Source organism: Nerophis lumbriciformis, linkage group LG25 (assembly GCF_033978685.3).
Source record: "Nerophis lumbriciformis linkage group LG25, RoL_Nlum_v2.1, whole genome shotgun sequence".
Taxonomy (NCBI): Eukaryota; Metazoa; Chordata; class Actinopteri; order Syngnathiformes; family Syngnathidae; genus Nerophis; species Nerophis lumbriciformis.
This window is the reverse complement of record NC_084572.2, coordinates 38,022,353-38,094,441: the sequence shown is the minus strand read 5'-3', so window position 1 is coordinate 38,094,441 and position 72,089 is coordinate 38,022,353. Positions and strand designations below refer to the sequence as shown.

Genomic DNA, 72,089 nt, shown 5'->3' with positions numbered 1-72,089 from the left:
ACAGATTAGCACCTTCTTTGTCTGGTATTACCACTCCGCTAGCACCACAGCTAACGTTACCCATGCTCCGCGAACGTATACTCCAATATCACCATATAGTCATTTTCTATATCGCACAGAGATAAACCCGCCATATATCCAGTATATTCCATATATGGCCCAGCCCTAATTCAAGGTCACCTTTTCACCTTTTTACCACGTACTCCAATACAAAAACTTGTGTCATAACCTGGTTGATGTCACCTCAGGAGCTGGACTATGAGAGGATTCACAAGAAGATGCTGAAGCCGGCCTTTATATTTGATGGCCGCAGAGTGCTGGACCACCTTCATGCTGACCTCCAGGACATTGGCTTCCAGGCAAGCACAGCCGAACCCGAAAAACTGTGTCCATCATTCACAATCCATCATTTTATACACATGCTATAAGTATACACAGTACAGGCCAAAAGTTTGGACACACCTTCTCCTAATTCAATGCGTTTTCTTTATTTTCATGACTATTTACATTGTAGATTGTCACATCAAAACTATGAATGAACACGTGTTAATTTGTTATGTACTTAACAAAAAAAGGTGAAAAAACACTTTTTATATTCTAGTTTCTTCAAAATAGCCACCCTTTGCTCTGATTACTTTTTCGCACACTCCTGGCATTCTCTCCATGAGCTCCAAGAGGTGTGCTTCACAGGTGTGTTCTATTTTTAACGAACTAATGTGTTCTGCTTTTACCATGTCAATCAAATGATTTTCTTTGCAGCCGTTTGGAAAAACAAGAAAATATTGTTTTGGTGTAAATGAGCCAACCCTTATCCGCCAGAAAATCATTAGCATAATGATCAGAGCTTTGATGAGCGTAAATGAGTTAAACTGCCATTAAACTGGTGTAATGCAATAAAAATAATATATATATATATAAAGTACAGGCCAAAAGTTTGGACACACCTTCTCATTTCAATGCATTTTTTGTAGATTGTCACATCAAAACTATGATAGCTGACTACCTCTTGAAGCTCATGGAGAGAATGCCAAGAGTGTGCAAAGCAGTAATCAGAGCAAAGGGTGGCTATTTTGAAGAAACTAGAATATAAAACATGTTTTCAGTTATTTCACCTTTTTTTTGTTACGTACATAACTCCACGTGTTCATTCATAGTTTTGATGTGACAATCTACAATGTAAATAGTCATGAAAATAAAGAAAACACATTGAATGAGGAGAAGGTGTGTCCAAACGTTTGGCCTGTACTGGAGATATAATATTTTTAGAAATATTGCATACTTTTCATTTTCTCATTGTAAACAAAAATGTTTAACAAGAAGGCTGTTAAACATCAAAAAACTAATTTAATGTGAATATAAAGTTGTTAAAAGTAATATATATGTATGTACGTATAAAATATGTGAATATTTCTAGCATTGAAAGTAAAAAATATATATTTTATTGCTGACGTATGACACTTAAATTATCGTCAACCTGAACTTATTTTTTAGAAATATTGCATAATTTTAATTTTCTGATTGTAAACAAAAATGTTAAACAAGAAGGCTGTTAAACATTAAAAAACTGATTTAATCTGAATATAAAGTTGTTAAAAGTAATATATGTGTATGTACGTATAAAATATGTTAATATTTCCAGCATTGAAAGAGATATGCTCCAGCACCCCTTGCGACCCCAAAAGGAACAAGCGGTAGAAAATGGATGGATGGAAAGTAAAACATATATATTTAATTGCTGACGTATGACACTTAAATTATCTTATTTTTAGAAATATTGCATATTTTTCATTTTCATTATAAACAAAAATGTTTTACAAGAAGGCTGTTAAACATTAAAACCTAATTTAATCTGAATATAAAGTTGTTAAAAGTAATAAATATGTATGTATGTATGTATGTACGTTTAAAATGTGAATATTTCTAGCATTGAAAGTAAAAAATATATATTTTATTGCTGACGTATGACACTTAAATTATCGTCAACCTGAACTTATTTTTAGAAATATTGCATACTTTTCATTTTCTCATTATAAACAAAAATGTTGAACAAGAAGGCTGTTAAACATTAAAAAATAATTTAATGTGAATATAAGGCTGTTAAAAGTGATAAATATGTATGTATATATGTACGTATAAAATATGTGAATATTTCTAGCATTGAAAGTAAAAAATATATATTTTATTGCTGACGTATGACACTTAAATTATCCTATTTTTACATATATAAACAAACATTTTTAACAAGAAGGCTGTTAAACATTAAAAAAACTAATTTAATGTGAATATAAAGTTGTTAAAAGTAATATATATGTATGTATAAAAAAATATATCAATATTTCTAGCATTGAAAGTAAAAAATATATATTTTATTGCTGACGTATGACACTTAAATTATCTTATTTTTAGAAATATTGCATATTTTTCATTTTCTCATAAACAAAAATGTTTAACAAGGAGGCTGTTAAACATTAAACTAATTTAATGTGAATATAAAGCTGTTAAAAGTAATAAATATATATGTTTATATGTATGTATAAAATATGTAAATATTTCTAGCATTGAAAGTAAAAAATATATATTTTATTGCTGACGTATGACACTTAAATTATCGTCAACCTGAACTTATTTTTAGAAATATTGCATATTTTTCATTTGCTCATTATAAACAAAAATGTTTAACAAGAAGGCTGTTAAACGTTAAAAAACGAGTTTAATCTGAATATAAAGTTGTTAAAAGTAATATATGTGTATGTACATATAAAATATGTGAATATTTTTAGCATTGAAAGTAAAAAATATACATTTTATTGCTGACGTATGACACTTAAATTATCTTATTTTTAGAAATATTGCATATTTTTCATTTTCTCATTATAAACAAAAATGTTTAAGGAGAAGGTTGTTAAACATTAAAACAAATAATTTAATCTGAATATAAAGTTGTTAAAAGTAATATATATGTATGTATGTATAAAATATGTGAATATTTCTAGCATTGAAAGTAAAAAATATATATTTTATTGCTGACATGACACGTACATTATCGTCAACCTGAACTTATTTTTAGAAATATTGCATATTTTTCATTATCTCATTATAAACAAAAATGTTTAACAAGAAGGCTGTTAAACATTAAAAAATAATTTAATGTGAATATATAGTTGTTAAAAGTAATATATATGTATGTATAAAAAATATATCAATATTTCTAGCATTGAAAGTAAAAAATATATATTTAATTACTGACGTATGACACTTAAATTATCGTATTTTTAGAAATATTGCATATTTTTCATTTTCTCATTATAAACAAAAATGTTTAACAAGAAGGCTGTTAAACATTAAAAAACTAATTTAATGTCAATATAAAGCTGTTAAAAGTTATAGATACTGTATATATGTATGTATAAAATATGTAAATATTTCTAGCATTGAAAGTAAAAAATATATATTTTATTGCTGACGTATGACACTTAAATTATCGTCAACCTGAACTTATTTTTAGAAATATTGCATATTTTTCATTTTCTCATTATGAACTAAAATGTTTAACAAGAAGGCTGTTAAACATTAAAAAACTGATTTAATCTGGATATAAAGCTGTTAAAAGTAATAGATACTGTATATATGAATGTATAAAATATGTAAATATTTCTAGCATTGAAAGTAAAAAATATATATTTTATTGCTGACGTATGACACTTAAATTATCGTCAACCTGAACTTATTTTTAGAAATATTCCATATTTTTCATTTGCTCATTATAAACAAAAATGTTTAACAAGAAGGCTGTTAAACGTTAAAAAACTGATTTAATCTGGATATAAAGTTGTTAAAAGTAATGTATGTATACATATAAAATATGTGAATATTTCTAGCATGAAAGTAAAAAATATAAATTTTATTGCTGACGTATGACACTTAAATTATCTTATTTTTAGAAATATTGCATATTTTTCATTTTCTCATCATAAACAAAAATGTTTAACGAAAAGGCTGTTAAACATTAAAACAAATAATTTAATCTGAATATAAAGTTGTTAAAAGTAATATATATGTATGTATGTATAAAATATGTGAATATTTCTAGCATTGAAAGTAAAAAATATATATTTTATTGCTGACATGACACGTAAATTATCGTCAACCTGAACTTATTTTTAGAAATATTGCATATTTTTCATTATCTCATTATAAACAAAAATGTTTAACAAGGAGGCTGTTAAACATTAAAAAACTGATTTAATCTGGATATAAAGCTGTTAAAAGTAATAGATACTGTATATATGAATGTATAAAATATGTAAATATTTCTAGCATTGAAAGTAAAAAATATATATTTTATTGCTGACATGACACTTAAATTATCGTCAACCTGAACTTATTTTTAGAAATATTGCATATTTTTCATTTTCTCATTATAAACAAAAATGTTGAACAAGAAGGCTGTTAAACATTAAAAAACTGATTTAATCTGGATATAAAGTTGTTAAAAGTAATGTATGTATGTATGTATAAAATATGTGAATATTTCTAGCATTGAAAATAAAAAAAATATATTTTATTGCTGACGTATGACACTTAAATTATCTTATTTTTAGAAATATTGCATATTTTTCATTTTCTCATTATAAACAAAAATGTTTAACAAGGAGGCTGTTAAACATTAAACTAATTTAATGTGAATATAAAGCTGTTAAAAGTAATAAATATATATGTTTATATGTATGTATAAAATATGTAAATATTTCTAGCATTGAAAGTAAAAAATATATATTTTATTGCTGACGTATGACACTTAAATTATCGTCAACCTGAACTTATTTTTAGAAATATTGCATATTTTTCATTTTCTCATTATAAACAAAAATGTTTAACAAGGAGGCTGTTAAACATTAAACTAATTTAATGTGAATATAAAGCTGTTAAAAGTAATAAATATATATGTTTATATGTATGTATAAAATATGTAAATATTTCTAGCATTGAAAGTAAAAAATATATATTTTATTGCTGATGTATGACACTTAAATTATCGTCAACCTGAACTTATTTTTAGAAATATTGCATATTTTTCATTTGCTCATTATAAACAAAAATGTTTAACAAGAAGGCTGTTAAACGTTAAAAAAGTAATTTAATCTGAATATAAAGTTGTTAAAAGTAATATATGTGTATGTACATATAAAATATGTGAATATTTCTAGCATTGAAAGTAAAAAATATATATTTTATTGCTGACGTATGACACTTAAATTATCTTATTTTTAGAAATATTGCATATTTTTCATTTTCTCATTATAAACAAAGATGTTTAACGAGAAGGCTGTTAAACATTAAAACAAATAATTTAATGTGAATATAAAGTTGTTAAAAGTAATATATATGTATATATGTATGTATAAAATATGTGAATATTTCTAGCATTGAAAGTAAAAAATATATATTTTATTGCTGACGTATGACACTTAAATTATCGTCAACCTGAACTTATTTTTAGAAATATTGCATATTTTTCATTTTCTCATTATAAACAAAAATGTTTAACAAGAAGGCTTTTAAACATTAAAAAAGTAATTTAATGTGAATATAAAGTTGTTAAAAGTAATATATGTATGTATAAAAAATATATAAATATTTCTAGCATTGAAAGTAAAAAAATATTTTTAATTACTGACGTATGACACTTAAATTATCTTATTTTTAGAAATATTGCATATTTTTCATTTTCTTATTATAAACAAAAATGTTTAACAAGGAGGCTGTTAAACATTAAACTAATTTAATGTGAATATAAAGCTGTTAAAAGTAATAAATATATATGTTTATATGTATGTATAAAATATGTAAATATTTCTAGCATTGAAAGTAAAAAATATATATTTTATTGCTGACGTATGACACTTAAATTATCTTATTTTTAGAATTATTGCATATTTTTCATTTGCTCATTATAAACAAAAATGTTTAACGAGAAGGCTGTTAAACATTAAAACAAATAATTTAATCTGAATATAAAGTTGTTAAAAGTAATATATATGTATGTATGTATAAAATATGTGAATATTTCTAGCATTGAAAGTAAAAAATATATATTTTATTGCTGACGTATGACACTTAAATTATCGTCAACCTGAACTTATTTTTAGAAATATTGCATATTTTTCATTATCTCATTATAAACAAAAATGTTTAACAAGGAGGCTGTTAAACATTAAAAAACTGATTTAATCTGGATATAAAGCTGTTAAAAGTAATAGATACTGTATATATGAATGTATAAAATATGTAAATATTTCTAGCATTGAAAGTAAAAAATATATATTTTATTGCTGACATGACACTTAAATTATCGTCAACCTGAACTTATTTTTAGAAATATTGCATATTTTTCATTTTCTCATTATAAACAAAAATGTTGAACAAGAAGGCTGTTAAACATTAAAAAACTGATTTAATCTGGATATAAAGTTGTTAAAAGTAATGTATGTATACATATAAAATATGTGAATATTTCTAGCATGAAAGTAAAAAATATAAATTTTATTGCTGACGTATGACACTTAAATTATCTTATTTTTAGAAATATTGCATATTTTTCATTTTCTCATCATAAACAAAAATGTTTAACGAAAAGGCTGTTAAACATTAAAAAAAATAATTTAATGTGAATATAAAGTTGTTAAAAGTAATATATATGTATGTATGTATAAAATATGTGAATATTTCTAGCATTGAAAGTAAAAAATATATATTTTATTGCTGACATGACACGTAAATTATCGTCAACCTGAACTTATTTTTAGAAATATTGCATATTTTTCATTATCTCATTATAAACAAAAATGTTTAACAAGAAGGCTGTTAAACATTAAAAAATAATTTAATGTGAATATATAGTTGTTAAAAATAATATATATGTATGTATAAAAAATATATCAATATTTCTAGCATTGAAAGTAAAAAATATATATTTAATTACTGACGTATGACACTTAAATTATCCTATTTTTAGAAATATTGCATATTTTTCATTTTCTCATTATAAACAAAAATGTTTAACAAGGAGGCTGTTAAACATTAAACTAATTTAATGTGAATATAAAGCTGTTAAAAGTAATAAATATATATGTTTATATGTATGTATAAATTATGTAAATATTTCTAGCATTGTAAGTAAAAAATATATATTTTATTGCTGACGTATGACACTTAAATTATCGTCAACCTGAACTTATTTTTAGAAATATTGCATATTTTTCATTTGCTCATTATAAACAAAAATGTTTAACAAGAAGGCTGTTAAACGTTAAAAAACTAATTTAATCTGAATATAAAGTTGTTAAAAGTAATATATGTGTATGTACATATAAAATATGTGAATATTTCTAGCATTGAAAGTAAAAAATATATATTTTATTGCTGACGTATGACACTTAAATTATCTTATTTTTAGAAATATTGCATATTTTTCATTTTCTCATTATAAACAAAGATGTTTAACGAGAAGGCTGTTAAACATTAAAACAAATAATTTAATGTGAATATAAAGTTGTTAAAAGTAATATATATGTATATATGTATGTATAAAATATGTGAATATTTCTAGCATTGAAAGTAAAAAATATATATTTTATTGCTGACGTATGACACTTAAATTATCGTCAACCTGAACTTATTTTTAGAAATATTGCATATTTTTCATTTTCTCATTATAAACAAAAATGTTTAACAAGAAGGCTTTTAAACATTAAAAAAGTAATTTAATGTGAATATAAAGTTGTTAAAAGTAATATATGTATGTATAAAAAATATATAAATATTTCTAGCATTGAAAGTAAAAAAATATTTTTAATTACTGACGTATGACACTTAAATTATCTTATTTTTTAGAAATATTGCATATTTTTCATTTTCTTATTATAAACAAAAATGTTTAACAAGGAGGCTGTTAAACATTAAACTAATTTAATGTGAATATAAAGCTGTTAAAAGTAATAAATATATATGTTTATATGTATGTATAAAATATGTAAATATTTCTAGCATTGAAAGTAAAAAATATATATTTTATTGCTGACGTATGACACTTAAATTATCGTCAACCTGAACTTATTTTTAGAAATATTGCATATTTTTCATTATCTCATTATAAACAAAAATGTTTAACAAGGAGGCTGTTAAACATTAAAAAACTGATTTAATCTGGATATAAAGCTGTTAAAAGTAATAGATACTGTATATATGAATGTATAAAATATGTAAATATTTCTAGCATTGAAAGTAAAAAATATATATTTTATTGCTGACATGACACTTAAATTATCGTCAACCTGAACTTATTTTTAGAAATATTGCATATTTTTCATTTTCTCATTATAAACAAAAATGTTGAACAAGAAGGCTGTTAAACATTAAAAAACTGATTTAATCTGGATATAAAGTTGTTAAAAGTAATGTATGTATACATATAAAATATGTGAATATTTCTAGCATGAAAGTAAAAAATATAAATTTTATTGCTGACGTATGACACTTAAATTATCTTATTTTTAGAAATATTGCATATTTTTCATTTTCTCATCATAAACAAAAATGTTTAACGAAAAGGCTGTTAAACATTAAAAAAAATAATTTAATGTGAATATAAAGTTGTTAAAAGTAATATATATGTATGTATGTATAAAATATGTGAATATTTCTAGCATTGAAAGTAAAAAATATATATTTTATTGCTGACATGACACGTAAATTATCGTCAACCTGAACTTATTTTTAGAAATATTGCATATTTTTCATTATCTCATTATAAACAAAAATGTTTAACAAGAAGGCTGTTAAACATTAAAAAATAATTTAATGTGAATATATAGTTGTTAAAAATAATATATATGTATGTATAAAAAATATATCAATATTTCTAGCATTGAAAGTAAAAAATATATATTTAATTACTGACGTATGACACTTAAATTATCCTATTTTTAGAAATATTGCATATTTTTCATTTTCTCATTATAAACAAAAATGTTTAACAAGGAGGCTGTTAAACATTAAACTAATTTAATGTGAATATAAAGCTGTTAAAAGTAATAAATATATATGTTTATATGTATGTATAAATTATGTAAATATTTCTAGCATTGTAAGTAAAAAATATATATTTTATTGCTGACGTATGACACTTAAATTATCGTCAACCTGAACTTATTTTTAGAAATATTGCATATTTTTCATTTGCTCATTATAAACAAAAATGTTTAACAAGAAGGCTGTTAAACGTTAAAAAACTAATTTAATCTGAATATAAAGTTGTTAAAAGTAATATATGTGTATGTACATATAAAATATGTGAATATTTCTAGCATTGAAAGTAAAAAATATATATTTTATTGCTGACGTATGACACTTAAATTATCTTATTTTTAGAAATATTGCATATTTTTCATTTTCTCATTATAAACAAAGATGTTTAACGAGAAGGCTGTTAAACATTAAAACAAATAATTTAATGTGAATATAAAGTTGTTAAAAGTAATATATATGTATATATGTATGTATAAAATATGTGAATATTTCTAGCATTGAAAGTAAAAAATATATATTTTATTGCTGACGTATGACACTTAAATTATCGTCAACCTGAACTTATTTTTAGAAATATTGCATATTTTTCATTTTCTCATTATAAACAAAAATGTTTAACAAGAAGGCTTTTAAACATTAAAAAAGTAATTTAATGTGAATATAAAGTTGTTAAAAGTAATATATGTATGTATAAAAAATATATAAATATTTCTAGCATTGAAAGTAAAAAAATATTTTTAATTACTGACGTATGACACTTAAATTATCTTATTTTTTAGAAATATTGCATATTTTTCATTTTCTTATTATAAACAAAAATGTTTAACAAGGAGGCTGTTAAACATTAAACTAATTTAATGTGAATATAAAGCTGTTAAAAGTAATAAATATATATGTTTATATGTATGTATAAAATATGTAAATATTTCTAGCATTGAAAGTAAAAAATATATATTTTATTGCTGACGTATGACACTTAAATTATCTTATTTTTAGAATTATTGCATATTTTTCATTTGCTCATTATAAACAAAAATGTTTAACAAGAAGGCTGTTAAACGTTAAAAAACTAATTTAATCTGAATATAAAGTTGTTAAAAGTAATATATGTGTATGTACATATAAAATATGTGAATATTTCTAGCATTGAAAGTAAAAAATATATATTTTATTGCTGACGTATGACACTTAAATTATCTTATTTTTAGAAATATTGCATATTTTTCATTTTCTCATTATAAACAAAGATGTTTAACGAGAAGGCTGTTAAACATTAAAACAAATAATTTAATGTGAATATAAAGTTGTTAAAAGTAATATATATGTATGTATAAAATATGTGAATATTTCTAGCATTGAAAGTAAAAAATATATATTTTATTGCTGACGTATGACACTTAAATTATCGTCAACCTGAACTTATTTTTAGAAATATTGCATATTTTTCATTTTCTCATTATAAACAAAAATGTTTAACAAGAAGGCTTTTAAACATTAAAAAAGTAATTTAATGTGAATATAAAGTTGTTAAAAGTAATATATGTATGTATTAAAAATATATAAATATTTCTAGCATTGAAAGTAAAAAAATATTTTTAATTACTGACGTATGACACTTAAATTATCTTATTTTTAGAAATATTGCATATTTTTCATTTTCTTATTATAAACAAAAATGTTTAACAAGGAGGCTGTTAAACATTAAACTAATTTAATGTGAATATAAAGCTGTTAAAAGTAATAAATATATATGTTTATATGTATGTATAAAATATGTAAATATTTCTAGCATTGAAAGTAAAAAATATATATTTTATTGCTGACGTATGACACTTAAATTATCTTATTTTTAGAATTATTGCATATTTTTCATTTGCTCATTATAAACAAAAATGTTTAACGAGAAGGCTGTTAAACATTAAAACAAATAATTTAATCTGAATATAAAGTTGTTAAAAGTAATATATATGTATGTATGTATAAAATATGTGAATATTTCTAGCATTGAAAGTAAAAAATATATATTTTATTGCTGACGTATGACACTTAAATTATCGTCAACCTGAACTTATTTTTAGAAATATTGCATATTTTTCATTTTCTCATTATAAACAAAAATGTTTAACAAGAAGGCTGTTAAACATTAAACAACTAATTTAATGTGAATATAAAGTTGTTAAAAGTAATATATATGTATGTATGTATAAAAAATATATCAATATTTCTAGCATTGAAAGTAAAAAATATATATTTAATTACTGACGTATGACACTTATCTTATTTTTAGAAATATTGCATATTTTTCATTTTCTTATTATAAACAAAAATGTTTAACAAGGAGGCTGTTAAACATTAAACTAATTTAATGTGAATATAAAGCTGTTAAAAGTAATAAATATATATGTTTATATGTATGTATAAAATATGTAAATATTTCTAGCATTGAAAGTAAAAAATATATATTTTATTGCTGACGTATGACACTTAAATTATCTTATTTTTAGAAATATTGCATATTTTTCATTTTCTTATTATAAACAAAAATGTTTAACAAGAAGGCTGTTAAACGTTAAAAAACTAATTTAATCTGATTATAAAGTTGTTAAAAGTAATATATGTGTATGTACATATAAAATATGTGAATATTTCTAGCATTGAAAGTAAAAAATATATATTTTATTGCTGACATGACACTTAAATTATTGTCAACCTGAGCTTATTTTTAGAAATATTGCATATTTTTCATTTACTCATTATAAACAAGAAGTCTGTTAAACATTAAAAAACAAATTTAATTTGAATATAAAGTTGTTAAAAGTAATATATATGCATGTATGTACGTATAAAATATGTGAATATTTCTAGCATTGAAAGTAAAAAATATATATTTTATTGCTGACGTATGACACTTAAATTATCGTCAACCTGAACTAATTTTTAGAAATATTGCATATTTTGCATTGACCCAATTTTTAAAAAACAAAAAATAAAATGTATTACAAAAACATTCAAACAACTGAATCCAAAGATTTCAAGCATGGAAAGTAAAAAAATAAATAAATAAATTGTATAGCTGACTTATGAAACTTTTGAGTCCATGTGCAACTCACAACCTACTCAGTGGCCTAGTGGTTAGAGTGTCCGCCCTGAGATCGGTAGGTTGTGAGTTCAAAACCCCGGCCGAGTCATACCTAAGACTATAAAAATGGGACCCATTACCTCCCTGCTTGGCACTCAGCATCAAGGGTTGGAATTGGGGGTTAAATCACCAAAATGATTCCCGGGCGCGGCCACCGCTGCTGCCCACTGCTCCCCTCACCTCCCAGGGGGTGATCAAGGGTGATGGGTCAAATGCAGAGAATAATCTCGCCACACCTAGTGTGTGTGTGACAATCATTGGTACTTTAACTTTAACTTTAACTTTAATTTGCACCAGGGTTCAAAACTGCTTGGCAGAAGTCACTTCTCCTGTTGTGTGGTTTTCAAAAACACTGCTGGCTTTCTGTGAAGATACAACATGTTGAAGTCTTTGCATGTGCACTTTCTACTGGACTACAACTAATGTCAGGTTCAAACATGGATGACATCTATTAAAACAGACAAGAAGCAAGGAAATAAACAGAGAGGATTCAATTTCAACCAATCAATGTTTACTTATATAGCCCTAAATCACAAGTGTCTCAAAGGGCTGCACAAGCCACAACGGCATCCTCGGTACAGAGCCCACATAAGGGCAAGGAAAAACTTTGCTCAATTGAGGAGAAACGTGTCGACCTGTAACCTCTTATAGTGTCACCCACGCTCTAACGGAAAAAGGTTCACGTCTCCTCTTTTATTTGGATATTCCCTGTTTACATAACAACCGCTGTTTCTAAAGGAATGGGGGGTATGTAAACAGCCATTGTTTTCGGTCACATTAACACAAAAGAAAAAGATGCAGCGGGCTTGGACTGGTCCTGGATCGAGCTTGGGCAAGTCTTGGATCACAATAGATAACCCCTGCCGTCTCCTCCCATCGTTCACAATGGAATTTTACAAGCCTTTGGCTTGGGGCAACAAAGACAGCTTTCGTCTGTTCACTGGGAACTCGGGGAACAGAAAGTTTGTTGATAATTTACATAGAATTTGTCTGACAACTAACCCTCCGTGTTTTTCACCTGACAGATCGAGACCATCGGGAAGAAAGTGGTGGCAGCGAGGATCCCTTACACCCCTGCTGCCATCTGTGCCAGCGAGCCTCCCACCAAGAAAGCCAAAGTCTAAAACCGCCTCGACGTGCGACACATTCCAGCGTTTTGTAAAAGGTTGGCAGTAGAACAAAGAAATAAGGTGATTTACAGTATGAGTGAAATCTGACAGTCAGTCTGACTTGCTACTTTACTCCAGTATTTACTACATTAGACAATTTTATATGATTTTTAAAATATATCTATATTTTTATAAATCACAATTCTGTATGATTATGACTGTAAGGGCCAATGCAATAAAAACTAAAATGAGTCCTGTAAGTGCTTGTTCCAAGTACCCAAAATGTATCTGTGCAGTGGAACCTCCATGTAGAAACCCCAAAAGCAGTGAAGTTGTCACATTGTGTAAATGGTAAATAAAAAGAGAATACAATGATTTGCAAATCCTTTTCAACTTATATTCAATTGCGGCGTTTCTGGTTGTTGTTGATAAATGGCTTTGGCTTTGCATAGTAGAGTTTTAACTTGCACTTACAGATGTAGCGACCAACTGTAGTTACTGACAGTGGTTTTCTGAAGTGTTCCTGAGCCCATGTGGTGATATCCTTTACGCACCGATGTCACTTTTTGATGCAGTACCACCTGAGGGATCCAAGGTGTGTAATATCATGGCTTACGTGCAGTGATTTCTCCAGATTCTCTCAACCTTTTGATGATATTACGGAGCGTAGATGGTGAAATCCCTAAATTCCTTGTTGAGAAATGTTGTTCTTAAACAATTTGCTCAGGCATTTGTTGACAAAGTGGTGACCCTCGTCCCCGTCCTTGTTTGTGAACGACTGAGCATTTCATGGAAGCTGCTTTTATACCCAATCATGGCACCCACCTGTTCCCATTTAGCCTGTTCACCTGTGGGATGTTCCAAGTAAGTCTTTGATGAGCATCCCTCAACTTTATCACTCTTTTTTTGCCACGTGTGCCAGCTTTTTTGAAACATGCTGCAGGCATCAAATTCCAAAGAAGCTAATATTTGCAAAAAATAACAGAAGTTTCTGAGTGTGAACATGAAATATCTTGTCTTTGCAGTCTATTCAATTGAATATAAGTTGAAAGTGATTCTCTTTTTATTTACCATTTACACAACGTGACAACTTCACTGCTTTTGGGCTTTGTACACACTCCTCTTTCTGCCACCTTTTAGAGGGAGTCAAATATGTCTCTGTGCCAACACTTCATTCATTCATTTTGTGTGCCGCTGGAAGCCTTAGGGTGTGGCCGTTTTGGTGACATCACTTCCTGTGCAGTTCAGTACGCACAGGGGGCGCGGTCACTTTGGAGAGGCGGAGCCCCTCTACGCTCCTACAGCAAGGTAAAGACGTTTTCACTTTTTGATGAGTGCAGGAACGTGGTTGTTTACGTTTTAGAGAGCACCAAAAAGGTGTGTGTGTGTGTGTGTGTGTGTGTGTGTGTGTGTGTGTGTGTGTGTGTGTGTGTGTGTGTGTGTGTGTGGGGGGGGGCTTCTCAGGCAAATCATATAGTTGATGTAAATGTTCACATGTACTTTACAAAAGAGAAGTGTAGGATACTTGTTGCCTTATTTGTATTTGACTTTATTAAATGTATTTATATTATCATTTGGTGCAGCCGGGCCGGAGCAGGAGGGGATAGAAAGAGACAAAAAGGAAGACAGAGGTGGGCGGGGTTAAAGGGGGAGGAGTATATTTATAGCTAGAATTCACTGAAATTCAAGTATTTCTTTATATATATATGTATATATATATATATATATATATATTAGAGATGCGCGGATAGGCAATTATTTCATCCGCATCACAAAAGTCGTCACCCATCCGCCATCCAACCGAGCTAACATTTTATCAAAACCGCACCCGCCCGCACCCACCCGTTGTTATATATCTATTATAGACGATGCAAGGCATTAGTGAGGTTATAAAGCTTTTGCCTGTTAAAGAAAGGAGACTGATCCAATGCAGCAGAGACATTCAATGCGTGCCATGCTGTCACGGCCCAGACGCACACCAGTGCGCAATCATCTGGGAGTCGCGCTGAGCGCACCTCCAAGCGCGCTCGCGCCACTCAAACTGCTGCAGGCGGCTGCGTTCTGTCTTGTTTTAACATCCTGTGGCACTCTTCTGGGATCACGGCGGACGAAACTGCTCATGCTCAGGGTGTTTGTGGAGGTTCGGGGTTTTGCACAAATGTGATGCACCATGTTAGATGTCCCGGTTTTGTGACTGTCGTAGACATAAACACCGTCGCAGCTCTTGCAAATCACGTAGCCAGCATTACTATCATCCTGATTTACAACCTCATAAAAACGAGTCCACGCTGAACTTTTCTGGCCTTTTTTTCCCCTGGTCTTTAGTATTCCCTTTTTTAGTTTGTCGCGTACCACGTTTGCTGCCGGCGTTGCCATCTCTTTTTTTTTTCTTCTTCTGTTGTGGCATATGCTGCAGGTGCCTGCTCGTTTTTCGTATGTGGGTAACAACATTTAACTATGTATATATATTTACCAATTGGTTTAACTGCCACCCGCCTGAATCTATTTAAAATCGAATTTTTTTTTATTTCAACCGCCCGACCCGCGGATAATCCGCGGACTCCGCGGTTGTGTCCGCAAACCGCGTATCTCTAATATATATATATATATATATATATATATATATACACGTATAAATAAAATAAATACTTGAATTTCAGTGTTCATTTATTTACACATATACACACATAACACTCCTCTACTCATTGTTGTATTTGAAAGTGCAATGCTTTGCAGCCAGTAGCACAGCCTTTGAAGGAGCATAGGTATGGGCAGTGTAATATTCTGGGTTGGAGTCAATAACCAGGCGAGGTGACGAAGTTACGTCTCTTTACTTCATACTTCAGAACCGACTCCCACACTTGCCGTCAGGGTGCACAATACAACGTAAACCGTTGGCCAACCAAAAAGTAACCACAGAACACTACACGGTATAGTGTTCTGTGGTTACTTTTTGGCTGGCCTCACTCAGGTCCGCATGGCGTGCCTTAAGTCCGGCTGGAAATCGGGAGAATGGTTGTCCCGGGAGATTTTTCGGGAGAGGCACTGAAATTCGGGGGTCTCCTGGAAAATTCGTGAGGGTTGGCAAGTATGATTTAGCTCCAGACTTCTTCTGTTTGATATTGTCTTTACTGCTACAAGTGGTGGACAAGTGTATTACAACTGTGTAGGGTTGGCCGGATACCAATATTTTGGTACAGGTACCAAAATATATTTCGATCCTTTTCTAAATAAGGGGGACCACAAAAAATGTCATTATTGTCTTTATTTGAACACAAAATGTTAGTGTACATGAAACATATGTTTATTATTGTCATTTAGTCCTTAAATAAAATAGTGAACATACTAGACAACTTGTCTTTTAGTAGTAAGTAAACAAAGACTCCTAATTAGTCGTATGCAGTAACATATTGTGTCATTTATACACCTATTTTTTTGTACACATTATGAGGGACAAACTGTATAAATGGATTATTAATCTACTTGTTCATTTACTGTTAATATCTGCTTATTTTCTGTTTTAACATGTTCTATCTACACTTCTGTTAAAATGTAATAATCACTTCTCTTCTTTGATACTTTACACTAGTTCTGGATGATACCACACATTTAGGTATCGATCCGATACAAAGTCATTACAGGATCATACATTGGTCATATTCAAAGTCCTCGTGTGTCCAGGGACGTATTTACTGACTTTATAAACATACGAATTTTGAAAAAATATTTATTGACGATAACAAATATTGATGTAATCATAGTATCGACTAGATACACTCCTGTACTTGGTATCATTACAGTGGATGTCAGGTGTAGATCCACACATGGTGTTTGTTTACATTGTGACGCCGGTGAGCTATTGTATCCTCCTACGGTGTGTAGTGAAGCATGTTTAGCTATTCCTCGCCCTTCAGTGATAATAATACTTGTAAGAAACTTTATTTGTTGCCATGGAGGCCAGGATTAGTGATTTAGAAGTAGCTAAAACACTGTGGATGGATGTTAGCCGCTAGCTAGCTAGCCATGTTTTAAAGCAGCTCTTCCTGAGGGTGTTTCAGTGTGATAACTTCACCTTTATCTTTACTTTTTACACCAAAATGCGTCCATTCTCCCTTTTCTGTCTACATACTGTGTCTGCTTGTAAGTACTCTGTGTGTGTGCGCTGCCGAACATGCTCCTCTGCTCCTAAAACCAGCAATGACTTGACTAATTGAAGTGTCTTCAATTAGTGCATTCTTCCACTCAAATGGTTCATGTTTACGTTGTGTCTTAACTCTGCTTCACCATTTACAAACCATGTCCAAGAACCAATTCAGTCTGACTTACTAGAAAAAAAAATATACAACTGAGTTAAAAATATTTTGTCAAGACTCGGTAGTTAAAATCAGGCATTGGTTTATTTAAATATAAATAATTTCACATTTAAATGTAAGTTGAATTAAAAAAAAAACACCTGGCTAGCATCAGCTTGCAATCGAAAGGTCTTTAAAAGCCCCTGAAGAGAAGGGAGATTTATTGGAGGCACCCCGGGGTGCAGAGTATGCAGTTAAATCCCAGGTGGTGATTTAGATACCTGCTGGCCTGTCCATGCTCGCCTTCACTTTCATCTTCTCAAGTAGGTCACATGACAAGCTGCTTATATTTATTGTGGCTTGAAACAAAACATGGTGCTGGTGTCAAGTGGATGTGCGTTTATAGTTTAAAGTGCGGAGATAAAAGGTTTTGGGCTTTTCAGTGCGCGGCGACGACCTCCTCTTTCTTCTTCTTCAGCAGGTTCTTGAGGAAGAACTCCCCTGTGGTGTGGACAAGAGGACAGCCGTGAGTTCACTACACCTTCACAGTGTACCTTTTATTGACATTGACACCAATAAAACTATCATTCATTTAAAAACACCAGTACTGTAAATTCCGGACTTTAAGTTGCTACCTTTTTCCTACACTTTGAACCCTGCAGCTTGTAAAATGGTGCGGATATTAAAAAAATGTTTTGCAAACCCCAAGCAGATGCACTGCTATGGCGCCATCTTTTGGATGAGTTTGCTTACTGCAGGTGCTACAGAGCCCTTACCTTTAGAGCTTTCAACCAGAAGTAGAAGTGCTATTCCGTCTTCTAGTCGTCCATAGCGTTTCTACTCATATTGATTCTTCACTCCCAGCAACAATTGTAAGATTTACAATATAACTAAAACAATTCATACTTACTAAAGCGCCCCATGTGTGTAGGAGTGTTTTCATGCATGTTTGTACTGTAAAGTCATCAACCTAGTGTCATTAGCTAATATGCTAACATGTTAGAGTGTCTGTGGTAGTATTATTAACGTATTCTTTTTGTATTGTTTCGTAAATTCACCAAAACGTCACCGTGGATTTATTGAGTCAGTTTAGCTGATTGGGGAGCTAGCTTCCACAACGGTGACTTCTGTTTTGTTGTCAGCCGTTTTACTGCCGTGTCACAGACACCGTTTGGAAACAATTTGGTATGTTAATAAATATTAACAAAATATTTGTGAATATATCTGCGGCTTATTGTCCTATATTTTCAATGGAACATAACATTTTGATGTTTTACTTGAGTCATATTGCAGTCTACATTGCCATCATATTGCAGTCTACACGTATCTGTTATGTGTGACTGCCATCATATGGCAGTCTACACGTATCTCTTATGTGTGACTGCCATCATATTGCAGTCTACACCTATCTCTTATGTGTGACTGCCATCATATTGCAGTCGACATAAATCTCTTATGTGTGACTGCCATCATATTGCAGTCGACATAAATCTCTTATGTGTGACTGCCATCATATTGCAGTCGACATAAATCTCTTATGTGTGACTGCCATCATATTGCAGTCTACACGTATCTCTTATGTGCCCAGAAAGTTGGCTTGTCACCTGCTTTGTAGGAGGATCGAACCAGCGGTCCACTGGCGGTGTAGACGAAGCCCACGTCCTTCCCCACCTCCTCCCAGTGTGCAAACTTCTCTGGAGTGACGTACTCCTCCACCTGTGTCCGCACAGACCATGGTCATGTTCTGCAAGGATCCAGTCTTGACTGCATCTTACCTTCAGGTGGCGCTTGGTGGGTTGCATGTACTGGCCCAGGGTCAGACAGTCCACACCCGCCTGGCGGAGCTCTGCAACACCAACACACCACCTCAACGTGGAGTCAAACCACCTCAACGTGGAGTCACACCACCTCAACATGGAGTCACACCACCTCAACATGGAGTCACACCACCTCAACGTGGAGTCACACCACCTCAACGTGGAGTCACACCACCTCAACGTGGAGTCACACCACCTCAACGTGGAGTCACACCACCTCAACATGGAGTCACACCACCTCAACATGGAGTCACACCACCTCAACATGGAGTCACACCACCTCAACATGGAGTCACACCACCTCAACATGGAGTCACACCACCTCAACATGGAGTCACACCACCTCAACATGGAGTCACAGCGTACACGTACCGCTGAGCGTGTCGTGCACTTGTTGGTCGCTCTCTCCCAGGCCCAGCATGATGGAGGTCTTGGTGAGCAGAGAAGGGTTGACCTCTTTGGCGTGCTTGAGGACGCTCAAGGACTGGTCAAAGTTGGCTCTTGGGTCTCGCACGTGTCTGGAAACACAACAAAGTCCTGGGTGAGTGGAGACAAAGACACGCCAGTGTCCCAATACTTCCGTCTGTGCTCGGGGGGGTTTTAACGGCCTAAAAAGTTGAAATGTTGACTAATAACACAAAGTTTATTTTATTTAAACTGTTATTGCTCAAAAAATAATAATGAATCAAAATAAATTTTAGGAATATTTGACATATTTAAGACTCCAAATATCATATTTTCTGGACCATAGGGCGCACTGGATTATAAGGTGCATTAAAGGAGTTTATTATTATTTTCTAAATGTAAAAGACTTCCTTGTGGTCTACATAACATGTGATGGTGGTTCTTTGTCAAAATGTTGCATAGATGATGTTTTACACATCATATTCAATGGAACATGTACAATTGTGGTGTTTACTTCAGTCATATTGCAGTCTACACGTATCTCTTGTGTGACTGCCATCATATTGCAGTCTGCACATAACTTGTGTGACTGCCATCATATTGCAGTCTACACGTATCTCTTGTGTGTGACTGCCATCATATTGCAGTCTACACGTATCTCTTATGTGTGACTGCCATCATAATGCAGTCTACACGTATCTCTTATGTGTGACTGCCATCATATTGCAGTCTACACATATCTCTTGTGTGTGACTGCCATCTTATTGCAGTCTACACGTATCTCTTATGTGTGACTGCCATCATAATGCAGTCTACACGTATCTCTTATGTGTGACTGCCATCATATTGCAGTCTACACATATCTCTTGTGTGTGACTGCCATCTTATTGCAGTCTACACGTATCTCTTATGTGTGACTGCCATCATAATGCAGTCTACACGTATCTCTTATGTGTGACTGCCATCATATTGCAGTCTACACGTATCTCTTATGTGTGGCTGCCATCCTATTGCAGTCTACATGTATCTCTTGTGTGTGACTGCCATCATAATGCAGTCTCCACGTATCTCTTATGTGTGACTGCCATCATAATGCAGTCTACACGTATCTCTTATGTGTGACTGCCATCATATTGCAGTCTACACGTATCTCTTATGTGTGACTGCCATCATATTGCAGTCTACACGTATCTCTTGTGTGTGACTGCCATCTTATTGCAGTCTACACGTATCGCTTATGTGTGACTGCCATCTTATTGCAGTCTGCACATAACTCTTATGGGTGACTGCCATCATATTGCAGTCTACATGTATCTCTTAGGTGTGACTGCCATCATATTGCAGTTTACATGTATCTCTTATGTGTGACTGCCATCTTATTGCAGTCTACACGTATCTCTTATGTGTGACTGCCATCATATTGCAGTCTACATGTATCTCTTAGGTGTGACTGCCATCATATTGCAGTTTACATGTATCTCTTATGTGTGACTGCCATCTTATTGCAGTCTACACGTATCTCTTGTGTGTGACTGCCATCATATTGCAGTCTACACGTATCTCTTGTGTGTGACTGCCATCATATTGCAGTCTACACGTATCTCTTATGTGTGACTGCCATCATATTGCAGTCTACACGTATCTTATGTGTGACTGCCATCATATTGCAGTCTACACGTATCTCTTGTGTGTGACTGCCATCTTATTGCAGTCTACACGTATCTCTTGTGTGTGACTGCCATCTTATTGCAGTCTACACGTATCTCTTGTGTGTGACTGCCATCTTATTGCAGTCTACACGTATCTCTTGTGTGACTGCCATCTTATTGCAGTCTACACGTATCTCTTGTGTGACTGCCATCTTATTGCAGTCGGCACATAACTCTTATGTGTGACTGCCATCTTATTGCAGTCTACACGTATCTCTTAATGTGTGACTGACTTCTTATTGCAGTCTACACATATCTCTTATGTGTGACTGCCATCATATTGCAGTCTACATGTATCTCTTAGGTGTGACTGCCATCATATTGCAGTCTACACATATCTCTTATGTGTGACTGCCATCATATTGCAGTCTACATGTATCTCTTAGGTGTGACTGCCATCATATTGCAGTCTACACGTATGTCTTATGTGTGACTGCCATCATATTGCAGTCTACACCTATCTCTTGTGTGTGACTGCCATCATATTGCAGTCTACACCTATCTCTTGTGTGTGACTGCCATCATATTGCAGTCTACACGTATCTCATGTGTGACTGCCATCATATTGCAGTCTACACGTATCTCTTATGTGTGAATGCCATCATATTGCAGTCTACACGTATCTCTTATGTGTGACTGCCGTCTACTGGTCACACTTATCATTACACCATTACCTCCCTGCTTGGCACTCAGCATCAAGGGTTGGAATTGGGGGTTAAATCACCAAAAATTATTCCCGGGCGCAGCCACCGCTGCTGCTCACTGCTCCCCTCACCTCCCAGGGGGTGATCAAGGGTGATGGGTCAAATGCAGAGAATAATTTTGCCACACCTAGTGTGTGTGTGACAATCATGGGTACTTTATATTTAACTTTGTGCCACCATGTAGCAAATAAAATAGCTTGGAGGTCGGCAAGCACAACCAGCATAATGCCGTACATTAGGTGCACCGGGTTATAAGGCGCTTTGTCAAGTTTTGAGAAAATGAAAGGATTTTAAGTGTGCCTTATAGGACGAAAAATATGGTAATAAAAATACTTTAATTTTTTAAATTTTTCTGGCAAACAATTCCAGGTACCAAACTTGAACGGAGCCCTAAAGGCTATAAAAAATATAAACATATATTGTGTTAGTTTTGAAAATGAAAAATAACAAAATGGCCCCCGCATGTTTGAATTTGTCAGTGTAAGAAGTTTGGACAGCAGAAAGTAGAAGATGTATTAAATAATATGTCACCTTTGCAGCTGGCGGACGGTCTCCACATTGTGGGCGTACACGTCTAACCCTGACAGGGCGATCTTCTCCACCGCAGTCAGGTCACCCCGGAAATCAGGCGTGAGACATTCCACCAGGATGAGAGGGTTCCTGCGTGTGAAGGCACACATGTTCATGCAACATTCTCTTTATCTTCTTTACATTCCCACCAGATGGCAGAAACACTCTTGCCATGCTGGTGATGTCATGATGCCTTCAAACTGGCTCAACAGCCCCATCTGCTGGTTGCAGCTGAGAACTGCACTCCATGTTGTCACAATGCTAGAAAGTCAAGTCCTTTTGTTTGTCCAACTTGATAGCAACCAGGAGGTTGGACTTCATACATTTTTTTTAAATAACAAGCACATTTGCCTATTAAAAGGGTCTTAAGTTATATATATATATATATATATATATATATATATATATATATATATTAGAGATGCGCGGATAGGCAATTATTTCATCCGCAACCGCATCAGAAAGTCGTCAACCATCCGCCATCCACCCGATGTAACATTTGATCAGAACCGCACCCGCCCGTTGTTATATATCTAATATAGACGATGCAAGGCATTAGTGAGGTTATAAAGCTTTTGCCTGTTAAAGAAAGGAGACTGATCCAATGCAGCACAGACATTCGCGTGCCACGCTGTCACGACCCAGACGCACACCAGTGCGCAATCATATGGGAGCCGCGCTGAGCGCACCTCCAAGCGCGTCTCGCTGCCGGCGACGGCCGGGTATGGGCCCGACGCTCCAGCGCCATCCATTTTCAGGGCTAGTTGATTCGGCAGGTGGGTTGTTACACACTCCTTAGCGGGTTCCGACTTCCATGGCCACCGTCCTGCTGTCTATATCAACCAGGGTGAGCCCCACCCCTTTCGTGAGCGCACTGCGCCCCCGGCAACAGGGGTGGCGGGCAGGTAAGCTGCGCGGGCGGAGTGACCCCTGTTACGAGCCCCCGGCCACGTGGGTGGCGGGCAGGTAAGCTGCTTACCTGCTGCGCGTGACGCCGGCCGCGGCGAAGGCGGACGAGGCGGGGTGTCGGTGCGGTGGTGACCCTGCACGTGCGTCGGGCCCTTCTCGCGGATCGCCTCAGCTACGGCTCCCGGTGGGGCCCTCTCGGGGGAAGGGGCCTCAGTCCCGGACCCCGGCGAGGCGTCCCTTCTCCGCTCCGTAAAAGTGTCCATCTCTTTTTTTTTTCTTCTTCTGTTGTGGCATATGCAGCAGGTGCCTGCTCGTTTTTCGTATGTGGGTAACAACATTTAACTATGTATATATATTTCCCAATTAGTTTAACTGCCACCCGACTGAATCTATTTAAAATAAAAATTTTTTTAATTTCAACCGCCCGACCCGCGGATAATCCGCGGACTCCGCGGTTGTGTCCGCAAACCGTGCATCTCTAATATATATATATATATATATATATATACCGTATTTTCCGCACCATAAGCCGCCCTGGGTTATAAGCCGCGCCTTCAATGAACGGCATATTTCAAAACTTTGTCCACCTATAAGCCGCCCCGTGTTATAAGCCGCATCTAACTGCGCTAAAGGAATGTCAAAAAAACAGTCAAATAGGTCAGTCAAACTTTAATAATATATTAAAAACCAGCGTGATGTGGGCGCGCATGGAATCGTATATCAACATGGACGGAGCTGCGTGAAAAAAGCCACCCGGCCTCTTCGCGTAAACTTAAACTTACCTTAACCACTCGCTCATCTTTTCTTCATCCATCCCTTCGAGTTAGCTTTTATGATGACGCCGGCTGGAAAGGTCTCTTTTGGCAAGGTCTTCCTTTTGAATATCACCATGGGTGGAAGTTTCTGGCCATTAGCATGGCAAGCTAGAACCACAGTGAAGGACGACTTCTCATTCCCTGTGGTGCGAATATTCACCGTACGTGCTCCCGTTGTATCCACAGTGCGGTTCACAGGAATATCAGTTGCTGTGAAATAGTAATCCGTGTGCGGATGGAGAGATTGCGTCTTTTCATGAACCGGATCCCTGACGCTTACTAGGAGCCATTTTGTGGTCTTTACAGATGTAAACACACAAAGGAAATGAAACGTACGGTAATATCCGCGCGCTTTTTCTTCTTCTACGCGGGCGGGTGGTTGCTTACAGTAGAAGAAGAAGCGCTTCCTGTTCTATGGGGGCGGGTGCTTACCTTGGCGGTTGCTTGCGTAGAAGAAGAAGCGCTTCCTGTTCTACCGGGAAAAAAGATGGCGGCTGTTTACCGTAGTTGCGAGATCGAAACTTTATGAAAATGAATCGTAATATTAATCCATATATAAAGCGCACCGGGTTATAAGGCGCACTGTCAGCTTTTGAGAAAATTTGTGGTTTTTAGGTGCGCCTTATAGTGCGGAAAATACGGTATATAAAAATGTTTTTGTTTGGAAAAAAAAACCCACTTGAAAGTGTATGGTTGAAAACTATCTGGCTGCAATACACGAGATGTCCAGCAGGGTATGACTGCACTAATGTGTGAGACGCTTCTTTAGTTGTGATCTGACCTCACCTTTCCTTCAGGTTGGACACGGTCTTTGCAAAATGCTCCGCCCCTCCGTCGGCAATATCTAGCAAAAATGGAAGTACGGTAAATATGCTTTGGACCCCAAACGCCCATTTTCATGCAATGAGGGGTGGGATTTGAAAAGCGCCTCTTTACCATCTCTGTCCACGGAGGTGAGCACCACGTAGTCCAGCCCCCAGGCGGCGATGGCCTTGGCGGTATTGTAGGGCTCCTCGGGGTCCAGGGGCGGCGGCAGGCGGGCTGTCTTCACGGAGCAAAAGCGGCACCCGCGGGTGCAAGTGTCTCCCATCAGCTGGGGGAGGAAACACATTCACACATAGTGAGATGGAGCCTACCCCATCATCATTCCTTTTTAACTTCCTCTTTCACTTACTTGCTGAATGGGCTTGATTTTTTTAATTTATTTTTTTATTAGACTTTCTTTTTTTTTTTTTTTATAAAATAGAACATGTTTTTTTTCTTTTAAAAATATTCTATGGTAAATATTTTATGTTGTGTAAAATGTATATGAACTAAGTCAGTCTGTATGTCCATGACAATATTAGAAACACATTTAATTAGCAGATGAATGTGTGTTTGATGAGGTTGTAGCTGTCCATGTATGCAATTATTGATATAATAATATATCATTGTTTGACATTTTTAAAACATCATTAAATAACAAAGATTGAGCCTGAAACAACCTGGTAGATTGATAAATATCGTAAGACAAGAATATTGATAACAATTGTCGGAGGCAGATATTTACATATATCCGTATTTAAGTGTTACTTCTTTATTTTCATAATCATATTACAAAACAGCTAGTGTTTTTCTTCCAATTGTGGTCTTTTGGTTGTCTGCAAATACTGTGTGCTAACCTTGACTATGGAATGTAAAGAGGAGAGATACTCCTCCTCCTTATCTCTTCTTGTGTCCAGCTCCCAGGGTGGGAGGGAGAGAGACTTTATAGAATAGAAGGTTTTCATATTTTAGATCAGACCATCTTAGCTGCGCGATTTGAATGTTCTATGCTGGACTGGTCTCATTATATTTCCAAAGCTTTGGAGATTAAATGACAAAATACCTATTCTGTCTCTGGTGGTTCTTCTACTCAGCTTTCAGTGTCATAAAGAGCTTGGGAGCGACCAGAAACTTGAATTCCCTGGGAGGAACAACTGGTCCAAACGCAATACTAGCTAGCTAGCAGCGAACGTCCATCCGCAAAAATGATATGTAGACACACACAGAGGCAAAAATGTCAAACAATGATATATTATATCAATAATTACATACATGGACAGCTACAACCTCATCAAACACACATTCATCTGCTAATTAAATGTGTTTCTAATATTGTCATGGACATACAGACTGACTTAGTTCATATACATTTTACACAACATAAAATATTTACCATAGAATATTTTTAAAAGAAAAAAAAAAAAAGTCTAATAAAAAAATAAATTAAAAAAATCAAGCCCATTCAGCAAGTAAGTGAAAGAGGAAGTTAAAAAGGAATGATGGCGACACCTTCAGGGGGATTTTATAACGCATTAACCACACAGCAGGAGGAGGAGTGTGTGAGTGTGTGTGTTACAATTTCCTTAGTCTCACACTGATCTTCCTCTGAGAGTGTGTGTGTGTCTGTGTGTGTGTGGGACGAGAGGACCAAGATGCAGGCCATCAAGTGCGTGGTCGTGACTTTGTACAAGTCTCTGTACAAATCCATTGAAATATATATATATATATATATATATGTATGTGTGGGAAAAAAATCACAAGACTATTTCATCTCTACAGGCCTGTTTCATGAGGGGGGGTACCCTCAATCAATCAAAAAAAAAAAAAAAAATCAAAAAAAAAAATAAATCTCCTGATGATTGAGGGAACCCCCCCTCATGAAACAGGCCTGTAGAGATGAAATAGTCTTGTGATTTTTTCCCCCACACATACATATATTGCGCTCTACTACGGTATCGAGCACTATTTTTTGGATAACCTTATTAAGACATATATATATATATATATATATATATATATATATATATATATATATATGTATGTGTGGGGATAAAAATCACAAGACTACTTCATCTCTACAGGCCTGTTTCATGAGGGGTTCCCTCAATCATCAGGAGATTTTAATAGAAGCATTCACATACGATGGTTTACAGGTAAAAGCCAGTAAATTAGAATATTTTGAAAAACTTGATTTATTTCAGTAATTGCATTCAAAAGGTGTAACTTGTACATTATATTTATTCATTGCACACAGACTGATGCATTCAAATGTTTATTTCATTTAATTTTGATGATTTGAAGTGGCAACAAATGAAAATCCAAAAATTCCGTGTGTCACAAAATTAGAATATTACTTAAGGCTAATCCAAAAAAGGGATTTTTAGAAATGTTGGCCAACTGAAAAGTATGAAAATGAAAAATATGAGCATGTACAATACTCAATACTTGGTTGGAGCTCCTTTTGCCTCAATTACTGCGTTAATGCGGCGTGGCATGGAGTCGATGAGTTTCTGGCACTGCTCAGGTGTTATGAGAGCCCAGGTTGCTCTGATAGTGGCCTTCAACTCTTCTGCGTTTTTGGGTCTGGCATTCTGCATCTTCCTTTTCACAATACCCCACAGATTTTCTATGGGGCTAAGGTCAGGGGAGTTGGCGGGCCAATTTAGAACAGAAATACCATGGTCCGTAAACCAGGCACGGGTAGATTTTGCGCTGTGTGCAGGCGCCAAGTCCTGTTGGAACTTGAAATCTCCATCTCCATAGAGCAGGTCAGCAGCAGGAAGCATGAAGTGCTCTAAAACTTGCTGGTAGACGGCTGCGTTGACCCTGGATCTCAGGAAACAGAGTGGACCGACACCAGCAGATGACATGGCACCCCAAACCATCACTGATGGTGGAAACTTTACACTAGACTTCAGGCAACGTGGATCCTGTGCCTCTCCTGTCTTCCTCCAGACTCTGGGACCTCGATTTCCAAAGGAAATGCAAAATTTGCATGGTTGGGTGATGGTTTGGGGTGCCATGTCATCTGCTGGTGTCGGTCCACTCTGTTTCCTGAGATCCAGGGTCAACGCAGCCGTCTACCAGCAAGTTTTAGAGCACTTCCTGCTGCTGACCTGCTCTATGGAGATGGAGATTTCAAGTTCCAACAGGACTTGGCGCCTGCACACAGCGCAAAATCTACCCGTGCCTGGTTTACGGACCATGGTATTTCTGTTCTAAATTGGCCCGCCAACTCCCCTGACCTTAGCCCCATAGAAAATCTGTGGGGTATTGTGAAAAGGAAGATGCAGAATGCCAGACCCAAAAACGCAGAAGAGTTGAAGGCCACTATCAGAGCAGCCTGGGCTCTCATAACACCTGAGCAGTGCCAGAAACTCATCGACTCCATGCCACGCCGCATTAACGCAGTAATTGAGGCAAAAGGAGCTCCAACCAAGTATTGAGTATTGTACATGCTCATATTTTTCATTTTCATACTTTTCAGTTGGCCAACATTTCTAAAAATCCCTTTTTTGTATTAGCCTTAAGTAATATTCTAATTTTGTGACACACGGAATTTTGGATTTTCATTTGTTGCCACTTCAAATCATCAAAATTAAATGAAATAAACATTTGAATGCATCAGTCTGTGTGCAATGAATAAATATAATGTACAAGTTACACCTTTTGAATGCAATTACTGAAATAAATCAAGTTTTTCAAAATATTCTAATTTACTGGCTTTTACCTGTACATATATATATATATATATATATATATATATATATATAAAAATATATATAACCAGTGTATATTGTTAGTTCACATGCAGGCGGCTTTCGGCCCCAGGCCAAATTTTTTTTTAGCTCAATGTGGCCCCCCAGTCAAAAGGTTTGGACGCCCCTGGGCTACACCCTGGGCCAGTAAAACAACTTCTTGATTGGACAGCACACTTGCAGACTCACCATGATGGTGGCGGTGGCTGTGGAGTACTCTCCTCCTCCCCAGCATTCCCCGATGTTAGGACACCTGGCTTCCTCACACACCTGCGTACACACGTGTTCTTTATTGGCACCTTTCTAAGCTGCACCTCAGTTCACTGCTCTTATGTCCTGATCACAGTGTGTGCATCTTACAGTGTGAAGATTGAGGTCTCTCAGCGTGTTCTTCAGCTTGTTGTAGTTCTTCCCAATGGGGATCTCGGTCTTCAGCCAGGGAGGCAGTCGCAGCCTGGAGCACACACACTTTTACACACACTAATCATTCTTTAGTCAACATTCTTCATGGACATGAGAGCAGAGGAGTTAGGTTGTTAGGATGATGTTACTTGTTGTTCCAGTAATACTCTGACTTTAAAGTCAATTACATAATTATAATAATACAATTCTAACTGGATCTCAAAGTGCTACAAAGTTAAAAAAGAGGGTTAAAATCAACTTTTTTTTTCCAGAATATCACATCTTTACATTATAATATTATTACAGCTGAAATTATTACTTTTTCCTTGTATTATTGCACATTTATTTTCTTAATATTTTGTTGGCAAATAATTCAAACTTAATAGACATACTGCTCTGACTTTTACTCATAATTAGGGCCCGCAATGGCCCATTGCATAAGGACTCCCACAGGGAGTCCTTATGCAATGGGACATAAGGACCTATTGTTATTCTAAGGTTTTATTAGGGCCCGCAATGGCCCATTGCATAAGGACTCCCACAGGGAGTCCTTATGCAATGGGACATAAGGACCTATTGTTATTCTAAGGTTTTATTAGGGCCCGCAATGGCCCATTGCATAAGGACTCCCACAGGGAGTCCTTATGCAATGGGACATAAGGACCTATTGAATTTCTAAGGTTTTATTATTATTATTATTATTATTATTATTCTTTTTTCTTCCGCCGCCAGTTTGCGCTGCAATTTGACCCACTTAACATGCTTCAAAACTCACCATATTTGACCCACACATCAGGACCTGCGAAAATTACCTTTTTTAAAAAAAAACCAAACTGCAAAAATCAAAATTGCGCTCTAGCGCCCCCTAGGAAAAAAAAAAAACTAGACTGCCTGTAACTCCCACTAGGAAGGTCAGAAAGACATGAAACAAAATCCTCTATGTAGGTCTGACTCAGACCTAACTTTCATAATGGTACATTCTCGGGCTAAAATCAACAGGAAGTTGGCTATTCCCCCTTCAAGACAAAAAAAGTACTAAAAAACCACACTTTTGGCTCTTTGAGCTGCATTTTGACCCCCTTAACATGCTTCAAAACTCACCAAACTGAACACACACATCAGGACTGGCAAATACTGTGATCTAATAAAAAAACCTAACCCCAAATTCAAAAATTGCGCTCTATAGCAATTTTTGAATAAAACGGAGAAATAACTGCTCCTCGGAAGAAAAAAAATTACAAAACTGCCTGTAACTCCCACTGGGAAGATCGGAGAGACATGAAACAAAAACCTCTCCGTAGGTCTCACTTAGACCTACATTTCATAAATTGACAACCCCCAGCAAAAATCTACAGGAAGTTTGCTATTCCCCCTTCAACACTACATTTTTGTAAAAACCCGTCACCTTTCTTCAAACATTATCTCCTCTGAGCGCGTTTGTTGTTTCGGCTTCAAACTAACACAGGAGAGAGATTGAACCCTTCTGATTAAAAGTTGGTGAAAGAGTTGTGATACCTGCTCCGGTTTTGATTTTATGACCCTTCAAAGACCCGCTGCGCTGATGCTCCTGCGGTGCTGTTTTTTTAAGATGGCTGCTCAAAAGCAGGAAGCACCAACGTGCCCACACAATGCAGACAAGGTAGGTACACTAGACAAAAGTCTTGGGACACTTCAGACTAAAAGTAGACAAAAGTATTGGGACACTTAGGACTAGCACCTGCCAAATACGCGGGCCCGAACAACGCTGCTTGCAGCTTTAATTATTATTCTTTTTTCTTCCGCCGCCAGATTAAACTGTAATTTGACCCACTTAACATGCTTCAAAACTCACCATATTTGACCCACACATCAGGACCTGCGAAAATTACCTTTTTAAAAAAAAACCAAACCCCAAAACTCAAAATTGCGCTCTAGCGCCCCCTAGGAAAAAAAAAAACTAGACTGCCTATATCTCCCACTAGGAAGATCGGAGAGACATGAAACAAAAACCTTTATGTAGGTCTGACTCAGACCTACTTTTCATAATTGTATATCATCGGGCAGAAATCTACAGGAAGTTGGCTATTCCCCCTTCAAGACAAAAAAAGTACTAAAAAACCACACTTTTGGCTCTTTGAGCTGCATTTTGACCCCCTTAACATGCTTCAAAACTCACCAAACTGAACACACACATCAGGACTGGCAAATACTGTGATCTAATAAAAAAACCTAACCCCAAATTCAAAAATTGCGCTCTATAGCAATTTTTGAATAAAACGGAGAAATAACTGCTCCTCGGAAGAAAAAAAATTACAAAACTGCCTGTAACTCCCACTGGGAAGGTCGGAGAGACATGAAACAAAAACCTCTCCGTAGGTCTTACTTAGACCTACATTTCATAAATTGACAACCCCCAGCAAAAATCTACAGGAAGTTTGCTATTCCCCCTTCAACACTACATTTTTGTAAAAACCCGTCACCTTTCTTCATTAGGGCCCGCAATGGCCCATTGCATAAGGACTCCCACAGGGAGTCCTTATGCAATGGGACATAAGGACCTATTGTTATTCTAAGGTTTTATTATTATTCTTTTTTCTTCCGCCGCCAGATTAAACTGTAATTTGACCCACTTAACATGCTTCAAAACTCACCATATTTGACCCACACATCAGGACCTGCGAAAATTACCTTTTTTTAAAAAAAACCAAACCCCAAAACTCAAAATTGCGCTCTAGCGCCCCCTAGGAAAAAAAACAACTAGACTGCCTATATCTCCCACTAGGAAGATCGGACAGACATGAAACAAAAACCTGTATGTAGGTTTGACTTAGACCTAGTTTTCATAATTGTATATCCTCGGGCTAAAATCAACAGGAAGTTGGCAATTCCCCCTTCAAGACAAAAAAGTACTAAAAACAGTCACTTTTGCCTCTTTGAGCTGTAATTGTACCCCCTTAACATGCTTCAAAACTCACCGAACTGAACACACACATCAGGACTGGCTAAAATTGTGATCTAATGAAAAAACCTAACCCCAAATCTAAAAATTGTGCTCTACAGCAATTTTTTAATAAAACGCACAAAAAACTACTCCTCGGATGAAAAAAATGACACAACTGCCTGTAACTCCCACTGGGAAGGTCGGAGAGACATGAAACAAAAACCTCTATGTAGGTCTCACTTAGACCTACATTTCATAAATTGACAACCCCCAGCAAAAATCTACAGGAAGTTTGCTATTCCCCCTTCAACACAAAATTTTTGTAAAAACCCGTCCCCTTTCTTCAAACATTATCTCCTCTGAGCGCGTTTGTTGTTTCGGCTTCAAACTAACACAGGAGAGAGATTGAACCCTTCTGATTAAAAGTTGGTGAAAGAGTTGTGATACCTGCTCCGGTTTTGATTTTATGACCCTTCAAAGACCCGCTGCGCTGCTGTTTTTTTAAGATGGCTGCTCAAAAGCAGGAAGCACCAACGTGCCCACACAATGCAGACAAGGTAGGTACACTAGACTAAAGTCTTGGGACACTTCAGACTAAAAGTAGACAAAAGTATTGGGACACTTAGGACTAGCACCTGCCAAATACGCGGGCCCGAACAACGCTGCTTGCAGCTTTAATGTTACAATTGTATCCTTATGAAATTATGAGTTTTCTACTAAACCCAAAAGCGGTGAATTCGTCACGTTGTGTAAATGGTCAATAAAAAGAGAATCATCTTCAACTTATATTCAATTGAATAGACTGCAAAGACAAGATATTTCATGTTCACACTGAGAGACTTTCTTATTTGATGCAAATATTCGCTCATTTGGAATTTGACGCCTGCAACGTGTTTCAAGAAAGCTGGCACAAGTGGCAAAAAAGAGGGAGAAAGTTGAGGAATGCTCATAAAAGACTTATTTGGAACATCCCACAGGTGAACAGGCTAATTGGGAACAGGTGGGTGCCATGATTGGGTATAAAAGCATGAAATGCTCAGTCGTTCACAAACAAGGACGGGGGCGAGGGTCGCCACTTTGTCAACAAATGCCTGAGCAAATTGTTTAAAAACAACATTTCTTAAGCAGCTATTGTAATATCATCAAAAGGTTCAGAGAATCTGGAGAAATCACTGCACGTAAGCCATGATATTACACACCTTGGATCCCTCAGGCGGTACTGCATCAAAAAGCGACATCGGTGTGTAAAGGATATCACCACATGGGTTCAGGAACACTTCAGAAAACCACTGTCAGCAACTACAGTCGGTCGCTACATCTGTAAGTGCAAGTTAAAACTCTACTATGCGAAGCTAAAGCCATTTATCAACAACACCCAGAAACGCCGCCGGCTTCGCTGGGCCCGAGCTCATCTAAGATGGACTGATGAAAAGTGTTCTGTGGTCTGACGAGTCCACATTTCAAATTGTTTTTAGAAAGTGTGGACGTCATGTCCTCCGGACCAAAGAGGGACAGAACCATGCGGACTGTTCTAGGCGCAAAGTGTTAAAAGGCAGCATGTGTGATGGTATGGGGGGTGTATTAGTGGCCAAGACATGGGTAACTTACACATCTGTGAAGGCACCATTAATGCTGAAAGGTACATACAGCTTTTGGAACAACATATGTTGCCATCCAAGCAACGTTACCATGGACGCCCCTGCTTATTTCAGCAAGATAATGCTAAGCTGCGTGTTACAACAGCGTGGCTTCATAGTGAAATAGTGCGGGTACTAGACTGGCCTGCCTGTAGTCCAGACCTGAAAATGTGTGGTGCAATATGAAGGCTAAAATATGAGAAGGGAGACAGTTGAACAACTTAAGCTGTACATCAAGCAAGAATGGGAAAGAATTCCACTTCAAAAATGTGTCTCCTCAGTTCCCAAACCTTTACTGAGTCTTGTTAAAAGGAAAGGCCATGTAACACACTGGTAAAAATGCCTTTTTTGCAATGTGTTGCTGCCATTAAATTCTAAGTTCATGATTATTTGCAAAAGTGAAGAGAAGTATTTAACACACCTCTCGCCCTTCTGCCTCTTCAAGTCGCCTCTGTACTCCTCCCACTTGCTTTTCTCCGACAGTTCCCCGGAAATGAAGTCCTGCAGCGAGGGTCCATGGTCACTGTCCTCGTGGCCCAGCGGTCCTTTGCTCCGGTCAGCCCGGATCCGGGAGGACTTGGCGGCGGAGGATGTGTTGCTGGCGTAAACCTGCGGGAGATATTTCACTGATGACAGGTACGATGATTCCCGAGCGTGGCCACCGCTGCTGCTCACTGCTCCCCTCACCTCCCATGGGGGGGTGAACATGGGGATGGGGTCAAATTTCACCACACCTGGTGTGTGTGAGACAATCATTGGAACATTAACATGAACTAAACCCACACAATAATATTACTTAGTGTACTTAGTGTGTGTGAGTCAATCATTGGAACATTAACATTAACTAAAGCCAGGTCCTCGCACACAATAATATCACTTAGTGTGTGTGAGACAATCATTGGAACATTAACATGAACTAAACCCACACAATAATATTACTTAGTGTACTTAGTGTGTGTGAGACAATCATTGGAACATTAACATTAACAATAATATTACTTACTGTGTGTGAGACAATCATTGGAACAATAATATTAACAATAATATTACTTAGTGTACTTAGTGTGTGTGAGACAATCATTTGAACATTAACATGAACTAAACCCACACAATAATATTACTTAGTGTACTTAGTGTGTGTGAGACAATCATTGGAACATTAACATGAAGTAAACCCACACAATAACATTACTTAGTGTACTTAGTGTGTGTGAGACAATCATTGGAACAATAATATTAACAATAATATTACTTAGTGCACTTAGTGTGTGTGAGACAATCATTGGAACATTAACATGAACTAAAGCCACACAATAATATTACTTAGTGTACTTAGTGTGTGTGAGACAATCATTGGAACATTAACATGAACTAAACCCACACAATAACATTACACAGTGTACTTAGTGTGTGTGAGACAATCATTGGAACAATAATATTAACAATAATATTACTTAGTGCACTTAGTGTGTGTGAGACAATCATTGGAACATGAACTAAACCCACACAATAACATTACTTAGTGTACTTAGTGTGTGTGAGACAATCATTGGAACAATAATATTAACAATAATATTACTTAGTGCACTTAGTGTGTGTGAGACAATCATTGGAACATTAACATGAACTAAACCCACACAATAATATTACTTAGTGTGTGTGAGACAATTATTGGAACATTAACATGAACTAAACCCACACAATAATATTACTTAGTGTGTGTGAGACAATCATTGGAACATTAACATTAACAATAATATTACTTAGTGTGTGTGAGACAATCATTGGAACAATAATATTAACAATAATATTACTTAGTGTACTTAGTGTGTGTGAGACAATCATTTGAACATTAACATGAACTAAACCCACACAATAATATTACTTAGTGTACTTAGTGTGTGTGAGACAATCATTGGAACATTAACATGAAGTAAACCCACACAATAACATTACTTAGTGTACTTAGTGTGTGTGAGACAATCATTGGAACAATAATATTAACAATAATATTACTTAGTGTACTTAGTGTGTGTGAGACAATCATTGGAACGTTAACATGAACTAAACCCACACAATAATATTACTTAGTGTGTGTGAGACAATCATTGGAACATTAACATGAACTAAAGCCACACAATAATATTACTTAGTGTACTTAGTGTGTGTGAGACAATCATTGGAACATTAACATGAACTAAACCCACACAATAATATTACTTAGTGTACTTAGTGTGTGTGAGACAATCATTGGAACATTAACATGAACTAAACCCACACAATAACATTACACAGTGTACTTAGTGTGTGTGAGACAATCATTGGAACAATAATATTAACAATAATATTACTTAGTGCACTTAGTGTGTGTGAGACAATCATTGGAACATGAACTAAACCCACACAATAACATTACTTAGTGTACTTAGTGTGTGTGAGACAATCATTGGAACAATAATATTAACAATAATATTACTTAGTGCACTTAGTGTGTGTGAGACAATCATTGGAACATTAACATGAACTAAACCCACACAATAATATTACTTAGTGTGTGTGAGACAATCATTGGAACATTAACATGAACTAAACCCACACAATAATATTACTTAGTGTGTGTGAGACAATCATTGGAACATTAACATGAACTAAACCCACACAATAGCATTACTTAGTGTACTTAGTGTGTGTGAGACAATCATTGGAACATTAACATGAACTAAACCCAGGTCCTTGCACACAATAATATCACTTGTGTGTGAGACAATCATTGGAACATTAACATGAACTAAACCCACACAATAATATTACTTAGTGTACTTAGTGTGTGTGAGACAATCATTGGAACATTAACATTAACAATAATATTACTTAGCAAACACTAAAGTTCGGCTATGGCGCAATTATGAAAGCAAGGCCTCATTTGACGCCAGTTCAATTTAGACCCTCCATAGCGGATTGACTGAGCAGAAGTGAAATACTGACATGTGAAATAGTTGTCGTTGTCAGCAGCCAGGGGCGCTTCGAGGAGAAACTGCCGACAATGTTGCGACTTTGCTTGAGCAGCGCCATGACGTTAGCTAGCATAGAGTGCGAGGAGCAGCACAGCTCGGCCGGCGGCTAGTCTGGTCTGGTGATGCGTTCAATGACGGCGCCAGAAGTGGTAGAACAGAAACATTGCAGTTCGCAATGTCATATACACACGTTTGAGTTTAGATTTTAAGTCAGGTGTGTCAAACTCGTTTTCATTAAGGGCCACATTGCAGTTATTCACAGTTTTAACAGTGAATAATATACAGTATGAAAATAAATGTGTATATATAAAACATTTATATACTTGTTTCTTTTTACTTAAACTGTACAAAACCAAATCTTTAGACTGTGCTGTATAAAACTGGCAGCTCATTTGCCACAATTTTACCGTAATATTTGCAGTTAAAAAATTTTTTTTTTAAAGCATATAAAATAAAAAAATACATAAAATTAAATTAAATGTTTTTTTTAACTTAATGAATAATAATAATAATAATACATTTGTAACGCACTTTACATTTGTTATAATCTCAAAGTGCTACAAAGTATAAAAAAAGAGAAAAATAAAATAGAAAGTTAGAATATATAATAGAAAATTAAAATAGAAACAAAAACATGAAACACACTAGATAAACACTAGATAAAACAGAAACATAGATAAAATAGAAATAAAAACATGACATTTTTTATACTGTAAAATCTACGGTTGTTGTGTTTTATAGTGTATTATTACTACATATTGAAAGTTGAACAATTTGACTGTAAAATTTTTACATGGACAGTTTGTTGGATTACTTGCTTTGAACTCATAAGTCAAGCAGATATTTAAGTACTGTATAAAACTGGCATCTCATTCGCCACAATTTTTTTTTACAGCATATAAAATAAATAAAAATATGAAATTAAATGAAATGTTTTTTTATGTAAAAATTAATGCACATTTTTTATACTGTAAAATCTACGGTTGTTGTGTTTTATAGTGTATTACTATATATTGGAAGTTGAAAAATGTTACTGTAAAATTTTTACATGAACATTTTGTTGAAGTCATAAGTCAAGCAGATATTTAAGTACTGTATAAAACTGGCAGCTCATTCGCCACAATTTTACCGTAATATTTGCAGTCTTTTTTTTTTTTTTTTTACAGCGTATAAAATAAAAAAATATCTTAAATTAAATGTTTTTTTACGTAAAATTAATGCAAAAGTTTTATAGTGTAAAATCTACGGTTGTTGTGTTTTATAGTGTAATATTACTATATATTGAAAGTTGAACATTTTTTACATGAACAGTTTGTTGAACTCATAAGTCAAGCAGATATTTAAGTAATCTATAACTGGCAGCTCATTCGCCACAATTTTACCGTAATATTTGCAGGTTTTTAAAATTATTTTTTTACAGCATATAAAATAGAAAAATACATGAAATTAAATTAAATGTTTTTTTAACTTAATGAATAACAATAATGATAATTAATTACATTTGTAACGCACTTTACATTTGTTAAAATCTGAAAGTGCTACAAAGTATAAAAAAAAGAAAAAAGAAAATAGAAAGTTAGAATATATAATAGAAAATAAAAATAGAAATAAAAACATGGAAAACACTAGATAAACACTAGATAAAACAGAAACATAAATAAAATAGAAATAAAAACATGAAAGAAGTTCATGCACATTTTTTATACTGTAAAATCTACGGTTGTTGTGTTATAGTGTATTATTACTATATATTGAAAGTTGAAACATTTTACTGTAAAATTTTTACATGAACAGTTTGTTGAACTCATAAGTCAAGCAGATATTTAAGTACTGTATAAAACTGGCAGCTCATTCGCCAGAATGTTACCGTAGTATTTGCAGTTTTTTTTTACAGCATATAAAATAAAAAAATGTATGATATTAAATTAAATGTTTTTTTTACGTAAAAATTAATGCACATTTTTTACAATGTAAAATCTATGATTGTTGTGTTTTATAGTGTATTAATACTGTATATTGAAAGTTGAAAAATGTTACTGTAAAATTTTTACATGAACAGTTTGTTGAACTCATAAGTCAAGCAGATATTTAAGTACTGTATAAAACTGGCAGCTCATTCGCCACAATTTTACCGTAATATTTGCATTTTTTTTTACAGCATATAAAATAAATAAAAATATGAAATTAAATGAAATGTTTTTTTTATGTAAAAATTAATGCACATTTTTTATACTGTAAAATCTACGGTTGTTGTGTTTTATAGTGTATTACTATATATTGGAAGTTGAAAAATGTTACTGTAAAATTTTTACATGAACATTTTGTTGAAGTCATAAGTCAAGCAGATATTTAAGTACTGTATAAAACTGGCAGCTCATTGGCCACAATTTTACCGTAATATTTGCAGTCTTTTTTTTTTTTTTTTACAGCGTATAAAATAAAAAAATATCTTAAATTAAATGTTTTTTTACGTAAAATTAATGCAAAAGTTTTATAGTGTAAAATCTACGGTTGTTGTGTTTTATAGTGTAATATTACTACGGTATATATTGAAAGTTGAACATTTTTTACATGAACAGTTTGTTGAACTCATAAGTCAAGCAGATATTTAAGTAATCTATAACTGGCAGCTCATTCGCCACAATTTTACCGTAATATTTGCAGGTTTTTAAAATTATTTTTTACAGCATATAAAATAAAAAAATACATGAAATTAAATTAAATGTTTTTTTAACTTAATGAATAACAATAATGATAATTAATTACATTTGTAACGTACTTTACATTTGTTAAAATCTGAAAGTGCTACAAAGTATAAAAAAAAAGAAAAAAGAAAATAGAAAGTTAGAATATATAATAGAAAATAAAAATAGAAATAAAAACATGAAAAACACTAGATAAACACTAGATAAAACAGAAAAATAGATAAAATAGAAATAAAAACATGAAAGAAGTTCATGCACATTTTTTATACTGTAAAATCTACGGTTGTTGTGTTATAGTGTATTATTACTATATATTGAAAGTTGAAACATCTACTGTAAAATTTTTACATGAACAGTTTGTCGAACTCATAAGTCAAGCAGATATTTAAGTACTGTATAAAACTGGCAGCTCATTCGCCAGAATGTTACCGTAGTATTTGCAGTTTTTTTTTTACAGCATATAAAATAAAAAAATGTATGATATTAAATTAAATGTTTTTTTTACGTAAAAATTAATGCACATTTTTTACAATGTAAAATCTATGATTGTTGTGTTTTATAGTGTATTAATACTGTATATTGAAAGTTGAAAAAATGTTACTGTAAAATTTTTACATGAACAGTTTGTTGAACTCATAAGTCAAGCAGATATTTAAGTACTGTATAAAACTGGCAGCTCATTCGCCACAATTTTACCGTAATATTTGCATTTTTTTTACAGCATATAAAATTAAAACATTTTATGAAATGAAATGAAATGTTTTTTTTACGTAAAAATTAATGCAAATTTTTTATAATGTAAAATCTATGGTTGTTGTGTTTTATAGTGTATTATTACTATATATTGAAAGTTGAAAATTTGACTGTAAAAGTTTTACATGAACAGTTTGTTGAAGTCATAAGTCAAGCAGATATTTAAGTACTGTATAAAAACTGGCAGCTCATTTACCATATTTTTATTTTTACAGCATATAAAAGAAAAAAATATATGGAATGAAATTAAATGTTTTTATACGTAACAATTCATGCAAGTTTTTTTATACTGTAAAATCTACGGTTGTTGTGTTTTCTAGTGTATTATTACTATATCTTAAAATTTTAGATATTTTACATGAACAGTTTGTTTGATTACTTACTTTGAACTCATAAATCAAGCTGCTATTTAAGTACTGTATAAAACTGGCAAAGTAAACCCCGCTAAAGAAAGTAAAAGTAAATATAAGAGAAAAGACAAATGAGATTAGAATAAAATATATATAAATAGATAAAATACATTAAAAACTGGTCTCATTTAAAACACCTTGAATCTCTCCAATAAAGATAATAATATAAGTTTGTTTTTTTTTTTTTTTGTTTTTTTTACCTTTAACCTTATTCCGGGATTTAATTAACAACTTGAAATAACTAAAATAGGTTGTGATTTATCTGAGCTCCATTGAGCATGTCTGATGACGTCACGCACGTACGCTACAACAGCGTCGTGACGTACTTCCGCCTTCCTTTCCTCTACTACCGGCGAGGTGAGGCCAACAAAACATGTTCCATCCTCGGACTTAATCTAGGTCAATCTGCTAAAAGTGCGCATCACATTTGCTTCTAACTTGCTTATTTCAATGTGGGAACTAATACGTTTTAAGTGGGAGCCACTATTTTGTCAACAACATGTCCGTGAGGGGCTAAATTGTGGCTTTAGCGGTCAGGCCTGGTCGGGTTGGAAAGGCCTCTGTTGCTGCTGTGGACCGCAACGAATAAACTTCAGATATTTATTATGTTCTACGCTGGTAATAATTTCATGAGAGGTTCAATGAAATGAATAATACGGACTTAAGTGTAGAAACATTAGCTAGCTGAGCATTAGCGAGCTAATACGATGAGGTGTACCATGAGTTGATTAACGTGGACCCCGACTTAAACAAGTTGAAAAACTTACTGGGGTGTTACCATTTAGTGGTCAATTGTACGGAATATGTACTGTAAAAAGTTTCAATCAATCAATCAAAAAAGCTCCCTCGCGCATGTATAATGTGGTTACAAGTGAAAACATGAGCACTCATTAATCAAAGTTTTCTGGTCCAAACGACAGAATGAAGACCATTCTCAGCAGTCAGACTGTCGACATCCCCGACAATGGTAAGAAAAACATGTTGTGGTTGTCTTGGTTCTCTCTGCTTACCTCTTCTGCATCCCCCCCCCCGCAGTCGAGGTGAAGCTGAAGGGGCGCAGAGTGACCGTCAAGGGTCCCCGCGGCAAACTCATCAGGGAGTTCAGCCACATCAACCTGGACCTCAGTCTTTTGGGCAGGAAGAACAAGAAGGTATGAAAGAAGACTTTAAGAGAAATTGCACTTTTTTTTTAAAAAACATTTTGCTTATCGATCACAATTATTAGAGACGGGACAAAAAATGTGTCTCGTTCGTTGTAGCATACCTGCCAACTACCCCGGTTTTCCCGTAATTCGTACGGTTTTCATCAACCTATTCCGGGTTACGGTTGCAGTGATAAAAAATACGGTTTTTCATTAAATAAAAAAAAAAAAAAAGGGTGAAAACTACTCGAATTGCACCTTGTGCTGACAAGATTTTTCGATCGGACACGGAGGAATTAGCGTTGTAAAGGACCACGTTGGGACAAAAAAAACCAAGTCTAATGCCGTTGCTATCGATACAAGTGGAAAACTTTCAACGTTTTTCGTCGCCCAAACAGATTCTTTGGATGTGATAAATGCCGAAGTTTTATTTACGGAGGCAATAATTGAGCATGGACTTCCAATCGCACTGGCTGATCACATGGGACAGTTAAATGTTTGTAATGCAACCTTTAAAAATCATTACGCGGTGATCGCGGTCCCAAAAATAAACTTTTCTTGCATGATAATGTCCAGAAAAATTCGCTTTATATTACTATAGAGTCCTTTTAACGAATGAGTTTGATGGTTTATCACAAACCTTAAATGAAAGAAGTCCTTTGTTCTCCTGCACCATGCATGCGCTTTGGCCTTGCTTCGTGTTTGGTGCGCAATCCTGTCGGCTGTATTTCACAGCACGACATACTGTTAAAAGTGTTTATACTATTTATGCTTTCAAGTCCAAGTTGAAGAAATCTTGTTAAATGTTGACAGCATAACTACCAAAATACAGAAGTATGTCCTTAATATTTTTGCAGTGCTATTTCTGTTGAAAAGTTCAAATGATTACATTAGAGATGTGATGTGCCACTTTTCAAGTAAAGTCTTGTGAAAGTTTGACAGGATAACTGGCATTAACTGTCAAAATAATTTCAAACTATTGAAGTTAGCTTACAGAATAAACATGTCAATCAACCCATATGATTTTTGCTGTAATATTTTTGTTTTGAAAAGTCACTGTGACTGATAGAAAAGTGATGGTTTTAGCAACATTTTAACCTGTCTGAATGCTAATAATCATTTTGCGTCGGCCTGAACCCCCCACCCTGGACCCTGGCTACTAGGTTTTTCTGATTTCAAAAGTTGGCAGGTATGAAACATGCATAAACTTCAGTCTCTCTTTGAATTCTTTCGATTTTTGAGAGCGCTATGTGTGCAGAACTAACTGCTGCCTAGTCAGAATGTATCGAGCACCAGCAGCTATTGCTGTGCACGCGCAGCTGTGTGTTGAAAGCTTAGTTAGCATAGCAGCAAAGCAAAATGACTTGCTTATAAGATGGGCAAGTAAAAGTTCAACGATTTGTCTCCTGAACCATCAATTTAATGCATGGTTGGATGGAAACGTATAAAGTGTTTAGTACCCAGATGTGCAGCCATGGAGGAGGGAAGCGTTTGTAAACATGGCGGTCAAAGTGATTGGAATGATCATGTGAAAGTCAAAAATCCAGGATAAGTCGGTGTCAGAAGATGCTAAAACGCCACTAACGCTTGCACAACTTTACAAAGTAACCCCCCCCCAAAGGAGTGTTATGTGGGTTAAGTAGCGCCACTTGCTGAAGGAGATCAATATGAGATGTTTAGTAGTGAAATCGTACTATTACATACAGTAAGTACAAGGTCATTTCTCTTTGTGCTAGTAATGTACTCAGCTGTAAAACTACAAAACATAATTCTCTTGTATTATTTCTATTATTTGTTTCAGTAATTTCAGGTCAGCTTCTCATGCATAATCTATTCTCCAAGTTTATACAGCAAACATCATTAAAAGTGTTTACACTCATCTTATTATGGGGTGAGGAAAGCAATGGAGATTTGCCAATGTCATCTTGTCATGCCTAAATAAAAACTAATAAGCAATATGTTTTCAAAAAAACAGGTCAAGATGTATCCATACACTGCTAATAGAAAATGAGCTGAGCACATTTGAATAGTATCTCCATTATTCTCATCCAAATTGTGTTTGAGGCTTGCAAGCTGTAATCACCGTCCTTCTCTTTAGACTGCACACAGTTTTTCACTACTTTGTGCAGATACATTAGTAATGTAGATGTTTTATCGCTTTGCTGCATTCTGACAGCTGAAAAAAACATGACCAAAGTTAACCATTTAGCTTTAGCAGAGATGCTAACTGTCCCTTTCACAGACAATACATTGTTGTGCTTTCCTCTACCATTGCTCATGTTGGTGTTACATGAAAACACCTGATATGAAGCACACTGCACCTTTTGCAAGAAAACACACATCTGAAAATTGGCTGTTACCCATGTTTGCTAATTTTTTTTTCTCCAATTCATACCTGCCAACTACTCCGGTTTTCCCGTAATTAGTACGGTTTTCATCAACCTATTCCGGGTTACGGTTGCAGTGATAAAAAATACGGTTTTTCATTAATTAAATTTTTTTTTTTTTTTTTAACTTTTATTCACGAAATCGCGTAACAACAATGACAATCGACACTGCTTCCCGTAACTTCCTATCGAGCCATTCCGAATGCCATGCGCGAGGCTATTTATAGCACCGCTGCCAAGCACGAGGCACCAGTTGCCATTGTTTCCAAACGAGCGAACGATCATGGAATCAACCGGAGAAAAATCGCAAACGAGTCTTAAACCGAAAAGAAAACCGCAGTCATTCCGTGAAGAATATTCAAAAGCCTATCCGGGAATAATTATCCGTTCCAAAAAGGGTGAAAACTACGCGAATTGCACCTTGTGCAGACAAGATTTTTCGATCGGACACGGAGGAATTAGCGATGTAAAAGACCACGTTGGGACAAAAAAACACAAGTCTAATGCCGTTGCTAGCGATACAATTTGGATTTTAGCCACAAAAAGGTAATGACACCAATGTTATCTATTGGAATTGTTTAGTACTGTTATACTGTTAAAAGTGTTTATACTATTTATGCTTTCAAGTCCAAGTTGAAGAAATCTTGTTAAATGTTGACAGCATAACTACCAAAATACAGAAGTATGTCCTTAATATTTTTGCAGTGCTATTTCTGTTGAAAAGTTCAAATGATTACATTAGAGATGTGATGTGCCACTTTTCAAGTGTCTGATGGCTTAAATTAATTTTCATCAATTTTTCATATTTTGAATTCTTTTGAAAGGCTTACAAAAAAACTACATTTGAATTGTAATTCCATGCTATTGACAGGACTATTAATTTTAATGAAGTTAGCTTACCATGTTTACAGTATGATAATTGTGATAGAAATGTGAATTTTAGGCACAGAATATTTTTTACAATTGAACAAGGCAGTAGATTATACAAGCTTGGTCAGAAAGTTAATAATGACACCAATTTTTTTTTTAATGGAATTGTTTAGTACTGTTTTACCATTTGTTTACTGTAAAAAGTGTTTATACTTTCAATTAACAAATTGAAGTCTTGTGAAAGGTTGACGGGATAACTGGCATTAACTGTCAAAATAATTTCAAACTATTGAAGTTAGCTTACAGAATAAACATGTCAATTAACCCATATGATTTTTGCTGTAATATTTTTGTTTTGAAAAGTCACTGTGACTGATAGAAAAGTGATGGTTTTAGCAACATTTTAACCTGTCTGAATGCTAATAATCATTTTGCGTCAGGGGGCTAAGCCTGAACCCCCCACCAGGACTTTGTCCTGGAACTACCGGGGCCTGCGGCCCCTGGACCCTGGCTACTAGGTTTTTCTGATTTCAAAAGTTGGCAGGTATGCCAATTAGTTTACACTAGAGAGGCTTCTGGTGTGTCAAGTTAGTTTAACCATTTTGTTTTCCAATGTGAAAGAGCAGTGTATGAATTCATATACTTAAAATTGGACCTCTGATTTTTACTTTGTCCTTGTATTCCTTGTCCGTATGGACGTGAAATGGTCTTAAATTATTTTCAAGATGGTCTTAAAGTCTTAAATTTGACATGTTGAACCCTGGAGAGACCTTGTTAAAAGTGACTCTTGTCTTTCAGCTGCGTGTAGTGAAATGGTGGGGGAACCGGAAGGAGCTGGCAACAGTGCGCACCATCTGCAGTCACGTCCAGAACATGATCAAGGGAGTCACTCTGGTGAGAATACAATCGTTAGGCTAAATATGAAATGTATTACAAATAGTTGTTTAGTAGCTCACTCAGCAGGAATATTTTAACACCAAGCTGTCAAGACAGTTGTTCTCATTTGATATTATGTTCCGCCCACGCAACTTCCTGTTGTCCTAAATGTCTCCACTTGTCTCCCTGCAGGGTTTCCGGTACAAAATGCGTTCCGTGTATGCCCATTTCCCCATCAACGTCGTTGTTCAGGATAGCGGCAGCTTGGTGGAGATCAGGAACTTCTTGGGTGAGAAGTACATCCGTCGTGTCCAAATGAGGACAGGTGAGTGTTCACATGACTTGCATTTTGTCTTTCCTGAGAAGGACATGAGCTTCAACTCTTTCGCTTGCATGTTGCACTTTTGTTTTCCTGCTTTTGGCTGGTGATCGACCGATAGCTTTTTTTCTTTGACCAACACCTATTATTTGTAGTCAAGAAGGCCGATAATCGATATTTGGAGCCGACATTCAGTTGCAGGAAAAGTTACCTAAACATAAATAGTATACGTCAGTAAACAGCTGGACAAAGTTATTTAACATTGTCATTATTGGCTGTATTTTAACAAAACATTTTAGGGTACATTAAACATGTTTATTTTTGCATTTTAGTCTTTAAATAAAAATATTGAACATATGAGACACCTTTTCTTTTAGTAGTAAGTAAACAAACAAAGACTCCTAATTAGTCTGCAGTAACATATTGTGTCATTTATACACCTATTATTTTGTACACATTATTAAGGGCAAGTGGTAGAAACTGGATTATTCATCTGCTTGTTTTACTGTTAATATCTACTTTGTTTTAACATGTTCTATCTAAACTTCTGTTAAAATGTAATAATCACTTATTCATCTCTTCTTTGATACTTTACATTACCGTATTTTCCGCACTATAAGGCGCACCTAAAAACCACAAATTTTCTCAAAAGCTGACAGTGCGCCTTATAACCCGGTGCGCTTTATATATGGATAAATATTAAGATTCATTTTCATAAAGTTTAGGTCTCGCAACTACGGTAAACAGCCGCCATCTTTTTTCCCCGTAGAAGAAGCGCGCGGTGCATGCTGGGATATGTGACGTTTCATTTCCATTTGTGTGTTTATGTAAAGACCCCAAAATGGCTCCTATTAAGTGTGTTGTCTGTCTAATTATAAATAATGCAGACGAGGCGTGTTAACTGAGTTCTCAACGTTTACTCACAGCGTGCTAACTGGCAGCATACAACGCTTCTCAGGGCTACCGCGCATGCTCGTAACTATCGTTGCATGCTGGGTAGTGTAGTTGTTATATTTGCTAGCTCATAACAGCACATTGAGAGACACGCTTACGCGCTTAATTCAATACTCGCCGTCATTCCGGGTGGATTGACAAAAGACCTCCAGCCGCTAGATATTGGTGTCAACAGGGCATTCGAAGCTAGACTGCTAACTGCGTGGGAACAATGGATGACAGAAGGCGAACACACCTTCACTAAGACGAGGAGGCAGCGCCAGACGACGCCAACATCTGCCAGTGGATCGTAAATTTGCCCAACTTTTCACTTCGGACACCGAAGACGAAGGATTTACGAATGAAGAATAACTTCAGAAAGTGAGCGCTATGTTTATTTTGTGTGTTGTGACATTAACGTTCGAGCAACATTATGTTGCTATTGCTCTGCACTATTTTGAATTTTACTATGTTTGTGATTGCACATTTGCGTACATTTTGGGAGTGAACAGAGTTGTTAGAACGCTGGTTTTTAATATATTATTAAAGTTTGACTGACCTATCTGACTGTTTTTTTGACATTCCCTTTAGCGCAGCGTAGGCGCGGCTTATAGTCCGGGGCGGCTTATTGGTGGACAAAGTTATGAAATATGCCATTCATTGAAGGTGCGGCTAATAATCCGGTGCGCCTTATAGTGCGGAAAATACGGTAGTTTTCGATGATACTACAAATTTGGGTATTCATCCGATACCAAGTAGTTACAGGATGATACAATGGTCATAATTTAAGTCCTGTGTCCAGGGACGTATTTCCTGACTTTATAAACATAATATAAATGGAAAAAAGCAAAAAAAGATTTTGTGATGCGAAAAAATATCGATGTTAGCATAGGGTTGGGCGATATGACTAAAAAATGTATCACGATATAAGTGTTTCATATCAGTCGATATTGATAATTATTGATTAAAAAAAACAAAACCTATTCTAAATAAAGACCAGGAGAAAAAAGACTGAATTTAAATACTTTTATTTTACCGTATTTTCCGCACCATAAGCCGCCCTGGGTTATAAGCCGCGCCTTCAATGAACGGCATATTTCAAAACTTTGTCCACCTATAAGCCGCCCCGTGTTATAAGCCGCATCTAACTGCGCTAAAGGGAATGTCAAAAAAACAGTCAGATAGGTCAGTCAAACTTTAATAATATATTAAAAACCAGCGTTCTAACAACTCTGTTCACTCCCAAAATGTACGGTAATGTGCAAATGTGCAATCACAAACATAGTAAAATTCAAAATAGTGCAGAGCAATAACATCAATAACTTAATGTTGCTCGAACGTTAATGTCACAACACACAAAATAAACATAACGCTCACTTTCTGAAGTTATTCTTCATTCATAAATCCCTCGAATTCTTCTCCTTCGGTGTCTGAATTAAAAAGTTGGGCGAATACGAAGTCATTGCCTTCCGGAAAGCTCGGACCACAGTTGTGACCGAAATATCCGCCCAGGCATTTACGATCCACTGGCAGATGTTGGCGTATGTCGTCCGGCGCTGTCTCCCTGTCTTAGTGAAGGTGTGTTCGCCTTCGGTCATCCATTGTTCCCACGCCGTTCGCAGTCGTGCTTTAAATGCCCTGTTGACACCAATATCGAGTAGTTGGAGTTCTTTGGTTAATCCACCCGGAATGACGGCGAGTGTTGTATTTGTGTGCTTCACTTGTTTTTTGACACCGTCTGTGATGTGGGCGCGCATGGAGTCGTATATCAACATGGAACACACAAAGGAAATGAAACGTAATACCCGCGCGCTTCTTCTTCTACGGGGGCGGGTGGTTGCTTACCGTAGAAGAAGAAGCGCTTCCTCTTCTACGGGGGCGGGTGCTTACCTTGGCGGTTGCTTACCATAGAAGAAGAAACGCTTCCTCTTCTACGGGGAAAAAAGATGGCGGCTGTTTACCGTAGTTGCGAGACCGAAACTTTATGAAAATAAATATTTATATTAATCCATATATAAGGCGCACCGGGTTATAAGCCGCACTGTCAGCTTTTGTGAAAATGTGTGGTTTTTAGGTGCGGCTTATAGTGCGGAAAATACGGTAAATATAAGTAGGTAGCATGTCCTTCGCTAATTGATCCACCACTGCATCCGTTATTTCTTTATAACGTTTTGAATTTTTGTCGTATGGCACTGCTGCCGAGTACCTCTCGATGGTGGTCTGTTGTTGCCGCTTCGGTGCTGTTCCACTTGCACCGGCTGATGTAGATGGTTGTGGCTGTTTGGTACTGCTGTACTCCAGCGGGTGAGAGCGGCTCAGGTGGTAAAATAAGTTTGTCGTGTTCTCAGACTTGGTCGGGACGACGACCTTGCAAAGTTTGCAGACAGTATTACCGTATTTTCCGCACTATAAGCCGCCCCGGGTTATTAGCCGCACCTTCAATGAATGGCATATTTCAAAACTTTGTTCACCTATAAGCCGCCCCGGGTTATAAGCCGCGCCTACGCTGCGCTAAAGGGAATGTCAAAAAAACAGTCAGATAGGTCAGTCAAACTTTAATAATATATTACAAACCAGCGTTCTAACAACTCTGTTCACCCCCAAAATGTAATGTGCAAATGTGCAATCACAAAAATAGTAACACTCAAATTAGTGCAGAGCAATAGCAACATCAATAACTCAACGTTGCTCGAACGTTAATGTCACACAACACACAAAATAAACATTTAAAGCTCACTTTCTGAAATTATTCCTCATCCATAAATCCCTCGAATTCTTCTTCAGTGTCTGAATTAACAAGTTGGGCGAATACGGCATCCAAAATGGCCGGCTCCGTCTGGTGGAAGTCATCAGAGTCAGTGTCGCTGTTGTTGTCCAGCAGTTCCGTGAATCCTGCCTTCCGGAAAGCTCGGACCACAGTTGAGACCGATATATCCGCCCAGGCATTTACAATCCACTGGCAGATGTTGGCGTATGTCGTCCGGCGCTGTCTCCCTGTCTTAGTGGCGCAGGTCATCTTGTTGCTTCCTCTACCTACGCACCATTTATGTTCAATTCTCTTGCTGCTGCCCTATTTCCGTGTTCTACTGCGTGACTTATTGCCTTGAGTTTGAATTCTGCGTTGTATGCGTGTCTCTTAATAGGAGCCATTTTGTGGTCTTTACAGATGTAAACACACAAATGAAATGAAACGTAATATCCGCGCGCTTCTTCTTCTACGGGGGCGGGTGCTTACCTTGGTGGTTGCTTACAGTAGAAGAAGAAGCGCTTCCTCTTCTACGGGGGAAAAAAGATGGCGGCTGTTTACCGTAGTTGCGAGACCTAAACTTTATGAAAATGAATCTTAATATTAATCCATATATAAAGCGCACCGGGTTATAAGCCGCACTGTCAGCTTTTGAGAAAATTTGTGGTTTTTAGGTGCGGCTAATAGTGCGGAAAATACGGTACTCTGATTCCGTGTTTTACTCCTCGTCGTCAGCTCGCCGTTGTTGCTTTTTTTCCCTTTTTTTTTTCCTGTTAGCATTTCCCAGAATGCCTTGCGGTTCAGGCTCGGCCGTGATAGGTTGAGAGGCCGAAGCCCTTCCTCTGCCTACACCCCCCAGAATGCCGTGCGGTTCCGGCTCGGCATTTCTTCCTATTTTTTTTCTAACAGAACTCAGTGAAATTATCGAACGTTCTATCGACCCCATTTTCTATTGATATTGATCACATGTCTATCACGATATATATTGTTATTGTTTTATCGCCCAGCCCTATGTTAGCATAGTATCGACTAGACATGCCCCCGTACTTGGTATCATTACAGTGTAGATCCACCCATGGAGTTTTGTTTACATTGTGACGCTACGGTGTGTAGTGAAGCATATTTGCTATTCCTTGTCCTGCATGGATGATACTTGTAAGAAATGTATTTTTTTTGTTGCCACGGAGGCGAGGATTAGTGATTTAGAAGTACCGTATTTTCCGCACCATAAGCCGCCCTGGGTTATAAGCCGCGCCTTCAATGAACGGCATATTTCAAAACTTTGTCCACCTATAAGCCGCCCCGTGTTATAAGCCGCATCTAACTGCGCTAAAGGAATGTCAAAAAACAGTCAGATAGGTCAGTCAAACTTTAATAATATATTAAAAACCAGCGTGATGTGGGCGCGCATGGAGTCGTATATCAACATGGACGGAGCTGCGTGAAAAAAGCCACCCGGCCTCTTCGCGTAAACTTATCTTAACCACTCGCTCATCTTTTCTTCATCCATCCATCCCTTCGAGTTAGCTTTTATGATGACGCCGGCTGGAAAGGTCTCTTTTGGCAAGGTCTTCCTTTTGAATATCACCATGGGTGGAAGTTTCTGGCCATTAGCATGGCAAGCTAGAACCACAGTGAAGGATGACTTCTCATTCCCTGTGGTGCGAATATTCACCGTACGTGCTCCCGTTGTATCCACAGTGCGGTTCACAGGAATATCAAAAGTCAGTGGAACCTCGTCCATGTTGATAATGTTCTCTGGCCGGATCTTTTTTTCAGCTATCTTGTTTTTACAATATGCACGGAAAGTAGCCAGCTTTTCTTGAAAGTCTTTAGGCAGTTGCTGTGAAATAGTAGTCCGTGTGCGGATGGAGAGATTGCGTCTTTTCATGAACCGGAAACCTGTCGCTTAGTAGGAGCCATTTTGTGGTCTTTACGGATGTAAACACACAAAGGAAATGAAACGTAATATCCGCGCGCTTTTTCTTCTTCTACGCGGGCGGGTGGTTGCTTACAGTAGAAGAAGAAGCGCTTCCTGTTCTATGGGGGCGGGTGCTTACCTTGGCGGTTGCTTGCGTAGAAGAAGAAGCACTTCCTCTTCTACGGGGAAAAAAGATGGCGGCTGTTTACCGTAGTTGCGAGACCGAAACTTTATGAAAATGAATCTTAATATTAATCCATATATGAAGCGCACCGGGTTATAAGCCGCACTGTCAGCTTTTGAGTAAATTTGTGGTTTTTAGGTGCGGCTAATAGTGCGGAAAATACGGTAGCTAAAACACTGCAGATATGTTAGCTGTTAGCTAGCTAGTCATGTCCTAAAGCAGCTCTTCCTGAGGTTGTTTCAGTGTTATAACTTCACCTTTATCGTTAGTTTTTAAGCCAAAATGCGTCCTTTCTCCCTTTTCTGTCTACACACTGTCTGCTTGTAAGTACTCTGTGTGTGTGCTGCTGAATTTTAAAAACACCTTTCTGAAGATTTACTTAAATCACAATCCCCAGTTCAGGGTTTAAAATTGGGTTCATGGCTACATTTGGATTGTTAGGCCGTGGCTCAGGTCTGTGCTGTGGTCTGTGTAGCTTCACAGTCCAAACATTGTCCTGTTGTTTCTTTTGCAGGTGTGAATTGCATAGTCTCCGCAGCCCAGAAGGATGAGTTGGTGCTGGAGGGCAACGATATTGAGCTGGTGTCGAATTCAGGTACGTTATTACATCCTGTACTTGTGTGTGGGCAATAACAGCATTAATAACAAAGCTGTGAGCAAAATGACATGTCAAATAATAGTGGCAGTGTGTGTATATGTGATATTATACAGTAAGATACATGGAGCCTTTTATCCAAAGTACTTGCAGTGCAGCTGGGATAGACTCCATCCCCCGCAATGGATGCTCTTCAGAACATTTGTCATGGTCAGCCTCTGACAAAAAATACATTTTTTAAACAAAATTAACCTGTCAATTATTAGCAATATTAAAGGGGAACTGCACCTTTTTGGGAATATTGCCTATCATTCACAACCATTATGAAAGACATGACGATTAAAGGATTTTTTTAATGCATTCTAAATATAAAATAAAAGTCCGCTGGAAGCTCCACTATTCTGCCCTAGAAATCCATTAAATAACCATTCAAAAAGTGCTAACAATACTCATTTAAATTGGGTGACTTGAATATCAACCAAGTTTGAGTGATATTGGTATTATAAGCTATAGCAGCCACCTGATCACTTCCTGTGTGCCGATATTTACATAACTCACTTGCTCCCTGTAAGTTTATTGTAGATCATAAATCACGCCTCTCACCTGGACCGAAGGTGGCTGGTGATATAATCTGACAAGTTGGGACACTGACCGCCACTTAAGACCTGGAACTGGCGAGAACGACACGAAAAGCACTTGTTCCCCACTAGGGATGTCCCGATCCAGGTTTTTGCACTTCCGATCCGATACCGATATTGTTTTTGCATTTCCGATCCGATACCGATACTGACCGATACCGATACTGACCGATACTGGCCTATCCGAGCATGTATTAAAGTTTAAAGTTATTTAGCCTACTTAGTTGTCAGAATCATGTTGAAAAGGGTTTTAGTACTCTTGATAACTAGCCAGCTGAATTAGGGGAGTTTGAATAATACACAATGGTTGGTAACAAGAAACTGACCTGTTTATTCAAGGATAAACACAAAATAGACAAAATTATACATGACAAACAGAAATGGCATCATTGAACTAGGGCTGGGCGATATGGCCTTTTTTAAATATTGCGATATTTTAAGGCCATATTGCGATACACAATATATATCTGGATATTTTGCCTTAGCCTTGAATGAACACTTGATGCATATAATCACAGCAGTATGATGATTCTATGTGTTTTGATTGATTGATTGACACTTTTATTAGTAGGTTGCACAGTGAAGTACATATTCCGTACAATTGACCACTAAATGGTAACACCCCAATAAGTTTTTCAACTTGTTTAAGTCGGGGTCCACTTAAATTGATTCATGATACAGATATATACTATCAGATATATACTATCATCATAATACAGTCATCACACCAAATAATCACATTGAATTGTTTACATTATTTATAATCCAGGGTGTGGAGGGGGGCGCCGGATGTAAGTGTCAAAAAGACAGCCAAAAGAGTTTGATATGCGAGCACCTTAGAGGGAGCGTTGCTCGCACGGCTGCGCTAGCATCACAGCTAACGTTAGCCATGCTGCTACCTCTCTGCTGGGAGAGGACGTATACTTATGTGACGTATGTCGTGACAGTATGTGACGTGTGTAAGAAGGTGCGCTTGTCTGTCTGTGAGAGGGAGACACAGGAAAGTGTGAGAAGAGCCTGTCGTTTAATGCCAGCAGCTAAAAGCAACTGCGTGAGAATTGTGGATGTGTTGAAGGTGTGCTGGAAAATGCGGAACGGAAATTACGGAGCAGCAGAAAAGTATGGAATGTATTATTTAAATCGGTGCGTTGGAAAACACGGACCGGAGTTTTTAAAAAAACTGGATCTGGATCGGCATTTTCCCATGCCTTGCCGATACGCAATTTTTGGCAAATATCGGCAGCCGATCCGATCCAAATATCGGATCGGGACATCCCTATTCCCCACCACACATCCTTTTTTTGCTGGGATTATGAGACATTTTTCATCAAAATGGGAATATATGAACATCCCAGCAGTCGGCATTTTAATGACAGGCGACATTGTACAGTAAATGATGTTTTATTATGTTTGTTGCCTCTCAGAAAATCTGCAGTGAGTAATCGGTGAAGAAAAAACATCACATGTCGTGATGGGTTTTGAAATGAATGCGTCACGTATGATTTAAAATACGTAAATATTACTGTATATGGGCCTGTTACTACATTACATATATATACTTACATCATGTAGATAAAACCCTGATGGAGGTGTTTGGATGTTTATAGGCAGAATAGAACAGCTCCATTGGAAGTGGACTTTTGATCCATTTTATTTAATATTTAGAATGCACTCAAAAATCCCTTCGTCATGTCTTTCATAATGATTGTGAACGATAGGCAAAATTCTTAAAAAAAAGTGCAGTTCCCCTTTAATATTCAAACAGGAGAAATAGTGATTTTATTTATATTGTGATAAATATATCAACTGATATGAAAAAATATTGTGAACTTGTTTTTTGTTTTTTTTCCCATGTGGCCCAGCTCTGTTTGTTCAATATAAAGCTCTGTCTCATATCCAGCAGTCATCTAAGTGGCTAAATGTACACGTTGATGACAAAAGTATTTAAAAGTTATTAACCGAAAAGGCTTTTAAAAGACCATTTTACAAGATATTTGTTTGGCCCAAATTTGCCCGAGTCTGTTTAAATCAGAGGTGCTCACACTTTTTCTGCAGGCGAGCTACTTTTCAATTGATCAAGTCGTGGGGATCTACCTCATTCATATATATCATTTATATTTACTTATTTATGAAATATATGTTTTTGTTAATAAGTTAAAGGTGTTTAATGATAATGCAATCCTGTTTAACACACAGTTAATATTGTTAATAAGTTAAAGGTGTTTAATGATAATACAAGAATGTTTAATACATATAGTTAATATTGTTAACAAGTTAAAGGTGTTTAAAGATAATGCAAGCATGTTTAATACATATAGTTAATATTGTTAACAAGTTAAAGGTGTTTAATGATAATACAAGCATGTTTAATACATATAGTTAATATTATTAATAAGTTAAAGGTGTTTAAAGATAATACAAGCATGTTTAACACATATAGTTAATATTGTTAACAAGTTAAAGGTGTTTAATGATAATACAAGCATGTTTAACACATAGATTCCTTTCTTTCATGAAGACAAGAATATAAATTGGTGTATTACCTGATTCTGATGACTTGTATTGATTGGAATCAGACAGTGGGGCTAAAAACGTCCGCATTTTCGAATGGAGGAGAAAAAAATCCTCCTTTCTGTCCAATACCACATGAAAGTGGTTGGTTTTTGGCATCTTATTTGTCCAGCTTCCGTACTCCTTTGTATACACTTTACAAGGAATACATTGTCGGGAAACTCCGTAGCTTGCTAGCTTGTGCACGCCAGCTTTCTGAGACTCGTTTTGTTAGCGCAACTGTGCAACTGTGCAGTCGGTCTTTGGAGTTTTGACGACAGGTACGGCGCCAGAGTCTGTTGAAATAAAGTGTTTCTCGCCTTCCAGTCGGTAATTTTAATGAGCTGGCAGCAGCCAGCGTCATCTCAGAAGACCCTCGGGTGCCGTGAATGTCAATCAAGTGACGAAAGTGACGTCATAGTGAAGATTTATGATCGCTCATTTTTAGGACTATTTTTTTAATGCCTGGCTGGTGATCGACTGACACACCCTCCATGATCGACCGGTAGATCGCGATCGACGTAATGAGCACCCCTGGTTTAAATGTTTGATTTGAAATTGTGTGCCATTGAGACATTCATATTGATTTTATATATTCACTGTTGGAATTTAGTTTGAGAATAGTTAACTGTCACACTCTGCTATGATACCATCAACAGTGATACGGTTGTGTTGCCCATTGTGATATCATTTGAATGACTACCGTATTTTCCGCACCATAAGCCGCCCTGGGTTATAAGCCGCGCCTTCAATGAACGGCATATTTCAAAACTTTGTCCACCTATAAGCCGCCCCGTGTTATAAGCCGCATCTAACTGCGCTAAAGGAATGTCAAAAAAACAGTCAGATAGGTCAGTCAAACTTTAATAATATATTAAAAACCAGCGTGATGTGGGCGCGCATGGAGTCGTATATCAACATGGACGGAGCTGCGTGAAAAAAGCCACCCGGCCTCTTCGCGTAAACTTACCTTAACCACTCGCTCATCTTTTCTTCATCCATCCATCCCTTCGAGTTAGCTTTTATGATGACGCCGGCTGGAAAGGTCTCTTTTGGCAAGGTCTTCCTTTTGAATATCACCATGGGTGGAAGTTTCTGGCCATTAGCATGGCAAGCTAGAACCACAGTGAAGGATGACTTCTCATTCCCTGTGGTGCGAATATTCACCGTACGTGCTCCCGTTGTATCCACAGTGCGGTTCACAGGAATATCAAAAGTCAGTGGAACCTCGTCCATGTTGATAATGTTCTCTGGCCGGATCTTTTTTTCAGCTATCTTGTTTTTACAATATGCACGGAAAGTAGCCAGCTTTTCTTGAAAGTCTTTAGGCAGTTGCTGTGAAATAGTAGTCCGTGTGCGGATGGAGAGATTGCGTCTTTTCATGAACCGGAAACCTGTCGCTTAGTAGGAGCCATTTTGTGGTCTTTACAGATGTAAACACACAAAGGAAATGAAACGTAATATCCGCGCGCTTCTTCTTCTTCTACGGGGGCGGGTGGTTGCTTACAGTAGAAGAAGAAGCGCTTCCTCTTCTATGGGGGCGGGTGCTTACCTTGGCGGTTGCTTGCGTAGAAGAAGAAGCACTTCCTCTTCTACGGGGAAAAAAGATGGCGGCTGTTTACCGTAGTTGCGAGACCGAAACTTTATGAAAATGAATCTTAATATTAATCCATATATAAAGCGCACCGGGTTATAAGCCGCACTGTCAGCTTTTGAGTAAATTTGTGGTTTTTAGGTGCGGCTAATAGTGCGGAAAATACGGTACTAAAAACTGACTTTCTTGAGTTCATCATGCGGCGTTTTCAGTTTACAGCAGACTTAACGCTCAGCTTTAGTACTTAGAATCCATTTGACCTGTTGCCATAACTGTTGAGGAGGAGGTCATTTCAAGCTGTTGTGCCTCTTGTTGAAATGTTTTAGTCCCTCCCATTGTGCTCTAGTTTGAAAATGATGACATTGAAGCGCCTGTAGCATCTCTGTGATGTGTGCTGCTTTTCACTCTTCATTTCTGTCTTCCAGCTGCACTCATCCAGCAAGCCACCACAGTCAAGAATAAGGATATCAGGAAGTTCTTGGATGGTATTTACGTATCCGAGAAGGGCACAGTTTTGGAAGCAGATCAGTGAAATTTGCATCTGCACTTAAGGTAAGAAGAAGAAAAAAACAGCCAAATTGTGACTGTTGTAATTTCTAGCTCTTCCGTATGGCGTCACATTAGTGCCAAAAATCAGAGCGCATAAAAACTGTTATCGCGCTGATTCTCCACTTCGTGCGCGCGCGAGACACCGTTTTGCGCGCGCGCGGTGCCATTTTGCGCGCGCGATGCCTTTCTGCGCGCTCTCTGTGTACTCCTGGCATCTCTCCTCGCGCTGTCATGTTTCTTTTTGGCACTTTGGGGGCGGGTATGCTTAGACGGCCCCTCCTTTCTGATTGGCTGTGAGCATTTTTCATATGACCAATCATTCTCCAGCGTAGCAACGTTGTAGCCATCTTACCTCGGACATCTAGCCTCAATCATTACATTGATGTCAATGGTACATGTACTAATTAAATTACCATAACTTGCTCGATTTCCGACCAATTTACAAACGGTTTGCCTTGTTACAAATCTTATTACATGTAGATATGACATAGGATGCTGTACCTGTTGAAATTACCTCTTTCGCTTTAAAAAAAAAAAGACTTAATTGTGCAACATAGTTGTGTAGGGTCAGTGTTAGTCAGTTCTCTGATTATTTTAAACTGTTTCAGAATACATTATTAAAAGGCTATTTTTAACATTTTAAAAACAAAATTCAAAGATGATTTCATTAATTTTATGGCTGAATCAAAAGAAATTCCATAAATTAGAAAACAAATGTTCAAGAAGAAGTGAAAATATAAAATAATGTTATTTCTATGGACCAGTTCTGGCTGAAAGATGTGATTATGGTGTTGTCTTATTATTTATTTGGGTCACAGTTTGTATTACCCTGTATTGTGTTTATGTGGTATGAAATAACCTTCATCAGCGCGCGACATTTTTTTATCTACTTCTTCCTCCGTAAATCTTGATACATATTGACGATGACCCGCCCTGCTATACTTCTGATTGGCTCTGAGCATTTTTCAGCGTTTTTCGCCTGACCAATCAGAAAGAAGGGGCCGTCTAAGCAAAGTGCCAAAAAGAAACATGACAGCGCGAGGAGAGATGCCAGGAGTACACAGAGAGCGAGCAGAAAGGCACCGCGCGCGCGCAAAAGGGTGTCGCGCGCGCACAAAGTGGAGAATCAGTGCGCGATAACAGTTTTTATGCGCTCGGATTTTTGGCACTAATGTGACGCCATACTTCCGCCACAGTAGCAACTTACCGTATTTTCCGCACTATAAGGCGCCCTGGGTTAAAAGCCGCGCCTTCAATGAACGGCATATTTCAAAACTTTGTCCACCTATAAGCCGCCCTGTGTTATAAGCCGCATCTAACTGCGCTAAAGGAATGTCAAAAAAACAGTCAGATAGGTCAGTCAAACTTTAATAATATATTAAAAACCAGCGTTCTAACAAATCTGTTCACTCCCAAAATGTACGCAAATGTGCAATCACAAACATACGTATATCAACATGGACAGAGCTGCGTGAAAAAAGCCACCCGGCCTCTTCGCGTAAACTTAAACTTACCTTAACCACTCGCTCATCTTTTCTTCATCCATCCCTTCGAGTTAGCTTTTATGATGACGCCGGCTGGAAAGGTCTCTTTTGGCAAGGTCTTCCTTTTGAATATCACCATGGGTGGAAGTTTCATTAGCATGGCAAGCTAGAACCACAGTGAAGGATGACTTCTCATTCCCTGTGGTGCGAATATTCACCGTACGTGCTCCCGTTCCACAGTGCGGTTCACAGGAATATCAGTTGCTGTGAAATACGGTAGTAATCCGTGTGCGGATGGAGAGATTGCGTCTTTTCATGAACCGGATCCTTGTCGCTTAGTAGGAGCCATTTTGTGGTCTTTACAGATGTAAACACACAAAGGAAATGAAACGTACGGTGATATCCGCGCGCTTTTTCTTCTTCTACGCGGGCGGGTGGTTGCTTACAGTAGAAGAAGAAGCGCTTCCTGTTCTATGGGGGCGGGTGCTTACCTTGGCGGTTGCTTGCGTAGAAGAAGAAGCGCTTCCTGTTCTACCGGGAAAAAAGATGGCGGCTGTTTACCGAAGTTGCGAGATCGAAACTTTATGAAAATGAATCTTAATATTTATCCATATATAAAGCGCACCGGGTTAAAAGGCGCACTGTCAGCTTTTGAGAAAATTTGTGGTTTTTAGGTGCGGCTAATAGTGCGGAAAATACGGTACACAGGATGTATACATTTGCTTTGTGAATCTTCTTTCACATTTAAATTAATCATTGAGCGGAAAATACAAGAACTTAAAGGCAACACAACCTAATTAAATTCTCATTTCTTAATAACTAATTCATGTTGGCGTGTTTTATATTTCCACCGGATGTCTTTACCTCACAATGATGTTACCAGTTGATGCTTAATGTAAGGATGGCTTATTTAAGACAGACACAGCGCAGCCTGTTTCCATGTCATTTCCTCTGCAATAAATAAGCTTACATAAATAAATAAGCTAACAGTTAGCCTTTAGTTTTGGATACTCTGTAGCTCATTGCTGCCTCTTTCAGGTCAGTTCATACACTACATGAGGTGTGTTGGACACATCTTCTAGTGCTTTTATATAATGTTGATTTCTTTTACTTTGTTTCAGTTGCCATGACGACAAACACCCGAAACTTCCTCATTTCATCCATGTCGGCAAGAAAACCACCAAATGCTGAAGAATTGATCATGTTCTGTTTTGACCAATAAAAAGTTTACGTAATTTCTTAGTGTTTGATTTGCTGAAATAATTTTGAGAATCAAATAAATAAATAATGATAAATGGGTTATACTTGTATAGCGCTTTTCTACCTTCAAGGTACTCAAAGCGCTTTGACAGTATTTCCACATTCACACACTGATGGCGAGAGCTGCCATGCAAGGCATCAGGAGCAAGGGTGAAGTGTCTTGCTCAAGGACACAACGGACGTGACGAGGATGGAACCCCAGTAACCAGCAACCCTCCGATTGCTGGCATGGCCACTCTACCAACTTCGCCACGCCGTCCTCTAAAATACAGGAGGAGACAATATTATTGTGTATTACGTAGCAGACACATGTAGACTAATGATATCAGCTGTGTACCAGAGCCATGGATGGAGAGTATGGACAACCCACTTTCCAAGTTGGGCCCTGTCGTCATGTGAGGGGCCTTTGACCAATCAGATTATGGCCAGACGATCTCCTAAATAGGTAAAAAAGGTAGGATTGTTTATTTGAGCTTCTTTTAGATGAATCAGTGTTTTGATGTAGAAGATGTGGATTTGTCAAGACAAGAGTAATTTGTTGACGGTCCCTAAGCATGAAGCCGAGTTGAGAGCGGCACCTCTCCTGCAATCTCCCCGCAGCATGAGAGAGCAGTGTGGGCACAGTGAGGGGGAGCTTCCGCTGGAGCTCCGGAGGCAAATATCCACCGTGAATGCAACTTGACCGCCGTAGCAAAGGAAGACAACAATCACACAGCCAGAACAAGCACATTAGTGTACGCATGCGCGCCAGGCTGGAAGACAAATAGTCATTTTGTCCCACCTCGTCTGTAAGAGTTCCATTTAAAAAGGTTGCTTTTGCAGCTTTGTTCGGCTTACGGCCATACTACCCTGAACACGCCCGATCTCGTCCGATCTCGGAAGCTAAGCAGGGTCGGGCCTGGTTAGTACTTGGATGGGAGACCGCCTGGGAATACCAGGTGCTGTAAGCTTTTACACTCACGCCAGAGGGCGCTGTTTCTCACTACAAAAGCAATGCTTTTCATTTCACTTTCACTTCATTTGACCCTAACATGACTAATATTTATCCATCTTTGGCCTCTTTTTGCCATCTACAAAAACACGTCATGTTATAAATTCACCAATCAAGGACTTTTGAGCGCTGATAGTCCGTCAATATGTTCAACACTGAGTGATATGTGTTATGTTTCCCGTGCAAACATATGTAGGACAACTATTGGATTATTCACAAAACGTCTTTAAAGCCGTCAGGTCGGACATCAGCTAATGACACACATAGACATCTTATAAGTAGACGCAGCATGGAGCGCTACTGCCTACTGGCGCTGACGAGACGCGGGGCCGCCATCTTGGAGTGGTGATCCGCTCCACTCAGTGCAATTCATTTGGCAGGAACAATGACATTTAATTCATCTTACCTCACTGAATACCACTGATTTTCACACGCTTTTTTGTCATACGTGTAGCTATGATAAAGGACACATGTTTTATTATTCATAGTTTGCTTAACAGTAATATAATATTCTTATATGCTATAAGTGACCAGACGTCCGAGATCAAAACTGGGAATAAAGTCCCAGAGAAGGGGAACGGAACGGTCAGCTATTTTTAAGTTGAAGAAACAATATGATTAGGTTATATATACATGCGTATATACTACATAAAAAATTGGGATGGAAAGCTAGACAAAATGTAGACTTGTATAATACTGTATAGCCACTGTCCTTCTGATTGTCTAGTTAGCTAACATATATTACCTCCCCTACACAATCTGGACTGTAGTCCTAACTTTTACCCCTGTTGGCTTTTACAATCTTTATCTTCATCATTTATTCCAACTTTGTTATTCAAGTATGACATTTTTAAATGTAATTAATTTCACCGACAAGCAATTCTATTATGGTCATACTCTTGTTTGCTAGCGGCTACGATTTCAGTACTATTGAAGATCTTTGCTCCTTCTCAACTCTGTGCTAATATTCTTTTCACAAAATACAACCAATAGTACGTTAATGTTAAATCTTACTTGTGAAAAATAATCCCCTGATTCCTATTTTCAACAGTCCGCTCATTTGAGCAGGAAAACGCTGAACACCATCTTTGTTTTCTACCTGTCAACTGTCAGTTCAGGCTGCTCATCACCACTTCAAGATGGCGGCCCAATTTCTTGCGTCACAGCAGGCAATGCTGCATTTACTTATAACATGTCTATGATGACACACACCTGCTGCTTTGTTCTTCGCTATATATGTACTAAAGCACTCACATGATCCTAGCCTGCCATCTAGTGGCTCCATTGTGTACAACAGCTACATTCCAAATGTATATAAAAGCAGTGATGTAAACACTTTGTGTAAATCATAAATAAAAACAGAATAAAATGATTTGCAAATCCTTTTCAACTTATATTCAATTGAATAGACTGCAAAGACAAGATATTTAACGTTCCAACTGGAAAACTTTGTTATTTTTTGCCAATATTAGCTCATTTGGAATTTGATGCCCGCAACACGTTTCAAAAAAGCTGGCACAAGTGGCAAAAAAGAGTGAGAAAGTTGAGGAATGCTCATCAAAGACTTATTTGGAACATCCCACAGGTGAACAGGCTAATTGGGAACAGGTGGGTGCCATGATTGGGTATAAAAGCATGAAATGCTCAGTCGTTCACAAACAAGGACAGGGGGCGAGGGTCGCCACTTTGTCAACAAATGCCTGAGCAAATTGTTTAAGAACAACATTTCTCAAGCAGCTATTGCAAGGAATTGAGGGATTTCACCATCTACGCTCCGTAATATCATCAAAAGGTTCAGAGAATCTGGAGAAATCACTGCACGTAAGTGGCAAGGCCGTGACATTGGATCCCTCAGGCGGTACTGCATCAAAAAGCGACATCAGCGTGTAAAGGATATCACCACACGGGCTCAGGAGCACTTCAGAAAACCACTGTCAGTAACTACAGTCGGTCGCTACATCTGTAAGTGCAAGTTAAAACTCTACTATGCAAAGCCAAAGCCATTTATCAACAACACCCAGAAACGCTGGGCCTGAGCTCCTCTAAGATGGACTGATGCAAAGTGGAAAAGTGTTCTGTGGTCTGACGAGTCCACATTTCAAGTTGTTTTCGGAAACTGTGGACGTCGTGACCAAAGAGGAAAAGAACCATTAGGACTGTTCTAGGGTGAAAGTGTAAAAGCCAGCATGTGTGATGGTATGGGGGTGTATTAGTGGCCAAGACATGGGTAACTTACACATCTGTGAAGGCACCATTAATGCTGAAAGGTACATACAGCTTTTGGAGCAACATATGTTGCCATCCAAGCAACGTTATCATGGACGCCCCTGCTTATTTCAGCAAGACAATGCCAAAGAGTAAAAGAGTGTAGTCCAGACATTGAAAATGTGTGAAGGGAAACTGTTGAACAACTTAAGCTGTACATCAAGCAAGAATGGGAAATAATTCCACTTCAAAAATGTGTCTCCTCAGCAGTGTTGGGTTAGTTACTGCAGAGCAGTAACTAGTTACAGTTACTAGTTACTTCATTTCAAAAGTAACTCAGTTACTAACTCAGTTACTTACACCAAAAAGTAATGCGTTACTGTGAAAAGTAACTATTTAGTTACTTCTTTTTTTCTTCTTCTTCTTTTTTTTTTTTTTTTTTTAAAGCTCCCATTAATGCCCTTTTAGCCTTCATTTCAGTACTATTATTGCACTGGAGAATAATACAATCTGTTGATCAACTTGACATGCATTTGCATCACTCAACTCTGCTAAGCAATGTGCTCTACATACAACACACAAAGACAAAGATATGTTACAAAGGCCAATTTGTTTCTGGCCAGAACAAATTGACAAAACTATTTTAAATAGCTGCAACATAACGTACATAAGTAACAAACAGCATAATAACAGCATAGATGTAAACCAAGAAAGGCACACACTACATACACAAAGCCTAACCAGGCATTTTCTTTACTGAGCAAAACTCTTTATTGTCGGCCATAAACACATCACCAAAACATTAGTAAAAAAAATGATATCTAGCAAAAGTGGTCATTTTCTGCAGTACAAACCAGACCAAAAGCAACTTTGTTATATCAACAGCAGCCACTCGCTCTTTCTCACGTGTGCCAATACTTGCACATATGGCACTTAGCCAGTGATGCGTTTACAGCCACACAAAAAGTCAGACAACTCCAACACCACACATAAAGTGTAATTCCAGGTCGTTACTCTATGATTTACCAATCAAATGTGTGCTTGAGGGTGCATGGGAGTTTGCCCAACCAGTCTACATGTGCTTTGTGGACTTGGAGAAGGCATTCGACCGTGTCCCTCGGGAAGTCCTGTGGGGAGTGCTCAGAGAGTATGGGGTTTCGGACTGTCTGATTGTGGCGGTCCGCTCCCTGTATGATCAGTGTCAGAGCTTGGTTCGCATTGCCGGCAGTAAGTCGGACACGTTTCCGGTGAGGGTTGGACTCCGCCAAGGCTGCCCTTTGTCACCGATTCTGTTCATAACTTTTATGGACAGAATTTCTAGGCGCAGTCAAGGCGTTGAGGGGATCCGGTTTGGTGGCTGCAGGATTAGGTCTCTGCTTTTTGCAGATGATTTGGTCCTGATGGCTTCATCTGGCCAGGATCTTCAGCTCTCACTGGATCGGTTCGCAGCTGAGTGTGAAGCGACTGGGATGAGAATCAGCACCTCCAAGTCCGAGTCCATGGTTCTCGCCCGGAAAAGGGTGGAGTGCCATCTCCGGGTTGGGGAGGAGATCTTGCCCCAAGTGGAGGAGTTCAAGTACCTCGGAGTCTTGTTCACGAGTGAGGGAAGAGTGGATCGTGAGATCGACAGGCGGATCGGTGCGGCGTCTTCAGTAATGCGGACGCTGTATCGATCCGTTGTGGTGAAGAAGGAGCTGAGCCGGAAGGCAAAGCTCTCAATTTACCGGTCGATCTACGTTCCCATCCTCACCTATGGTCATGAGCTTTGGGTTATGACCGAAAGGACAAGATCACGGGTACAAGCGGCCGAAATGAGTTTCCTCCGCCGGGTGGCGGGGCTCTCCCTTAGAGATAGGGTGAGAAGCTCTGTCATCCGGGGGGAGCTCAAAGTAAAGCCGCTGCTCCTCTGCATCGAGAGGAGCCAGATGAGGTGGTTCGGGCATCTGGTCAGGATGCCACCCGAGCGCCTCCCTAAGGAGGTGTTTAGGGCATGTCCGACCGGTAGGAGGCCACGGGGAAGACCCAGGACACGTTGGGAAGACTATGTCTCCCGGCTGGCCTGGGAACGCCTCGGGATCCCCCGGGAGGAGCTGGACGAAGTGGCTGGGGAGAGGGAAGTCTGGGCTTCCCTGCTTAGGCTGCTGCCCCCGCGACTCGACCTCGGATAAGCGGAAGAAGATGGATGGATGTGTGCTTATTCTAGTGTCATTTATCAGGAATCTTAATTTATAAACATTAATCATGAAATGATGTTAGTATATTAAATAAATACTAATAAAAATATATTTTTTTACAAACAGGAAGTTGCAGGAATGTACACATGATCCCCTGCTTACATCTCATTGTGCAACATGTGAATGTTTTAATGGGAACTAAATGAAAGGGGTACAAACTATTTCCAAAGCAGGACCTCCACCCAGACAAACAATACAAGTACACAGTTCATGAAAAACAATATTTGTTGTTATTGTCATTGTAAGTGGGCCTAAACACTTATATTAGAAATGGAAATGACTGCTGTCATTTGATTATAATAATAAGAGAATGTTGTCTGTGTATCTGTGTTGGCCCTGTGATGAGGGGTGGACTTGTCCAGGGTGTACCCTGCCTTCCGCCCGAATGCAGCTGAGATAGGCTCCTGCCACCCCGAAAGAGACAAGCGGTAGAAAATGGATGGATGGATGGAGATTGAACTTGTTATTTAGTCAGGTTTGGGACAGGTGTGCTGCTGGTGTAGCCACAGTGTGCACGTCTAAAGTTGCTCACATGGACTCCACTGAATGCTCAGGGAGTTTTTGCGTTTGCTCACCAGAGGTGGGTAGAGTAGCCAGAAATTGTACTCAAGTAAGAGTACTGTTACTTTAGAGATTTATTACTCAAGTAAAAGTAAGGAGTAGTCACCCAAATATTTACTTGAGTAAAAGTAAAAAGTATGTTGTGAAAAAACTACTCAAGTACTGAGTAACTGATGAGTAACATACACACACATATCATATATATATATATATATATATATATATATACATATATACACATACATTGATATATACAGTATATCATTTATATTTATTTATTTTGCCGTTTTTGTTTACATGTTAAAGGTGTTTTAATGAACATACATGCATGTTTAACACATATAGATTCCTTTCTTTCATGAAGACAAGAATATAAGTTGGTGTATTACCTGATTCTGATGACTTGCATTGATTGTAATCAGACAGTAGTGATGATAACATCCACGTTTTCAAATGGAGGAGAAAAAAAGTTCCTCCTTTCTGTCTAATACCACATGAAAGTGGTTGGTTTTTGGTATCTTATTTGTCCAGCTTCCATATTCGTTTTCACACACTTTACAAGATATACATTGGCGGCAAATTCCGTAGCTTGCTAGCTTGTTTGCGCTGGCTTTCGGAGACTCTTATTTTGAAAGCGCAGGCGCGATGGAGCGGCACTTTTATTGTGAAGACAGGAACTGTGCAGTCAGTCTTTAGGCTTTTGACGGGATCCATCCATCCATCCATCCATCTTCTTCCGCTTATCCGAGGTCGGGTCGCGGGGGCAGCAGCCTAAGCAGGGAAGCCCAGACTTCCCTCTCCCCAGCCACTTCGTCCAGCTCCTCCCGGGGGATCCCGAGGCGTTCCCAGGCCAGCCGGGAGACATAGTCTTCCCAACGTGTCCTGGGTCTTCCTCGTGGCCTCCTACCGGTCGGACATGCCCTAAACACCTCCTTAGGGAGGCGCTCGGGTGGCATCCTGACCAGATGCCCGAACCACCTCATCTGGCTCCTCTCGATGCGGAGGAGCAGCGGCTTTACTTTGAGCTCCCCCCGGATGACAGAGCTTCTCACCCTATCTCTAAGGGAGAGCCCCGCCACCCGGCGGAGGAAACTCATTTCGGCCGCTTGTACCCGTGATCTTGTCCTTTCAGTCATAACCCAAAGCTCATGACCATAGGTGAGGATGGGAACGTAGATCGACCGGTAAATTGAGAGCTTTGCCTTCCGGCTCAGCTCCTTCTTCACCACAACGGATCGATACAGCGTCCGCATTACTGAAGACGCCGCACCGATCCGCCTGTCGATCTCACGATCCACTCTTCCCTCACTCGTGAACAAGACTCCGAGGTACTTGAACTCCTCCACTTGGGGCAAGATCTCCTCCCCAACCCGGAGATGGCACTCCACCCTTTTCCGGGCGAGAACCATGGACTCGGACTTGGAGGTGCTGATTCTCATCCCAGTCGCTTCACACTCAGCTGCGAACCGATCCAGTGAGAGCTGAAGATCCTGGCCAGATGAAGCCATCAGGACCAAATCATCTGCAAAAAGCAGAGACCTAATCCTGCAGCCACCAAACCAGATACCCTCAACGCCTTGACTGCGCCTAGAAATTCTGTCCATAAAAGTTATGAACAGAATCGGTGACAAAGGGCAGCCTTGGCGGAGTCCAACCCTCACCGGAAACGTGTCCGACTTACTGCCGGCAATGCGAACCAAGCTCTGACACTGATCATACAGGGAGCGGACCGCCACAATCAGACAGTCCGAAACCCCATACTCTCTGAGCACTCCCCACAGGACTTCCCGAGGGACACGGTCGAATGCCTTCTCCAAAGTCCACAAAGCACATGTAGACTGGTTGGGCAAACTCCCATGCACCCTCAAGGACCCTGCCGAGAGTATAGAGCTGGTCCACAGTTCCACGACCAGGACGAAAACCACACTGTTCCTCCTGAATCCGAGGTCCAACGTCACCAGTGACTGCATCTGATTGGTGGAACGAAGTCAAACGTCACTAGTGACTGCATTTTATTGGTGGAACGGAGTGAAACGTCACCAGTAACGCAGGCCCTTTGAAGGTCTGTCTGACAGACCAAAACAAACAAAGCGTGCATTAACAGATCGATAAAAATTAGTAGCGAGTAGCGAGCTGAATGTAGATAAAAGTAGCGGAGTAAAAGTAGCGTTTCTTCTCTATAAATATACTCAAGTAAAAGTAAAAGTAAGTTGCATTAAAACTACTCTTAGAAGTACAATTTATCCCAAAAGTTACTCAAGTAGATGTAACGGAGTAAATGTAGCGCGTTACTACCCACCTCTGTTGCTCACACACATGAACAATTAGAAGGAACATTGATTGACAGAGTGTGTACCTTCAGCGGTGAATGATGAGAAGAGGCAAAGTTCATCCTTAAATGGTGGAGGTGAAGTGGCATCAGAGTCTCTGTCTCTCTTTACTAGCTTCGTCGAAGCATGTTGCTTATGTAGCTTGTTTCAGCAGATTTGAATTGCTGTTTTGGGCAGTAGATGGCATCTTTGATCCAAAGCACAATTTACATTGAACTAAAATGTTCTTTTCTTTGTGCTGCACAAAAGAAAAGTAGTGAAAATATCTCCATGTTAGCAAACTCGACTTCTGGGCTCCGCCATGATCAGACACGCCCCCCCCTCCCCTCCCCTCCCCTCCCCTCCCCTCCCCACACACCCACACAGAGCGCATGTCTCTCTCTCTTCTCCGGCTTGTGACACAAGAAGAATCAGAACGACAGCGGCGCTCCGATAAAACACACTTTATACTACATAAAAAGTAACGCAAAATAACGCAGTAACGCATCATGTAGTAACGGTAACTGAGTTACTGAATATAAAAAAATAACGCGTTAGATTACTAGTTACCGCCGAAACTAACGGCGTTACAGTAACGCGTTAGTCCCAACACTGCTCCTCAGTTCCCAAACCTTTACTGAGTGTTGTTAAAAGGAAAGGCCATGTAACACACTGGTAAAAATGCATTTTTTTGCAATGTGTTGCTGCTATTAAATTCTAAGTTCATGATTATTTGCACAAAAAATAAGAACGTTTCTGAGTGTGAACATGAAATATCTTGTCTTTGCAGTCTATTCAATTGAATATAAGTTGAAAAGGATTCTCTTTTTATTGACCATTTACACAACGTGACAACTGCACTGCTTTTGGGTTTAGTAGTGATTTACTCGACCTGGAAAAAGGTGCCTCTTTTGCAATATCCAACACAATTCTCATGGTAATGCGGAGGGGCGGCACAGACCCTCGAGGGGCTGACATTCCTGTGAATTCGAGTCAAACTTGAGGATCTTTCGACTTTCGAGGATCTTTTTCCCAATTCACCGCAAGATAAGGAGTCTATTATTGTTGAGTTGTGCGTCAGTGAGGACGTTCATCTCATATTTGAGCACCGAAGGAATGTGGAAGTCTTATTTTAGAATTGCGTTCACTGCAGAGTGGAAGTTATGTGAGCGACTTATCATGGTGAGCATCGTGGCTGCGACACCCTTTAGACAGACAGAGGAAGGAAAACACACGTCACACCAACAAAAACATTCTGTCTGTTGTGTTTGTGTTTGTTATTTATTAATTGAATTCAATGTTTAATTAAAGCTGCAAGCAGCATTGGTCGGGCCCGCGTATTTGGCAGGTGCTAGTCCTAAGTGTCCCAATACTTTTGTCTACTTTTAGTCTGAAGTGTCCCAAGACTTTTGTCTAGTGTACCTACCTTGTCTGCATTGTGTGGGCACGTTGGTGCTTCCTGCTTTTAAGCAGCCATCTTAAAAAAACAGCACCATCGGGTCTTTGAAGGGTCATAAAATCAAAACCGAAGCAGGTATTAAAACGCTGTTCTGTTATTTTATACACAAGGGTTCAATCTCTCTCCTGTGTTAGTTTGAAGCCGAAACGACAAACGCGCTCAGAGGAGATAGTTTTTGAAGGAAGGTGACCGGTTTTTACAAAAAATTTGTATTGAAGGGGGAATAGCAAACTTCCTGTTGATTTTTGCTGGGGGTTGTCAATTTATGAAATGTAGGTCTAAGTGAGACCTACATAGAGGTTTTTGTTTCATGTCTCTCCGACCTTCCCAGGGAGAGTTACAGGCAGTTTTGTCAGTTTTTTCATCCGAGGAGCAGTTTTTTGTGCGTTTCATTAAAAAAGCACAATTTTGAGATTTGGGGTTAGGTTTTTTAATTAGATCGCAATTTTTGCCAGTCCTGATGTGTGTGTTCAGTTCGGTGAGTTTTGAAGCATGTTAAGGGGGTCAAATTACAGCTCAAAGAGGCAAAAGTGACTGTTTTTAGTACTTTTTTGTCTTGAAGGGGGAATTGCCAACTTCCTGTTGATTTTTGCCCGAGAATGTACCATTAATGAAATTTAGGTCTAAGTCAGACCTACATAGAGGTTTTTGTTTTATGTCTCTCCGACCTTCCTAGTGGGAGTTACAGGCAGTCTAGTTTTTTTTTCTTCCTAGGGGGCGCTAGAGCGCAATTTTGATTTTTGGGGTTTGGTTTTTTTATCTAATTTTCGCCAGTCCTGATGTGTGCGTCAAATATGGTGAGTTTTGAAGCCTGTTAAGTGGGTCAAATTACAGCTCAAAGAGGCGGCCGGTATAATAATAATAAAGAATAAAACCTTACAAATTCAATAGGTCCTTATGTCCCATTGCATAAGGACTCCCTTTGGGAGTCCTTTTGCAATGGGCCATGCGGGCTCTAAATATGAATAAATAAATAAAATAAAATACATTGTGTGTGTGTGGGGGTCATTTTAATTTAATGAAGGCAAAAGTGAATGGGCATTTTTCCCTCCCTTCTTTCTCCCAGGCTTAAATGTCAGAAACACATTCAGCTGCAGGGGAAAAGGAACAAGAGGTAGCAAGAAAAAGAGGTAAAAATCCAACACCGAAGAAAATTGATTATTGTACAAGAAAGATGATGGGCCTGATTTATAAAAGGACTGCCTGTTTTAAAAACACGGGCAAACTTCATAGCTTCAAGCTTGTGCAGTAGTGTTCTACAGCAGTGTTTTTCAACCTTTTTTGAGCCAAGGCACATTTTTTGCGTTGATTAAATCCGTAGGC

At 37.4% G+C, this 72,089-nt stretch overlaps 3 protein-coding genes and 1 non-coding gene across 6 annotated transcripts in view; 3 read left to right on the top strand and 1 right to left on the bottom strand.

Annotated features, from left to right (window-relative positions):
• ugdh (UDP-glucose 6-dehydrogenase) overlaps positions 1-13,587 on the top strand; it is a 38,981-nt gene extending 25,394 nt beyond the window's left edge. For both annotated transcript variants that reach the window (XM_061984369.1, XM_061984370.1), the window contains exons 11-12: positions 249-352; positions 13,245-13,587. In XM_061984369.1, the coding sequence (XP_061840353.1) occupies positions 249-352; positions 13,245-13,248 (108 nt within the window). In that variant the 3' untranslated portion in view covers positions 13,249-13,587. The remainder of the gene's footprint in view (positions 1-248; positions 353-13,244) is intronic.
• Positions 13,588-17,713: 4,126 nt separating this feature from the next.
• lias (lipoic acid synthetase) lies at positions 17,714-37,218 on the bottom strand. The gene is made up of 11 exons (XM_061984368.1): positions 37,063-37,218; positions 34,499-34,686; positions 29,479-29,572; positions 29,308-29,388; positions 25,493-25,649; positions 25,343-25,400; positions 22,794-22,922; positions 19,817-19,962; positions 19,403-19,473; positions 19,232-19,343; positions 17,714-18,128 (listed from the first exon to the last, which is right to left on the bottom strand). Exons 1-11 carry the CDS (start codon positions 37,162-37,164, stop codon positions 18,067-18,069), a joined length of 1,200 nt encoding a protein of 399 aa, XP_061840352.1. The 5' UTR covers positions 37,165-37,218; the 3' UTR covers positions 17,714-18,066.
• A 3,998-nt stretch (positions 37,219-41,216) lies between these two features.
• rpl9 (ribosomal protein L9) lies at positions 41,217-61,047 on the top strand. Of its 2 annotated transcripts, none has more exons than XM_061984610.1 (8): positions 41,217-41,316; positions 41,880-41,926; positions 41,995-42,110; positions 46,157-46,252; positions 46,427-46,559; positions 52,852-52,932; positions 58,140-58,266; positions 60,869-61,047. In XM_061984610.1, exons 2-7 carry the CDS (start codon positions 41,881-41,883, stop codon positions 58,244-58,246), a joined length of 579 nt encoding a protein of 192 aa, XP_061840594.1. In that variant the 5' UTR covers positions 41,217-41,316; position 41,880; the 3' UTR covers positions 58,247-58,266; positions 60,869-61,047. The 2 variants fall into 2 exon arrangements, with proteins under 2 accessions (XP_061840594.1, XP_061840593.1); XM_061984609.1 differs by having other exon boundaries at positions 41,305-41,373.
• Positions 61,048-61,838: 791 nt separating this feature from the next.
• LOC133622133 (5S ribosomal RNA) lies at positions 61,839-61,957 on the top strand. The gene has a single exon (XR_009817744.1). It is a non-coding gene; the product is annotated as a 5S ribosomal RNA (ribosomal RNA).
• The last annotated feature ends 10,132 nt before the right edge of the window (positions 61,958-72,089 follow it).

Excerpts from the sequence above, each read along its gene's own strand:
- lias (XM_061984368.1), bottom strand. The coding sequence starts at position 37,164 with ATGCTAGCTAACGTCATGGCGCTGCTCAAGCAAAGTCGCAACATTGTC. Across the intron at positions 34,687-37,062 it reads CAACGACAACTATTTCACAT|GTTTACGCCAGCAACACATC; the intron begins GTCAGTATTTCA and ends TATCTCCCGCAG. Across the intron at positions 19,963-22,793 it reads ACCGTCCGCCAGCTGCAAAG|ACACGTGCGAGACCCAAGAG; the intron begins GTGACATATTAT and ends TTGTGTTTCCAG.
- rpl9 (XM_061984610.1), top strand. The coding sequence starts at position 41,881 with ATGAAGACCATTCTCAGCAGTCAGACTGTCGACATCCCCGACAATG. Across the intron at positions 41,927-41,994 it reads TGTCGACATCCCCGACAATG|TCGAGGTGAAGCTGAAGGGG; the intron begins GTAAGAAAAACA and ends CCCCCCCCGCAG. Across the intron at positions 46,560-52,851 it reads TCGTGTCCAAATGAGGACAG|GTGTGAATTGCATAGTCTCC; the intron begins GTGAGTGTTCAC and ends TTTCTTTTGCAG.